At 36.5% G+C, this 72,089-nt stretch overlaps 2 protein-coding genes across 2 annotated transcripts; both read right to left on the bottom strand.

The window, feature by feature from the left end:
- Positions 1-13,385: 13,385 nt before the first annotated feature.
- LOC140160206 (uncharacterized) lies at positions 13,386-30,651 on the bottom strand. Its single transcript, XM_072183483.1, has 17 exons — positions 30,532-30,651; positions 30,065-30,133; positions 29,220-29,382; positions 28,352-28,434; positions 25,688-25,771; positions 25,238-25,290; positions 24,933-25,010; positions 24,619-24,679; positions 23,944-24,061; positions 22,994-23,055; positions 22,335-22,418; positions 20,149-20,221; positions 19,838-19,875; positions 17,876-18,193; positions 17,372-17,425; positions 16,744-16,833; positions 13,386-14,587 (listed from the first exon to the last, which is right to left on the bottom strand). Exons 1-17 carry the CDS (start codon positions 30,649-30,651, stop codon positions 14,435-14,437), a joined length of 1,701 nt encoding a protein of 566 aa, XP_072039584.1. The 3' UTR covers positions 13,386-14,434.
- Positions 30,652-54,155: 23,504 nt separating this feature from the next.
- Positions 54,156-69,116, bottom strand: LOC140161275 (uncharacterized). Its single transcript, XM_072184746.1, has 3 exons — positions 68,945-69,116; positions 55,646-58,150; positions 54,156-54,932 (listed from the first exon to the last, which is right to left on the bottom strand). Exons 2-3 carry the CDS (start codon positions 58,126-58,128, stop codon positions 54,779-54,781), a joined length of 2,637 nt encoding a protein of 878 aa, XP_072040847.1. The 5' UTR covers positions 58,129-58,150; positions 68,945-69,116; the 3' UTR covers positions 54,156-54,778.
- Between the last annotated feature and the right edge of the window lie 2,973 nt (positions 69,117-72,089).

Genomic DNA, 72,089 nt, shown 5'->3' with positions numbered 1-72,089 from the left:
TTGAAATTGAATATTAATATAAATTAAACTTTGAATGTTATAACAATTTAAAATACTGGACAGTGGTATAAATAAAGCAAACTAGAAACTTAAATATCTTAAATCTAATATTTTATGTAATTTTATTAAAATTGAAGGCCAAAACTTGAATTTAAATGTCAAAAAAATTGGTTAAAAAATAACAATGAAATTGAAAAACTTCTTTGTAATTTAAACACCAATAAACAATGTTTTTAATATTTTGAAACTCTTCTTAATTCATATCAAAAGGTTTCAAACTTCTACCAAAATCGGAACTTTTATTAAATTGGAAATAAAAGTAGGCCTATTCGCGGCAAACGCACATACAGCGAAAAACCTGGCGGCGTCCATGAACGCGCTTGTTGATGTCCCTCCTCTCTTTTCTTCGCGTGCATTTTAAATAGATAAAGACGCGCGGAAAACGCTTGGAATTGCTCCTTAAAGAGGCTAAAACATCGTTTTTAGGCCTTGAAAATGATTTTGTTATCTTTTTCACTACATTTTAAATTAATTGTAAGAAATTTTGGGTTATTTTCTTTCATACTTTAGACAGGGTGTCGATTTCAAGCACAAGCATGATAGCCGACAATTGCCATTTTTCGTCATTTTGATGCACATGAATGCACAATGGTTGCTGATTTGCTATTTTCATGAAGATATTATTTGATGTTAAGAGTAAACGTTCTTTGAACATCTTTTACAAGTGCATAACTTCAAAATTAAAACATTCTCAGTACCTGCAGAATATTTAAAAAGACAAGAAATGTCAATCAAGTAGGCCTACCCCCCCCCTCCAGCGTCACTTTTAACCCGTTTTGTCCAAAAAGCAAATGTAATGAATGGCTATTTGAAATTGAATATTAATATAAATTAAACTTTGAATGTTATAACAATTTAAAATACTGGACAGTGGTATAAATAAAGCAAACTAGAAACTTAAATATCTTAAATCTAATATTTTATGTAATTTTATTAAAATTGAAGGCCAAAACTTGAATTTAAATGTCAAAAAATTGGTTAAAAATAACAATGAAATTGAAAAACTTCTTTGTAATTTAAACACCAATAAACAATGTTTTTAATATTTTGAAACTCTTCTTAATTCATATCAAAAGGTTTCAAACTTCTACCAAAATCGGAACTTTTATTAAATTAGAAATAAAAGTAGGCCTATTCGCGGCAAACGCACATACAGCGAAAAACCTGGCGGCGTCCATGAACGCGCTTGTTGATGTCCCTCCTCTTTCTTCGCGTGCATTTTAAATAGATAAAGACGCGCGGAAAACGCATGGAATTGCTCCTTAAAGGGTACATGCCACCAAATAGCTTTCCATAGACTTTACGTGCAAAATAGGGGTCACGTTTTAGGCTATAAGTCGAGTTACGTCTTACTTTGAAATATATATTTGATATCATCTTAATCAGAACAAAATTCTGCATAACATATCTGAAAATGACACCATATTTTAGGTCTACTTTTTTTTTTTTTAGCGCTATATAAAAAGGCCCGATTTTCCCGTGTTTACGTCCGACTGCTAACCGCGTTTTGACCTCGTGTGTTCATGCGCTCATCATCGTAAACATCAGTCAAATTTTCGCGTTTTCTGTTCAAATTAATAGAGATCACATTCACAAGTTCTAGCAAAACACGATTTGCAACATTAAAATTGTTAATATTGTACCGATTTTGCACAATTTTTATGCAAAGTTGGGATATAGTCGTGATAAACTTTTACCGGAAACCGCTTCACAGGCGGATTTAGTGGCATGCACCCTTGAAGAGGCTAAAACATCGTTTTTAGGCCTTGAAAATGATTTTGTTATCTTTTTCACTACATTTTTAATTAATTGTAAGAAATTTTGGGTTATTTTCTTTCATACTTTAGACAGGGTGTCGATTTCAAGCACAAGCATGATAGCCGACAATTGCCATTTTTCGTCATTTTGATGCACATGAATGCACAATGGTTGCTGATTTGCTATTTTCATGAAGATATTATTTGATGTTAAGAGTAAACGTTCTTTGAACATCTTTTACAAGTGCATAACTTCAAAATTAAAACATTCTCAGTACCTGCAGAATATTTAAAAAGACAAGAAATGTCAATCAAGTAGGCCTACCCCCCTCCAGCGTCACTTTTAACCCGTTTTGTCCAAAAAGCAAATGTAATGAATGGCTATTTGAAATTGAATATTAATATAAATTAAACTTTGAATGTTATAACAATTTAAAATACTGGACAGTGGTATAAATAAAGCAAACTAGAAACTTAAATATCTTAAATCTAATAGTTTATGTAATTTTATTAAAATTGAAGGCCAAAACTTGAATTTAAATGTCAAAAAAATTGGTTAAAAAATAACAATGAAATTGAAAAACTTCTTTGTAATTTAAACACCAATAAACAATGTTTTTAATATTTTGAAACTCTTCTTAATTCATATCAAAAGGTTTCAAACTTCTACCAAAATCGGAACTTTTATTAAATTAGAAATAAAAGTAGGCCTATTCGCGGCAAACGCACATACAGCGAAAAACCTGGCGGCGTCCATGAACGCGCTTGTTGATGTCCTCCTCTTTTCTTCGCGTGCATTTTAAATAGATAAAGACGCGCGGAAAACGCATGGAATTGCTCCTTGAAGAGCTAAAACATCATTTTTAGGCCTTGAAAATGATTTTGTTATCTTTTTCACTACATTTTAAATTAATTGTAAGAAATTTTGGGTTATTTTCTTTCATACTTTAGACAGGGTGTCGATTTCAAGCACAAGCATGATAGCCGACAATTGCCATTTTTCGTCATTTTGATGCACATGAATGCACAATGGTTGCTGATTTGCTATTTTCATGAAGATATTATTTGATGTTAAGAGTAAACGTTCTTTGAACATCTTTTACAAGTGCATAACTTCACAATTAAAACATTCTCAGTACCTGCAGAATATTTAAAAAGACAAGAAATGTCAATCAAGTAGGCCTACCACCCCCCCCCCCTCCAGCGTCACTTTTAACCCGTTTTGTCCAAAAAGCAAATGTAATGAATGGCTATTTGAAATTGAATATTAATATAAATTAAACTTTGAATGTTATAACAATTTAAAATACTGGACAGTGGTATAAATAAAGCAAACTAGAAACTTAAATATCTTAAATCTAATATTTTATGTAATTTTATTAAAATTGAAGGCCAAAACTTGAATTTAAATGTCAAAAAAATTGGTTAAAAAATAACAATGAAATTGAAAAACTTCTTTGTAATTTAAACACCAATAAACAATGTTTTTAATATTTTGAAACTCTTCTTAATTCATATCAAAAGGTTTCAAACTTCTACCAAAATCGGAACTTTTATTAAATTGGAAATAAAAGTAGGCCTATTCGCGGCAAACGCACATACAGCGAAAAACCTGGCGGCGTCCATGAACGCGCTTGTTGATGTCCCTCCTCTTTCTTCGCGTGCATTTTAAATAGATAAAGACGCGCGGAAAACGCATGGAATTGCTCCTTAAAGAGGCTAAAACATCGTTTTTAGGCCTTGAAAATGATTTTGTTATCTTTTTCACTACATTTTAAATTAATTGTAAGAAATTTTGGGTTATTTTCTTTCATACTTTAGACAGGGTGTCGATTTCAAGCACAAGCATGATAGCCTACAATTGACATTTTTCGTCATTGTGATGCACATGAATGCACAATGGTTGCTGATTTGCTATTTTCATGAAGATATTATTTGATGTTAAGAGTAAACGTTCTTTGAACATCTTTTACAAGTGCATAACTTCAAAATTAAAACATTCTCAGTACCTGCAGAATATTTAAAAAGACAAGAAATGTCAATCAAGTAGGCCTACCCCCTCCAGCGTCACTTTTAACCCGTTTTGTCCAAAAAGCAAATGTAATGAATGGCTATTTGAAATTGAATATTAATATAAATTAAACTTTGAATGTTATAACAATTTAAAATACTGGACAGTGGTATAAATAAAGCAAACTAGAAACTTAAATATCTTAAATCTAATATTTTATGTAATTTTATTAAAATTGAAGGCCAAAACTTGAATTTAAATGTCAAAAAATTGGTTAAAAATAACAATGAAATTGAAAAACTTCTTTGTAATTTAAACACCAATAAACAATGTTTTTAATATTTTGAAACTCTTCTTAATTCATATCAAAAGGTTTCAAACTTCTACCAAAATCGGAACTTTTATTAAATTAGAAATAAAAGTAGGCCTATTCGCGGCAAACGCACATACAGCGAAAAACCTGGCGGCGTCCATGAACGCGCTTGTTGATGTCCCTCCTCTTTTCTTCGCGTGCATTTTAAATAGATAAAGACGCGCGGAAAACGCATGGAATTGCTCCTTGAAGAGGCTAAAACATCGTTTTAGGCCTTGAAAATGATTTTGTTATCTTTTTCACTACATTTTAAATTAATTGTAAGAAATTTTGGGTTATTTTCTTTCATACTTTAGACAGGGTGTCGATTTCAAGCACAAGCATGATAGCCGACAATTGCCATTTTTCGTCATTTTGATGCACATGAATGCACAATGGTTGCTGATTTGCTATTTTCATGAAGATATTATTTGATGTTAAGAGTAAACGTTCTTTGAACATCTTTTACAAGTGCATAACTTCAAAATAAAAAACATTCTCAGTACCTGAAAAATATAAAAAAAGACAAGAAATGTCAATCAAGTAGGCCTACCACCCCCCTCCAGCGTCACTTTTAACCCGTTTTGTCCAAAAAGCAAATGTAATGAATGGCTATTTGAAATTGAATATTAATATAAATTAAACTTTGAATGTTATAACAATTTAAAATACTGGACAGTGGTATAAATAAAGCAAACTAGAAACTTAAATATCTTAAATCTAATTTTTTTATGTAATTTTATTAAAATTGAAGGCCAAAACTTGAATTTAAATGTCAAAAAATTGGTTAAAAAATAACAATGAAATTGAAAAACTTCTTTGTAATTTAAACACCAATAAACAATGTTTTTAATATTTTGAAACTCTTCTTAATTCATATCAAAAGGTTTCAAACTTCTACCAAAATCGGAACTTTTATTAAATTGGAAATAAAAGTAGGCCTATTCGCGGCAAACGCACATACAGCGAAAAACCTGGCGGCGTCCATGAACGCGCTTGTTGATGTCCCTCCTCTTTTCTTCGCGTGCATTTTAAATAGATAAAGACGCGCGGAAAACGCATGGAATTGCTCCTTAAAGAGGCTAAAACATCGTTGTTAGGCCTTGAAAATGATTTTGTTATCATTTTCACTACATTTTAAATTAATTGTAAGAAATTTTGGGTTATTTTCTTTCATACTTTAGACAGGGTGTCGATTTCAAGCACAAGCATGATAGCCGACAATTGCCATTTTCGTCATTTTGATGCACATGAATGCACAATGGTTGCTGATTTGCTATTTTCATGAAGATATTATTTGATGTTAAGAGTAAACGTTCTTTGAACATCTTTTACAAGTGCATAACTTCAAAATTAAAACATTCTCAGTACCTGCAGAATATTTAAAAGACAAGAAATGTCAATCAAGTAGGCCTACCCCCCTCCAGCGTCACTTTTAACCCGTTTTGTCCAAAAAGCAAATGTAATGAATGGCTATTTGAAATTGAATATTAATATAAATTAAACTTTGAATGTTATAACAATTTAAAATACTGGACAGTGGTATAAATAAAGCAAACTAGAAACTTAAATATCTTAAATCTAATATTTTATGTAATTTTATTAAAATTGAAGGCCAAAACTTGAATTTAAATGTCAAAAAATTGGTTAAAAAATAACAATGAAATTGAAAAACTTCTTTGTAATTTAAACACCAATAAACAATGTTTTTAATATTTTGAAACTCTTCTTAATTCATATCAAAAGGTTTCAAACTTCTACCAAAATCGGAACTTTTATTAAATTAGAAATAAAAGTAGGCCTATTCGCGGCAAACGCACATACAGCGAAAAACCTGGCGGCGTCCATGAACGCGCTTGTTGATGTCCCTCCTCTTTTCTTCGCGTGCATTTTAAATAGATAAAGACGCGCGGAAAACGCATGGAATTGCTCCTTGAAGAGGCTAAAACATCGTTTTTAGGCCTTGAAAATGATTTTGTTATCTTTTTTCACTACATTTTAAATTAATTGTAAGAAATTTTGGGTTATTTTCTTTCATACTTTAGACAGGGTGTCGATTTCAAGCACAAGCATGATAGCCGACAATTGCCATTTTTCGTCATTTTGATGCACATGAATGCACAATGGTTGCTGATTTGCTATTTTCATGAAGATATTATTTGATGTTAAGAGTAAACGTTCTTTGAACATCTTTTACAAGTGCATAACTTCAAAATTAAAACATTCTCAGTACCTGCAGAATATTTAAAAAGACAAGAAATGTCAATCAAGTAGGCCTACCACCCCCCCCCCCCCCTCCAGCGTCACTTTTAACCCGTTTTGTCCAAAAAGCAAATGTAATGAATGGCTATTTGAAATTGAATATTAATATAAATTAAACTTTGAATGTTATAACAATTTAAAATACTGGACAGTGGTATAAATAAAGCAAACTAGAAACTTAAATATCTTAAATCTAATATTTTATGTAATTTTATTAAAATTGAAGGCCAAAACTTGAATTTACATGACAAAAAAATTGGTTAAAAAATAACAATGAAATTGAAAAACTTCTTTGTAATTTAAACACCAATAAACAATGTTTTTAATATTTTGAAACTCTTCTTAATTCATATCAAAAGGTTTCAAACTTCTACCAAAATCGGAACTTTTATTAAATTGGAAATAAAAGTAGGCCTATTCGCGGCAAACGCACATACAGCGAAAAACCTGGCGGCGTCCATGAACGCGCTTGTTGATGTCACTCCTCTTTTCTTCTCGTGCATTTTAAATAGATAAAGACGCGCGAAAAACGCATGGAATTGCTCCTTAAAGAGGCTAAAACATCGTTTTTAGGCCTTGAAAATGATTTTGTTATCTTTTTCACTACATTTTAAATTAATTGTAAGAAATTTTGGGTTATTTTCTTTCATACTTTAGACAGGGTGTCGATTTCAAGCACAAGCATGATAGCCGACAATTGCCATTTTTCGTCATTTTGATGCACATGAATGCACAATGGTTGCTGATTTGCTATTTTCATGAAGATATTATTTGATGTTAAGAGTAAACGTTCTTTGAACATCTTTTACAAGTGCATAACTTCAAAATTAAAACATTCTCAGTACCTGCAGAATATTTAAAAAGACAAGAAATGTCAATCAAGTAGGCCTACCCCCCCTCCAGCGTCACTTTTAACCCGTTTTGTCCAAAAAGCAAATGTAATGAATGGCTATTTGAAATTGAATATTAATATAAATTAAACTTTGAATGTTATAACAATTTAAAATACTGGACAGTGGTATAAATAAAGCAAACTAGAAACTTAAATATCTTAAATCTAATATTTTATGTAATTTTATTAAAATTGAAGGCCAAAACTTGAATTTAAATGTCAAAAAAAATTGGTTAAAAAATAACAATGAAATTGAAAAACTTCTTTGTAATTTAAACACCAATAAACAATGTTTTTAATATTTTGAAACTCTTCTTAATTCATATCAAAAGGTTTCAAACTTCTACCAAAATCGGAACTTTTATTAAATTAGAAATAAAAGTAGGCCTATTCGCGGCAAACGCACATACAGCGAAAAACCTGGCGGCGTCCATGAACGCGCTTGTTGATGTCCCTCCTCTTTTCTTCGCGTGCATTTTAAATAGATAAAGACGCGCGGAAAACGCATGGAATTGCTCCTTAAAGGGTACATGCCACCAAATAGCTTTCCATAGACTTTACGTGCAAAATAGGGGTCACGTTTTAGGCTATAAGTCGAGTTACGTCTTACTTTGAAATATATATTTGATATCATCTTAATCAGAACAAAATTCTGCATAACATATCTGAAAATGACACCATATTTTAGGTCTACTTTTTGAGAAAAATAGCGCTATATAAAAAGGCCCGATTTTCCCGTGTTTACGTCCGACTGCTAACCGCGTTTTGACCTCGTGTGTTCATGCGCTCATCATCGTAAACATCAGTCAAATTTTCGCGTTTTCTGTTCAAATTAATAGAGATCACATTCACAAGTTCTAGCAAAACACGATTTGCAACATTAAAATTGTTAATATTGTACCGATTTTGCACAATTTTTATGCAAAGTTGGGATATAGTCGTGATAAACTTTTACCGGAAACCGCTTCACAGGCGGATTTAGTGGCATGCACCCTTGAAGAGGCTAAAACATCGTTTTTAGGCCTTGAAAATGATTTTGTTATCTTTTTCACTACATTTTTAATTAATTGTAAGAAATTTTGGGTTATTTTCTTTCATACTTTAGACAGGGTGTCGATTTCAAGCACAAGCATGATAGCCGACAATTGCCATTTTTTTTTTTTTTGATGCACATGAATGCACAATGGTTGCTGATTTGCTATTTTCATGAAGATATTATTTGATGTTAAGAGTAAACGTTCTTTGAACATCTTTTACAAGTGCATAACTTCAAAATTAAAACATTCTCAGTACCTGCAGAATATTTAAAAAGACAAGAAATGTCAATCAAGTAGGCCTACCCCCCCAGCGTCACTTTTAAAAAAAAAAAAAAAAAAAGCGATGTAATGAATGGCTATTTGAAATTGAATATTAATATAAATTAAACTTTGAATGTTATAACAATTTAAAATACTGGACAGTGGTATAAATAAAGCAAACTAGAAACTTAAATATCTTAAATCTAATAGTTTATGTAATTTTATTAAAATTGAAGGCCAAAACTTGAATTTAAATGTCAAAAAAAATTGGTTAAAAAATAACAATGAAATTGAAAAACTTCTTTGTAATTTAAACACCAATAAACAATGTTTTTAATATTTTGAAACTCTTCTTAATTCATATCAAAAGGTTTCAAACTTCTACCAAAATCGGAACTTTTATTAAATTAGAAATAAAAGTAGGCCTATTCGCGGCAAACGCACATACAGCGAAAAACCTGGCGGCGTCCATGAACGCGCTTGTTGATGTCCCTCCTCTTTTCTTCGCGTGCATTTTAAATAGATAAAGACGCGCGCAAAACGCATGGAATTGCTCCTTGAAGAGGCTAAAACATCGTTTTAGGCCTTGAAAATGATTTTGTTATCTTTTTCACTACATTTTAAATTAATTGTAAGAAATTTTGGGTTATTTTCTTTCATACTTTAGACAGGGTGTCGATTTCAAGCACAAGCATGATAGCCGACAATTGCCATTTTTTTTTATTTTGATGCACATGAATGCACAATGGTTGCTGATTTGCTATTTTCATGAAGATATTATTTGATGTTAAGAGTAAACGTTCTTTGAACATCTTTTACAAGTGCATAACTTCACAATTAAAACATTCTCAGTACCTGCAGAATATTTAAAAAGACAAGAAATGTCAATCAAGTAGGCCTACCACCCCCCTCCAGCGTCACTTTTAACCCGTTTTGTCCAAAAAGCAAATGTAATGAATGGCTATTTGAGATTGAATATTAATATAAATTAAACTTTGAATGTTATAACAATTTAAAATACTGGACAGTGGTATAAATAAAGCAAACTAGAAACTTAAATATCTTAAATCTAATATTTTATGTAATTTTATTAAAATTGAAGGCCAAAACTTGAATATAAAAGAAAAAAAAATTGGTTAAAAAATAACAATGAAATTGAAAAACTTCTTTGTAATTTAAACACCAATAAACAATGTTTTTAATATTTTGAAACTCTTCTTAATTCATATCAAAAGGTTTCAAACTTCTACCAAAATCGGAACTTTTATTAAATTGGAAATAAAAGTAGGCCTATTCGCGGCAAACGCACATACGCGGAAAACGCATGGAATTGCTCCTTAAAAAGGGTACATGCCACCAAATAGCTTTCCATAGACTTTACGTGCAAAATAGGGGTCACGTTTTAGGCTATAAGTCGAGTTACGTCTTACTTTGAAATATATATTTGATATCATCTTAATCAGAACAAAATTCTGCATAACATATCTGAAAATGACACCATATTTTAGGTCTACTTTTTTTTTTTTTAGCGCTATATAAAAAGGCCCGATTTTCCCGTGTTTACGTCCGACTGCTAACCGCGTTTTGACCTCGTGTGTTCATGCGCTCATCATCGTAAACATCAGTCAAATTTTCGCGTTTTCTGTTCAAATTAGTAGAGATCACATTCACAAGTTCTAGCAAAACACGATTTGCAACATTAAAATTGTTAATATTGTACCGATTTTGCACAATTTTTATGCAAAGTTGGGACTATAGTCGTGATAAACTTTTACCGGAAACCGCTTCACAGGCGGATTTAGTGGCATGCACCCTTTATTAAAGGAGTATTCGTATAGCATCCTCTATTTATGTCATTTTTCATTAGGTAACCGTATCCACGAAAAAAACCTATTCCCAAAATTTCAGTTGGTTCCGATTTTGCGTTCGCGAGTTATGCATGATTAGGGCCTATGTGTATTACACTGCTCCATAGACAATGCGTTGTAATTTCGTTCTGGTGCACCAGAACGAAATTCAAATTTCACGATATCTTTGCTAAACGAATTAATCTGCAAGAAATATTTTGTACATAAACATTAGGGGAGAGCGGGGAGTGTTCGCCCTAGGGGCAGGTTCGCCCACCCCTTGTTTCTCAGCACTACGGCTATCGGGGAATTTGGTGATGGCAAAATTAGGTGACATAGGTCATTATAAACTTCTCATATTAGCTACGCGACATATAGGGACGTGTTCATCGAACTGCAGCCAAAACAAACAAAAAATACGCCAAAACGTAATTTTTTCTTGCATTAATAATGTTGTATTATCATTGCTACATAAATACAGATGGTTTTAATGGAAATCTGTATTGGGAATATATGGGATTTGTCAAAGATTTAATGCAGTTATAAACTCCTTATTCGATTTGTATTTTGCATACCCTGAAGAAAATACAAAAATGTGTACAAGGGGCACGTTCGCCCTTTTGAGGATGGGGCATGTTCGCCCTATATCTTCCCCGGACGGACTTACCCCAAACTGGAGGGCGGACCTGCCCCATCAGCGTATTATGCAAAATATTTATAATTATACCATCAAACAAGGTAAAACTACTGAAAAGCATGTTTTTTAAAGTTATGTGGTATCAATATTACTCATACCACCGTTTATGTCCTAATCCATAATCTCCCCGAAGGTGTAAACATGATACATTTAAGCTCACTTTGGACCCCTACATTTTACCCTGACCCGACCCCTGCAACAAATTTAGTGACATCCCCAGAAGAGAATGAATGCCCTGTATACTCTTGCTAAATGTTAGCGTTTAATATGTTATTGTTATGCAATGTTTAAACCTTTTTTGTGATTAGGGTGAACTTACCCCCACCATATGGGCGAACCTGCCCCAATATGGGGCAAGTTCGCCACTTTGCAAAACTTTTTTGTTTGCTCTATCCTGTTGCTATTGTAAAGCCTATAGTTCTAGGATTGTGGCCGTAGGCCCTATATAGCTAAGACACAGGGCTTTCACATGGGCTAATCAGGTCATCCCTAACCTTAAAATTGACATCGCTAGGCTGGTCAGAAAAATATAGGGCGAACACTCACCGCTCTCCCCTACGTATCCAGAGGTTTCCAGTGATATAAAAAATCTCACCTTTTTTTGAGAAAAGTGGGGGGATGAGGCTGTGGATCACGAAATGCCCCTTTAAACCAATAGGCCTATAGGCCTACCCTGCAAAAATCAAGACTCTAGGTGCTGTAGTTTTGTCAAAATCCGAGATTTTGAATAAAACGCCGGATTCGGCGCTTTATTATTACGACGGAATTATTAGTCGAACGCATACACGATGTTCATAACACACAGTACGTACACGGCGTGCGGGACGGTGATATACACAACAAAGGGTCGTACCACAACATGACCGAAGGAGTGGTACGTATTGGCGACATGTGCGCTGGTAGTAAATTCCAATTTTCTTTGCTTTGCCGTAGTTGTTCGGCTCAAAAATAAAAGGATATATCTGACAGTAAAAACTAACATTTTATGGCAAAGAAATGCTAATCTATTTTGTTTGAAAATGTTATAATATGGCTTTAATATAAAATTCATAGCCTTAAAAGGCTTATAGATTAAAAAATGACAGATGATAATCGAACCAAAATCTCATTGGCAACTTTAACTCTCTTGACATACGGGCAAATTTCCAGGGGGCAAACTTTGACGAATGGTCAAAAATGGGCTAAAAATTAACTAATGCTATACCGATACCTTGTTTATCATAGTAAATGTTCATTGTATGATGGGCACGGTGACGGTATGTGGCTGTCAGTAGGTCCCGTTAGTTGAAGTCGAATATACCCGGTGCCCTTTTTTTTTTTTGTTTAAAGCCATACCCGATCCCTTTTTCTTTAGCCTAAGTGCGGCCACCCAAATGACCCCTTTTTTCCAGAATTGTATCATCAATTACGACACTAAATAATGCGCCAACTTTAAAATTCTCTTATTTCAGCAAATTTGTGCTGTAAATTTGGGAATTTTGGAGCAAAAACTTGAGAACTTTGCTCCATTTTTTCAAAATTGTCTATACCCGATGACCCTTTTTTCAGAATTTTATACCCAATGACCCCCAGGCTCCACTCTCCTTTTAACAGCGTTAATTTAGGCCATACTTCGCGACGCCGGTAGACACATACCCGTCACTTCTAGCTACTTCTAAAGTTGAGAGCCCCACCCATGTGGCGTAGCGTGGGTCATCATATTGGGGGGTGGGGGCACCGACCACGATGGGGGTGGGGTGGGCACCGGGTCTGATTGGGGCGGGGGTACAAGCTATTTTGGGCAATTTTCCTATGGGAATTTCTCAATTTTGAGATCGATTACTGCCCCCCCCCCCACGTATGGCAAGCATTATTTTGTTAAAAAACTTTAAATAAATTAAAGGGGAATTTCGTGATAGTCCTACATATAGCCTCACCCACACACACACACCCCTCCAAAGTCAATAAAGTATAGGCCTATAGGCCTCAGACCTGTACAAGCTGTAGCTGCAGTATGATAAATGATGTCCATCGGACTTGGTTTTATTTTTGTATTCTCTTCGACATGGTCAATAAACTGTTCAGCGGCGTAGCGGGGGGGGGCACGTGCCATGGGCGTCACCATTAGGGACGCCGAATTGACTGAATCTGCGCCCCCTCCAAGGCGATGAAAGTCACAATTTTTGCCAGCACAAAATCATTTGATCAATTATAGACCAATTCAACTTCATTATAACCAAAATTAATTAGTGGTAGGCCCTATTTGTGCAAATTTTCTCGCGATCCGCGCGAAATTGTTTCAAGAATTTGGGGCACGCCATTGTGCATTTTATCCCTGAGCGCCACAACCCCTAGCTACACCACTGAAACGGCTGTCATTTATTTAGTAGTATCCTATTCCTACTTTTATTTAAAAATTAATTAGTCTGTGTCCACTTTTCTTGATAGATTCGTAATATTGAAGTTGCGTTGACTTCTCCTACATGTATGTAGCTGTTGTCCAGTAATCGGCGCCACTTACTTATCGTGGATTTTCTTGACGAGAAAAATCATTGAGAATTTGCTTTGTCTTCTCTGGGCTTTATCCAAATGATATCAGGAAATTTTGAAGTTAAATGTGCAAGTTGTTGATCAGATGGGTACCAACCTGGGGGAAGGGAGCGGGTCCCCCTGACTTGAAATGCGGGGACAAAATAAACCAAAAGTTGTAATTTGCGTCTTCCTAATTAGGCCACAATTGTCCTGTATATTTTTCATATACTAGTCCATGACCAAAGATTATCTATGGTTAAAAACACTTACGTGCAGACGAGTCGATAGCTACCATCTATGATCTTTGATGCTACTGTTGATGTGATGATAATTGAACAGCTGTTGTTGATCGCTGCTTGGCGATTTTTCCATCAACATGTCGTCCAAGATATCGACTTAGATTGTACTGGCCCTCGTCTCGGTTCATTGTGGTGTCTTGTTTTCCGTTGCCAAGCAGCGATCAACAACAGCTGTTCAACGATCATCACATCAACAGTAGCATTGAGAAAGATAGGTGGTATAGCTATCGAAACGTCTGCACGTAAGTGTGTTTAACTGACTGGTATTATGAAAAAATGTACAGTTTTATGAAACGGTCCTGATGCATTTGTTCAAGACACAATATTGTCCTTATTTTGGCACATTTTTAGCATTAAAATTGTGAAGCAGTTGGCGCGCATTTAACCTCATTTTAGAAGCAGGAGGATTTGAAAATTGAGCCCTGGATCGGTTCGCCCCTAACGCAACTTAATGATGCCCGACATTTGGCTTTATCGTTTCTTCATGGTCTCTTCTATGGGCTGTTGGTATTTTATTCATCATTGCTTCCTTATATCGTGTCCACATTTCTTGACGTGTAAATTGAGAGTTTGCTTGGTCTTCATCTATAAAATCACGAATCTATTGAAGGAAAATGTATTGCAGATGTAAATTCACAAACACTGTACAATGGAGAGACAATTCGGGTGATCAGTTAGCATAGTTTTAAAATACATTCTGGAACAAACTTTTTGCCCAAAATAAAGGTAACATTTTGTGTTTTCAGGACCAATTTTTAATTTTACACGAAGGGCCAGGGTTGAATTTTTCCCACAGCACTGATACATATAAAAGTATATACAGAGAGAATAGGTGTGTCTCGTATTAAATTTGGCAAAGGTAAGGCAATAATAACGGGAAAGGCGAACATTGTTATTCTGACTATGGAAGTATTTCAAACGCAAGCCCCCTGTCTTTTATCTAATATCGTTCAAGTAAGTACTTAACTCAAACACCTCGCCCCTTCCCACACCACGCACCCCTATACACACTCCCCCCCCCCCCCCACCGCCGCCCCACCCCCACCCACCTCACGGACTCACAACGATTCGACTGGTAGGCCTATGTCTAACAGCTGGCGAGGCAATCATACGTGGCGCGGCTCGTGCCGCAAAGAGCACATTTTGATACACGATAATAATAAATTAATAAAAATTCCTTTAAAAAGGAACAGGGCGAACAAATGAGGAAGTGTCAAGATAAAGGTGTAGTTATTTTATTGTTTGAACTGTTTCTATAATTCGCATCGATCATTATCGAACCGGGTATCGAACCCCAACGGTTTTAGCTTGTATTTATATTATTTATTAACATAGGCCTATTTGTTTGTGATATTTCAAACGTTTTAAAATTTCAAAATAATCCCATTCAATTACACGGTTGACGGTGGAAATTTACTGAATTTAGAGAATGCACTGCGACCACCATCTGAGACTTATCAAAATAATATTATTAACTAATCCCATAACTGTTCAAATAACAGCCCTCACTTAACAGACATTAAGTCTCAATTGACAGGGTCCATAAGTGCTAAAGTAAATATATTTTCTCTTTATCGCCTGCCTAAGTTTCCCCATTTAAGGGATGGGGTATGAACGTTTGGACAGTATTATTGTGGGACATTAGAGCACATCAGACATGTTGAATTGCATTCTGAATACGAAGAATGTCATTCTGATATAAAATAATTTTGATTTTTTGAAATTCGCAAATGATGATTTTTACTTAAAGTGTATGTAGGTGGGATGAAAAAGCCGACGATCAATTGAAAATTTTGACCTTTCGTATTGAAGATATTGATCTTTTTCCCAAAACACAAAAGAATTAGGTCATTTTGGGAAAAAAGTCCATATTTTCAATATGAAAGGTCAAAAATTTTCAATTGAACGGCTTTTCCTCCCAGCTAAATACACTTTAAGAATATATGTCATTAGATTTATAAAATTTACTTCGAGGACTGTTATATATCAAAAATATGAAAAATATCAAATTTTAATAATTTGTCATAAAATTTGTAGGCCTATTAGATCGTGATGTTCAAAAAATGAAAATTATTTGATATCAGAAAGACATTCTTCGTATTAGGAATGCAATTCCATATGTCTGATGTGCTCTCATGTCCCACAAAAAATACTATCGAAACGCCCATTCCAGATCCCTTAAGTACTCTCTCTAATTTACTCAAGGTTGTGTTTGTATAGATTCAGTTAATATATAAACACAGCCTTGTGAAAAGGTCATGTTGACATAAAGTAATTGACTGTGTGGTTAAACATGTTAAAGTATCTACGCTATAGCAGAACAACAAGCACATACAGGCAAGTATTTTGCCAGTATCAATAAAACTATAATGAGGCTATTAATGTAACCCAACTGTACGTACAATCTGGCAATACCGCTAAATCTTAAAGAAATGAAAAATATCTGTTGCAATTTTCGGATTTGCATAAAAGTAATTCTAGTTCATCCAAGTTGTAAAACAATTATTTCTTTTAATACAAACACATTCCTTGGTAAGACAACTTTATAGCACTGTTTGAATATCAACATGAAGTAGTAATGACAAATTTAAATGTACACTATCGCCTCTGTAGTTTCCTGATTACATTAGACAGCGCGATTATTTTATTTTTATTCTGCAACGCTGCGAGGAAATAAGTATGCCAAAACCCATCGCAATAAGGACGAAAAATGCTTCGCATTTTTCGCCCAAAAACCAAAGCAAACTAAATAATTACCATGGTCTCTAGTTTCAACATTGTCGTTGTTCCGGCATGGTTTCTGAAGAAGCGTTTATTGATCAAAATCACTTCGGTACCCTCGCTGATCTAAGTAAATAAATAATAAATATTGTTGGGTTTTTTTTTCGATATTGAGGAACATGAGGAATATCCCTGTTGGAATTGGATGAAAAATTTAGAATATATGTGTTTAACATTGTAACTACAATCCAGGAAAAAAAATAGTTGGCACACTTGCACTAAACAATGGAGAGGCGAGTGAAACATGCATGCAATATATGTACAGACTCCCCCCATATCTCACCCTTCCTCACTCCCCCATCTTTCAATGTTGGAGGGTCTCACGGACCTGTTGACCACATGGCTTGGTCCAACATTGAATTGGGGGAGCGGGGGAAGAGATACGGTATACCAAAAGACAGGCAAAGTTTGCCAACCCTTTTTTCCTGGATTGTAGTAATAAATCAATAAATCAAACTACATTATCCCATTTCATTGTAATGGATATTAAGTTAATTAATTGATCTTTTGAATAATTAGCTACTGTTCTTTTTTAATTAATTGATTGATTAATTGATTAGCTTCTTTATTAAATTGATTTATTAATTAAGAAGATTATACCTACCACACAGACACTTGATGGGCCTGGAATTGCAGTTGCTGAAAGATCGTTGAACCCCTGAAATTATAATTGTATAATTATTTGATATATTAATTGTTTTTCAAAAATAGGGTGATAATGCAGAAATTTTAACTTGGGAATGAGATCGAAAAATAAAGTAAGGTAAAAACGGAAAAAATGTGACACAACATCCAATTGGGAAATATCACAAAAGGTACAAACGAAGTTAAAAACCCAACGTTACCATTACCCAGCGACGGAATTGAGAGTGTGGGACACTTGTTTCAAAGTAAATATTGAAATTAAGTAATGGGGACATCTTGTGAGACCTCTAAGACAAATATCCAGAGTATTTCTTAGTGTAAATAAGTTTGTATGATAAATATTCAATTCATCAATTTTGGTAGGCCTTTTGAAAATCGCGTTGAAATAATAGTGAAAAATCAACTTGGCAAAATATCTGAAGTAGATACAAATGCTGTCTGACTTGTAAAGGATGTGACTTACAAACATGTCGCCGGGAGATAGTGTTTCCAATCCAAGATAAACTTCCTTCCGTTGTGTCATCATGTCGTTACAATCTTGCTGCAGTTTGGGGTGCTCTATATGACTTGATATTCCGATCTCTTTAACGTCCGAAGAGTCCAGATTTGACTTGGCTGCATTGTAACGTTGTTGTAGAGATCGTTTTCTCCTGTCATCATACTCAGTGTATGCCTCTATTTCTTGCTCTTGCATGTTAATCATTGCTAACGATGGTGGTAATAATTCGGATTGCATCGAAAAATATGCAAGACTGACTCGTCTGGATCTACCAACACGCTTCTGACAACCAGAATTGAGAACAAAAATAGACTAAAACTAATAATTTCTCTCGAATTACGATGGTGAAAGACAACTACCGTAAATCTCAATCGTTAGCATAATGTGAACATGAAATTGTACCAAAGTCCTGCGCTTTACCAACTGAGCTGCTAATAGGAGTGAGACATAAATTTGCAGGTTTACTTGTTCGAATATAACTATGTGTTTCGATGATTAGCTCAAAACCCTTTACACTTTTGTGGATGGGGCTCTTCATGTTTGCATGTTTTAAAAACGCTCGATAGTAAGCACATATGCTAACTATCGAGTTTTTACGGTATAGAAGTCGAAACAATTTTAATTGAGCACATCTGAACATACATCCATCGGATAAAATTAAAATAATGGCTTATAGCCATAGTGCAGTTATACAGCACAACAAAGATGATTCGCCTTTGCAGTACTTAAATTTGGTTGACAGGAAACTATTCCAGCAAAATCAATCGATAAAGTCTAGTCTATCCTCTACATTGAATGGTGGACTGCACTTATACCCAAATATGACACTTGCCAATCAATAATCACCCACTTGAAATCCCTGACTCGCTGGCAAAGTTATGGACAGATATGGGAGCTGTTTTTGCTGTTATCTGTCGTTTACATATCAGGGTGGTACGAACATTTGCAGATGCCCCACATACATGTAATGTATACGTTGAATAGATTCATCAGGTTTGTTCAGTAAATAAACATTTTGGATTTGTTTTGCTTTTCGAAACCAAGTATACATTATTCTTGATTGACAGCAAGTACAAAAAATATCCGTCAAGTGGTTTAGCTTTAATGCCCTTCGGAAGAGAGCGGTCTACAAGTGAGTGATAGTCACTAAAAGTTGCATTCGATTTACACAGGGAATTTTGCCATGCCGTGCCTACTTACTAAAACACCAAAGTGCGAATATTTCCAAATATCTAAATTGGCTAAAAAACATGTTACAAAACTATATTTCCTAGAATTTCAGAGAGTATAATAAATATTGGCCGGTTATTTTTCACACAGTGACGTTAACTAGAAATGCCCTATACCTCTAACATACATTTGTAGAGGTGGCACCTCAATGGTGCATAAAAAAAAAATTAAAAAAACCGTAGTGATTTATAGTGCGCTACGCACAGGCACAACGCCTAGACGTTGATCCACAAGCCTCAGCACACTTTACAGGTTGTCGCTGACCACTACGGCCCCACATCATTCCATAAACCATTAAACAACAATTCAGGGACTTTGCTGCTTCAAGAGCGCACACCCTAGACATTCCACAAATAACCATCGCAACCAGGATCAGCTCCCCGAGTTTCGTACGGGTTACAACGAGACAAATTAGCAGTGAGTTCCTTGTCCAGGGGAATTTCAAGCTGACTCAATTTTTCCACGAGAGCATACTAGGCACCACCAGGGTTCGAACACCACTCGCACCATAGTCGAACGCCTTATCGATTGAGCTAACTTGACTGCATGAGAGCACTGTATAGGAAAATGAACAGTAACTGCAGTAGGCCTATGCTTCTTTTTTAATTTTCTGTCATGCCTACATTGACGATGTCTATGATGATGACGTCACCGACGACGTCATTAAACCGTCAAATCCACGCATCCAATACTCACTTGAATTACATCTGATTCCTTTAAGCTATCTTTATCATCTGTAAAATAGAAGCAAAATTATCCTACGAGATCAGATACTTGAAATGTTTTACATGAATGATAAAATGAATGTGCAAACCCTATAGTTCATATTTTACGCAGCAACGTGTACTTCTGCTGCAGCTCCTCTTTCACCTCCACCTCCACCTCCACCTCATCATCATCATCATCATCATCATCATCATCATCATCATCATCATCATCATCATCATCATCATCATCATCATCATCATCATCGTCATCATCATCATCATCGTTTATATTATCATTACCTTTTCGTGTGATGCCATTAAGATAATCACTGCTTTTGGATCCAACTCCATTTATTTGACATTCATTCTTGGTCTATGAAAAGAAAGCAATAATGTACGTACAAAGAAACCCCCGTAAATTATAGTAAACCCAGCAAACACAAAAACGTTTTAAAAACACAAAAACGTTTTAAAAACGTTTTTAATAAGTTATATTTTGGCTTTTGGTTTACATAAAAACGTTTTAATAACATTAAAATGTCGGGTTATATAAAGGTCATGACAACGTTTAAAAACGTTTTGTATGAAAACACACTGCATCAATATTTTTAAAATGTTTTTAAAAATGTTATTGTTAACTATTTTTGCAAACATTTTTTGCCAAATATTTTGTGAACACTTTTGTGTACACATTGATTGAACAAATTCATCAGGATCGGTAGAGTAAACTAGTAACCAGAGTTCGTAGTATCTGATCCAAGAAAATGCACTTACTGTGTACGTTTCAACAACCACTGTTGTCTTTATCAACACTTGATGAGGAGTGACTGCAATCTACTGACAACCAACGCTAGAGGGATTTCCAGCGTGATTTTTTGGGTTGCCAGTTGGTTTTCCTTTTGGGGATTTTTTAGATCCCTGTTGCAGCCATGGGCAGCCCTGTTTCGCCGATAGCAGCTAACATATTCATGGAAGCATTGGAACAACAGGCGATTGCCACGGCTCCTCTCGACTGTAGACCAAAGTTGTGGCTTCGTTACGTGGATGATGTGTTGGAGGTAATAAACAAAGACAACGTGCAGCAGTTGACTGACCACATCAATCGGGTCGACAAGTCTGGTTCAATCAAGTTTACGTATGAGCAAGAAACACAAGGTTCTCTACCATTTCTGGATACTCTGATTGTTAGGAAGGATGACGGTACTGTCAAACTTATGGTCTACCGCAAACCAACGCACACCGACCAATATTTGAATTACCAGTCTCACCGCCCTCTGCATCAAAAACTAGGGGTCATACGATCTTTGTACTACAGAAAAGACACCATAGTGACAGAAGAGGCGGATAAAGAGGAAGAAGAAAAGAAAGTCCAGAAAGCCCTCCAAACGTGTGGTTACCCTAATTGGACATTTGAAAAGGTAAAAGATCAAATGCAAAGTGTGAAACCAAAGAAAGTGACAAAAAAGACAGATGAAAACAGCAAGAGTAAAGGTATGGTTGTTCTACCATATGTCAAGGGCGTCACCGAACGTGTCTCCAGAGTAATGAAGAACTATAACATCTCTACAGCCATGAGACCGCACAATACTCTCCGAAAACAACTTGTCCATCCAAAAGATAAGCGTGACTCGCACAACACCACTCAGGCAGTGTACAAAATCCCCTGCAAAAACTGTAACCTATCGTACATTGGAGGAACAGGTAGAAAATTTGGCACGCGGTTATAGAAGAGCACAAAAGTGAAGTGGAAAAAGTCAGCAGCACCGTGGTCACTAGAGCAGGGAGGAAAGAGTCCTTAACTACTACGCACAAGTCGGCCATAACAGACCATGTTGTTGATCAGAACCATGTAATTGGGTGGGGGGGAAGCTGAGGTCATTGGCACAGAGCAGATATAAGCGCTGGATCAAAGAAGCTGTGGAAATTAGAAAGAGGGGGCGTACAACTATGAACAGAGACGAGGGGCAGTACCAGCTTACTCACATTTTTGATGAGTTCCTGCAACAGGGATCTAAAAAATCCCCAAAAGGAAAACCAACTGGCAACCCAAAAAATCACACTGGAAATCCCTCTAGCGTTGGTTGTCAGTAGATTGCAGTCACTCCTCATCAAGTGTTGACAAAGACAACAGTGGTTGTTGAAACGTACACAGTAAGTGCATTTTCTTGGATCAGATACTACGAACTCTGGTTACTAAAGTACATATTATTAGATTTATAAAGTTTATTTCGAGGAATGTGAAATGTCAAAAATATCAATTTTTAATAATTTGTCATTTATTTTGTATAGGCTATATAGGCCTAAATATATCGCGAATTTCGAAAAATTAAATATTTGATATCATCAGGACATTCCTCGTATTCAGAATGCAATTTGGTGTGTCTGATGTACTCTCACTCAGATCCCACAAAAATGATGAATTATTGTTTTGATGCGTCAGTATAAAAAGAAAACGAATCATATTTTGATATCACCATGATAACTACCTGATCCTGCACGTCGGTTTGTTTTATCGTTCCTAAATGATCATATAATGCTGAGGTTTCCTTGTGACGAACAAAAGCGCTTTCCTGTAAAAAATAAAATAATGAATACAAAACGTGCTGGTATGAGTATGATTATGATTATGAAACTGACGTATTGCGGATGTGCTTTACATCTAAGTCGTGATATTTACAAAGTAATCAGTTGAATACTTTCAATTATTCATTGAATATTCTGAGATATTCCTGTATGAATGAATATTATTTTTTGAAATGCAGGTGGTGTATTGGAAAGAGGCTATTCTATGAATCCACGATAACACTTGAAACAGGTGTTTACGAATAGTACGCGAAGTGTATTAAAATACGCGAGGATGTACATCTTTCTTTTAAAAATAAAAGCCAGATGTTTTACTTAGTATAGTACGGCAAAATAAAAATAGTGTTTAATATTTATGTACTGCATTACAAAATTACATATCTGGATTTGTTTCATATAATGAACACTGTTTACCGAATTTGCACAAAAAACAGGCACAATAGCTCACAATGACTGTAATCCAGAAAATAAAACTTTCTTATACTTTGAATTTCTGCTTGTATAACTTCGGATTCCCCTAGTGGCACTCCCCATCCGGCGTAAATATTGAACGGTCCCTTACCTTGTGGTTAAATCTTGTCATCCCGCGTGCAACACTTCTTTTCATATGGATATCTAACATAGCTGTTCAAAGATTGCAATAAAAATAATAAGTATGAATCAAATCTGATTTGATATTCTTAGGTAACAGGTAACACACCATTTATTTTATGTTGATTTGGGTATTGTTTAATTCAATAAAAATAAATAGAGACAAAGAGATTGTAAATTTTCCCATTATGACACCCACAACACCTCAATACGGGAACAGATCGTTATTCCGAAGGACGTTATTCCGAAGGTTCATTACTTCGAAGGCTCATTTATCCGAATTTGAGTAACGAGCCTTGTTGTAAATTCGGGTGAGATCCATCGGCCGGCTATTATGGTATGATTTCTTTCACCAAAGAACTTGCCGACCAATCTCGTAAGTTTCATTCACAATCCGTATCTTTCTTTTCCCGTACCAATCATTGCTAATATTTAAGAAATTTATATTATTAGAATTGCCAGGCGCCAATTCAAGAAAGACGGGGCGTATGTTATGGCGTCATTTTCTTTCCGCGATTTATCAATTATTTAAATATATCGCTCCTCGGCCTTTCTCAACTTTCCTGCTCTCATCAACCACGCCTGACTACGTTTCTTGGTAGTCGTCAGCCAGCTATTGAGAGAGAAACATCGCAAGCGTACGGGAAATCATAATTTATGTTGTGGGACTTTGTCAATATTCGAGATGCGAAATTAAAGATTATAGTGAAGATAAATCTTGTCATATATCTATTTCTCTTCGTGTATTCAGCGAGTCATTCCCCGGGAAACTTTCAGATCCGTTGGCCGGCTAATAATATGGTATGATTTCTTTGACTGAATCTCGTAAGTTTCATTCAGGGGAACAGAGTAATGACCCTTCCGAGTAACGACAATTTGGAATAACGGTCTTTCGGATAACGAAGCGTATTGTATATTTACCGTCTGCATGAGATGAGGGCTTAACATATCCCAATTTGTCAATCGGCTTTTTATCGCTCAATGCCTTGTTGTTTTTCATGTCCACAACATACTGCTTCCTTGTACATCTACATTTACCCTATAGAACAACCAAAAAAGTAGTCACAGAAGTCAAAGACCATTAATTATCTAGTGTTGCTAACAAATCGTCTTTATTGTCAGTACATAACGATATTTTCTTTTCTTTTTCTTTTGTTCCTCTTCTTTCGTTCTTCTTTCTTATGTTCTTCTATCTTTTGTTCCTCTTCTTTTTTGTTCTTCTTTATTTTGTTCTTTCTTTTGTTGTTCTTTCTTTGATCGTCTCAAAAAACGCACTTAAGCAGTATTCAGACTTTATATTGTACGTAAAATATTGTATGCAACATATCTACGTTGTTTAATCTATTGCCATTCTTTTTCCAGTAATGTTTAAGTTCTAACGAATGTTTGATGACGTAAAATCGATAATATATTTCTACTAGATATTATATGTAACATATTATCGATTTTTCGTCATCAAACATTCGTTAGAACTGAAACATTACTGGAAATAGAATGGCAATAGATTAAATAACGTAGATATGTTGCATACAATATTGTACGTGTAATACTCGGAGTCTGTGGAGCGCTTAATAATATAACATACATATGACTTACTGATTTAATGATGTAGATATCTTTTGTGTCATTTGCATCAGCAGCTACAATTTTGTTTGGTCTACAAAATACAAAGATGTCAACATATCGTATAAAAAATGCAATTACTTTAAGTGTAATTACTTGTATAATAACTCTTCGAAATGTACAATTCGATATTTATTACTTTCTAGGTGTATGTGTTGCCCCTCAAAAGTTTTTTTTTTCTTTCATATTATTTCAACTTCAGAGAATATTAACTTTGAGTATTCATTTTATTTTACAAATTGGCAGCAAACTAAATTCATATTGCAACATTTCTTATAATACCATACCCATAGTATCTACATTCAATAGCATCTGGGTGTTGTAAGAATAATGCACACGGAAAATCTTCAAACAAAATATGTGACCTATAAAAGACAAATAATCAAAAAATATAAGAATGTTAACAGAATACATTAAAAATCAAATTTATGCAGGCGAAAGTATAACTTCCTAAAACTCCCAAATCGGTATAACTCTCTTTAAGAGAACAGCAAACACATTGACTTCGCACGCAGTCTTTGAATAAATGTGCTAATTCATTTAGCATGTATAGACTAATTTGTAATTCCGGAAGGAAACTGTTTTACTATACCTTAGGAATTCAACTGGTGGACCACTGTGAGTATTAAGGAGGAAAAAGTAATCCTGTAAAAATAAAAACGGAGATATAACGTTTTATGTATTTGGTGTTATTTTTTTGTTAATATATTCGTTTGTTTATTAGTTTGTTTCTACAACAAAATTGCACTGATTTTAAACATTGCGCGCCTCGTTATAGGCTTACATTTTGTGTTGTTGATTATAATCAATGTGCAAGCTTTCCGCACTAGCCACGCCACGCAATACTTACCTCGCAATAAGAGTACGTTTTGCATACGATATGAATTGAATCTGCATTTTTCCTCAAGCGAATATTTAATACCGCTGTTGCAAGCTATTTCACCGCTCGGGTTTCACCGAATGAAATCAAGACTGGTTTTAGATACACAATTTTGAAATACATAGATTTTATTCTAAGTCTATACCCGTTTGTATTTCTTACTTTTCTTTCTAGTAACAACACTTCTACAGATCCCTTGCACACAAGATTGTGTCGCCTTTCACAACATCTATTTAGTTCTTCTGTCTGTTTCAAAATATAAAATGGGAAAATATTAAGTCGTTCAGCACTGAGACAATGTCGTTCAACACTGAAATAAAGTCGTTCAACACTGAAACAATGTCGTTTAACTCTGAATAAGTTCATCAGGACTGATATAGTTATTTACTGACGAAATCTGCACCGAAGATGAAACGTCTAAAACGTGAATAAAATTATGGACTTGTACAACAAAATCTGGTATCAATTCTAATGTCGTTTAATAATTAAACAATGTCGTTCAGCACTGAAACAATATCGTTCAACACTGAAGCAATGTTGTTCAACACTGAAACAATGTCGTTCAGCACTGAAACACTGTTCTTCAACACTGAAACAATGTCGTTCAACACTTAAACAACGACGTTCAATACTGAAACAATGTCACTCAACACTGAAAAAACAAGTCATTCAATACTGAAAAAATGTCGTTCAACACTGAAATAATGTCGTTCAACACTGAAACAAGGTCGTTCAGCACTGAGACAATGTCGTTCAGCACTGAAACAATGTCGTTCAACACTAAAAGAAGGTCGTTCAACACTAAAATGTCGTGCATTGAAACAATGTCGTTCAGCACTGAGACAACGTCGTTCAACACTGAAACATCGTTCAACACTTAAACAACGTCGTTCAACACTGAAACAATGTCGTTCAACACTGAAACAACGTCGTTTAACAATGTCGTTTTACACTGAACCAATGTCGTTTAACACTTAAACAACGTCGTTCAACACTGAAATAATGTCGTTTAATACCAAAACAATGTCGTTCAACACTGAAACAATGTCGTTCAACACTGAAACAATGTCGTTTAACACTGAAACAATGTCGTTCAACACTGAAACAATGTCGTTTAACACAGAAACGTCGTTCAATACTGAAACAATGTCGTTCAACACTGAAACAATGTCGTTCAACACTGAAACAATGTCGTTCAGCACTGAAACAATGTCGTTTAACACTGAAACAATGTCGTTCAACACTGAAACAACGTCGTTTAACACTGAAACAATGTCGTTCAACACTGAAACAACGTCGTTTAACACTGAAACAATGTCGTTCAACACTGAAACGATGTCGTTCAATACTGTCGTTCAACACTGAAACAATGTCGTTCAACACTGAAACAACGTCGTTTAACACTGAAACAATGTCGTTCAACACTGAAACAATGTTGTTTAACACAGAAACGATGTCGTTCAATACTGAAACAATGTCGTTAAACACTGAAACAATGTCGTTCAACACTGAAACAATGTCGTTCAACACTGAAACGATGTCGTTCAGCACTGAAACAATGTCGTTCAACACTGAAACAATGTCGTTCAACACTGAAACAACGTCGTTTAACACTGAAACAATGTCGTTCAACACTGAAACAACGTCGTTCACTGAAACAATGTCGTTCAACACTGAAACAATGTCGTTCAACACTGAAACGATGTCGTTCAGCACTGAAACAATGTCGTTCAACACTGAAACAATGTCGTTCAACACTGAAACAATGTCGTTCAACACTGAAACAATGTCGTTCAACACTGAAACAATGTCGTTTAACACAGAAACGATGTCGTTCAATACTGAAACAATGTCGTTCAACACTGAAACAATGTCGTTCAACACTGAAACAATGTCGTTCAACACTGAAACGATGTCGTTCAGCACTGAAACAATGTCGTTCAACACTGAAACAATGTCGTTCAACACTGAAACAACGTCGTTTAACACTGAAACAATGTCGTTCAACACTGAAACAACGTCGTTTAACACTGAAACAATGTCGTTCAACACTGAAACGATGTCGTTCAACTGAAACAATGTCGTTCAACACTTAAACAACGTCGTTCAACACTGAAACAATGTCGTTCAACACTGAAACAACGTCGTTTAACACTGAAACAATGTCGTTTTACACTGAACCAATGTCGTTACCACTTAACCAATGTCGTTTAACACCAAAACAATGTCGTTCAACCCTGAAACAATGTCAGCTAAACAAAGGAAATATTAAAATATGTGTATACTTTAATTTAAGTAATGTGATGTTTTTATTTTTCTTATAAAGTGCAAGTCTGTGACAGTTCTACAATGGGGTTCTATAATCTTACATATTGTTTAAGTCAATTCTTTTTAAATTTCTAATGGATGAAACAAAACTTACAACAGTTACATTAAAGTTTAGTGTCATACTCCCGGGGTGTCTCACTGATAAGCAGCAAATAATATGTGGGGGTGCGAAACATATAACGGGGCGCATAAATTTTATAACCCATAGGAACACATAGGAAAGGGTTAGGGTTAGGGTAAGTGTTAGGGTTAGGGTAAGTGTTAGGGTCAGGGTTAGTGTTAGGGTTAGGATTTAATATAACTTTGCGTCCCGTTATGGTTACAGACAAAAAATTACGCGGGACGCGTGTGTAGCAGTACAGCTGAAAATATAATAATGCTGGTTCCCGCGCATGTTTAGCGCTAGATGGAAGGTCGATTCATAATTAAGAACCCCGTAAATTTGAAAAAAAACAAGGTTTTCCCAAATTGAGTTTTCCCTTTTTCAAGTTACATTACCTCTGTAAATTGTCCTTTTGTAAACACACCAACACATTTGGTGAAATTCCCTGTCGCCAAATTGTATTCACGCAATTGTGTGACTGGAAAGGAAATGGGAAAAAGTATTCACAACTCAGGCAAACTTCACAATAATTTGCTTAAAAAGTTACCTTTTTCAGAGTCTTGGTTAGCAGCGACGTAGCTTGCGACACCATCACGGCGTCTTCATTCAGCGTAGTGTTTACAATCCTCCGGTCACATGACCACCCGATGGGTGGTCAAGTGTCAGCAGATCATTGTAGATGGCGGGCAGGTCGTATCCGGCGTCCCTGTTGAGTGTAGGTTTTAGTGTCTTTATCTCGATGGCTTCCCTGATCTTTCTGTTCCAGAACCGATCCTCCCTGCCGATGACTTCCACGTCGTCCATGCTGATGTCATGTTTATGATCAGCTTTGTGGTCACCGACTGCTGTTCGGGGGGTGGTGGTTCTAGTATGTTCTTTGAACCGGGTGCCAAGATTTCTACTTGTCTCGCCAACATAAGTGTTCTCACATTCGGGGCAGCTGATTCTGTAAATTACACCACATTTGTTGGTGTTAGGGGTCTTGTCCTTCGGGTGTACTAAAAAGGATCTGATGGTATTGACCGGTTTGTGATAAGCGTTGACCCCGTGGTCACGGAAAATGTAGGATAATTGTTTTATTAACCTACGATATACATTTAGTCAAAATATTGGAAAAGACAGGCATCATAACTTGACAACAAGACGATAAACAATGTATGGGGAAGTCAACGCAGTCAACGTACTCGAAGGACATTATATAGGATAAATTAATTATTATGTCAAAAATTGTTAATTGTAATGACTAACTAAAAAAAGGTTTACCTTTCCCAGAAATGATATAATACAATCTCTCCGGAGGTCGTCCTTGGTAAGCGATGACTCGCCCATTGTCATATCGTTCATATGCAAGCCGTCTTCCTAATTCGTCATTCATATCGGAAGAAAATATACTAAAGACATCAATACCTCGAACCATGGACAAAATCTAGTCGACAAATTTAAACAAAATAGATACAAATGTAAATGAATTAAATCATTCTTGTATGTTGTTTCTACCAAATGAAATAAATTACCAAATCGAAATACTTTTCTTACATTCAATTGTAATATAGACCATTTCACATTAATTCCTACACTTTAGAGAAAGTTACTGCTTTTCCAGTTGAGTAAACAGATAAGCATACTCAATTGTACGCAGAAAGTAATTTACGTTACCAATTATTTAGGGGCCTTTGTACTAAGTAAAACGTTGACACCGGGCGTTGACATTGATAAGTCACATTGATTGCATTTTGTTTAGTTGACTATTGAACCTTAGTAATTCAAACATTCCCTGAATCAGTTTCCTTTAAAAAGGACTTGGTAAAAACGGTAACGTAAATTATGTTTCCCATAGAGAATACATGTAAAATTAAATACATGTTTTAAGTATTTTTTTAAACTAATTATCTCTCTGCTTCACAGTTTTAGGACGTTTCTACAATGTTTACTTAACTTTTCATGTTCCACTTATTTGTTTTGTTTTGAGATTTCAGGTATAATTCAAAATTTTCACCTTAAAAACATCAAACTGTGTAATATTGTGCACAATTTCACTCAGTAACAAAAGTAGTTTCCCAAGTCAACATGAATTGAATTTTGAATGTATCATACTATTAATGACTTACCCGCTTGATCTGTTTATCGTCCCTTAATTCAGACTGCAACGATAAATACCTTTGTAGCTCAATTCCAATCTGAATGGAGAAATGTGATAGTTTGAATATTAACGTTCAAGATAATTGAAGTAGGAGGAAATTGAAATAAATTTAAAGCATAAGCCCTACGTTATAAATAGTTATTTCGATGACTTTTGTAAGCAATAACTTTCCTAGTTCAGTATTATTAGCATCAACTCTCAGATCAAGATGAGTCAAATGAAATATAGGACTATTTAACACATTCCAAAAAGACTTGGTTGTACTTCATGACATTTCATTGTTGATACCTGAAAAGGATCGTAATAATGATTTTACTTTTTTCTTTAAAATTTCCATTATACCACGCATCAATGTGTCCAGTAATGCACATTCAAGTTTACACACCAAACAAAAAAATATAATTATTGATCAGGCTTAAACAGTTTAAAACTTACGGTTCCTCTGCATCCTGTCTTTTGATCGGAATAGTCAGATGAAGTAAACTGCTCCAGACTCCAACCATGACTCGCGTGTTTCGATTCAGTGGCAACTGACATGTCCTCTTCGGTTGACATATATCTATATTATATCAAAGATTGAAATAATGGCATACATATTAATTTGCGCACCATTACTAGCTTCAGCTGTATCTTACTATGACTGTCCCTGTCGGAGATAATTATGATTGAGACAACGCCGAACATGTACAATTGTATTACATTGAAACAATGTCGTTCATCACTGAAACAATATCGTTCAACACTGACACAATGTCGTTCAGAAATAAAACAATGTCGCTCAACAGTGAAACAATGTCATTTAACAGTGAAACAATGTCGTTTAACACTGAAACAATGTCGTTTAACACTGAAACAACTGAAACAATGTCGTTCAGCACTGACACAATGTCGTTCAGCACTGAAACAGTGTCGTTCAACACTGAAACAATGTCGTTCAGCACTAATACAATGTCGTGCAGCACTGAAACAATACCATTCAACACTGATACAATGCGGTTAACACTGAAACGATGTCGTTTAACACTGAAACAATGTCGTTTAACACTGAAACAATGTCGTTCAGCACTGAAACAATGTCGTTCAACACTGAAACAATGTCGTTTAACACTGAAACAATGTCAAACACTGAAACAATGTCGTTCAGCACTGAAACAATGTCGTTCAACACTGAAACAATGTCGTTTAACACTGAAACAATGTCGTTCAACACAGCAACAATGTCGTTCAACACTGAAACAATGTCGTTTAACACTGAAACAATGTCAAAACACTGAAACAATGTCGTTCAGCACTGACACAAATCACACAATGTCGTTCAACACTGAAACAGTGTCGTTCAACACTGAAACAATGTCGTTCAGCACTAATGCAATGTCGTTCAGCACTGAAACAATATCGTTCAACACTGATACAATGCAGTTAACACTGAAATAATGTTGTTCAGCACTGAAACAATGTCGTTCAACACTGAAGCAATGTCGATCAATGAAACAATGTTGTTCGACACAGCAACAATGATGTTCAACACTGAAACAATGTTGATCAACACTGAAACAATGTCATTCAAGACTGAAGCAATGTCGTTCAACACTGACACAATGTCGATCAATGAAATAATGTCGTTCAACACAGCAACAATGTCGTTCAACACTGAAACAATGTCGTTCAAGACTGAAGCCATGTCGTTCAACACTGAAACGATGTCGTTTAACACTGAAACAATCTCGTTCAACACTGAAACAATGTCGTTCAAGACTGAAACAATGTCGTTCAACACTGAAACAATGTCGTTCAACACTGAAACAATGTCGTTCAACACTGAAACAATGTCGTTCAACACTGAAACGATGTCATTCACACTGAAGCAATGTCGTTCAAGACTGAAACAATGTCGTTCAACACTGAAAAATGTCGTTCAACACAACAATGTCGTTCAACAATGAAACAATGTCGTTCAACACTGAAGCAATGTCGTTCAACACTGAAACGATGTCATTCAACACTGAAGCAATGTCGTTCAAGACAAACAATGTCGTTCAACACTGAAACAATGTCGTTCAACACAGCAATGTCGTTCAACACTGAAACAATGTTGTTCAACACTGAAACAATGTCGTTCAAGGCTGAAGCAATGTCGTTCAACACTGAAACAATGTCGTTCAACACTGAAGCAATGTCGTTCAACACTGAAACAATGTCGATCAATGAAACAATGTCGTTCAACACTGAAACAATGTCGTTCAATACTGAAGCAATGTCGTTCAACACTGAAACAATGTCGTTCAACACTGAAACAATATCGTTTAACACTGAAACAATGTCAAAGACTGAAACAATGTCGTTCAGCACTGACACAATGTCGTTCAACACTGAAACAGTGTCGTTCAACACTGAAACAATGTCGTTCAGCACTGATACAATGTCGTTCAGCAATGAAATTTGTTCAAGAAACAATATCGTTCAGCACTGAAGCAATGTCATTCAGCATTGTAGCAATGTCGTTCAACACTGAAGCAATGTCGTTCAATATTGAAGTAATGTCGTTCAACACTGAAACAATGGTGTTTAACACAGAGACAATGTAGTTCCGCACTGAAACAATGTCGTTCAACACTGATACAATGCGGTTAACATTGAAACAATGTCGTTCAACAATGAAACAATGTCGTTCAGCACTGAAACAATGTCGTTTAACACTGAAACAATGTCGTTCAACACTGAAACAATGCGGTTAACACTGAAACAATGTTCAACAATGAAATAATGTCGTTCAGCACTGAAACAATGTCGTTCAACACTGAAACAATGTCGTTCAACACTGAAACAATGTCGTTTAACATTGAAGCAATGTCGTTCAACACTGAAACAATGTCGTTTAACACTGAAACAATGTCGTTAAGCACTGAAACAATATCGTTTAACACTGAAACAATGTCATTTAACACTGAAGCAATGTCATCCAACACTGAAAAAATGTCGTTCAAGACCGAAATAATGCCGTTGAACACTGAAACAGTGTCGTTCAACACTGAAACAATGTCATTCAACACTGAAACAATGTGTTTTCAACATTGAAACAATGTCGCTCAACACTGAAACAATGTCGTTCAACATTGAAACAATGTCGTTCAACACTGACACAGTGTCGTTCCGCTCTGAAACAATGTCGTTTAACACTGAAACAATGTCGTTTAACACTGAATCAATGTCGTTCAACACTGAAACAATGTCGTTTAACACTGAAACAATGTAGTTCAACACTGAAACAATGTTGTTTAACACTGAAACAATGTCGTTTAACACTGAAACAATGTCGTTTAACACTGAATCAATGTCGTTCAACACTGAAACAATGTCGTTTAATACTGAAACAATGTAGTTCAACACTGAAACAATGTTGTTTAACACTGAAACAATGTCGTTTAACACTGAAACAATGTCGTTTAACACTGAAACAATGACATTGAGACAATGCTGGATATTTATCTATTGTACCAGAGATCAGATTTAGACAATTTTGAACATTATCCATTGAGATCAGATTGACAACGTTGGACATTGACACATTGTATCGGAGATCACATTGAGACACTGTTCTACATTTAGATGCCATTGGCAATTTCAAATATATCTTAAGCGGAAATCGTATTTGAACCATACAAATTTTGTTCACATCAATAAAACAAATTCCCGCTCGTCACTGTCCTTAAAGCTACGAATCTCAAATCCGATCGATCAACACAAAATAATCCAGATAAATTAATTAAGTTGCTCATAATTCCAAACTTATTAAACTTAGCCTACATGCACTGAACAGTTTCATCTGTATGATTGGTTTGGTTATCAAAGTAAATTTAGGTAGACAAATCCAGTCAACTACTCACGTCTTTAGCTTTCGCCATCTCGGATGATGGCTTTCTCAAAAGTGACTTGGTTCACTGCTTCTCCCGCGGAAACCGGCTGTAGCCTCATTCTTCTTCTTCTTCTACTTCCAATATAGTACAGTCCGCACATAGCGTATATTCGTACTTTTTGCATGGTGGGTGCAGGAAATTTACAGTGCTGACTACATCTAAGGTGCGATAAAAACTGGAAGTCGTCTAGCGGAGCTGGACGGACTGCACCTGCCCTCTGAAGCATTCCAGGGAGGTGCTGTCAACAAGCTGCTGGGGAAGTGCATTCCAGAGCCTGATTCCATCTGGGAAGAATGAATGTTGGTAAACATTTGTCCTGGCAAATGGCACATGATATTTCATTGAGTGCCCACGTAGCATCACAGTTGGATCAAGGTAGGACTGTGGAATATCAACAAGTCCGTAAGCAATGCGGTACATCATTTCCACTTTAGCCTGGGCACGCCTTTCCTGTAGGGTTGGCCATTGCAGTTGGTAAAGCATGGCTGAGACACTACTGGTAGTTCTGTAGTCGTGGAAGATGAAGCGGGCGTATCTACGTTGTACCAGTTCCAGTTTCCTGATGTAAGTAGTGGAGTGCGAATCCCAGACAACACCGGCATATTCCATTACAGGGCGCAGAAGTGTCTTGTAGCAGAGGACTTTGGTCTCCCTAGGGCACTGATTGATGTTTCTTTGCATGAATGCACGGGTAGAGTTGGCTTTTGAAGCAACTTTCTGAATGTGGGGATTCCAGGTGAGATTTTGGTGGATATTGATGCCCAAGTATTTAGCAGAGTATGCCTCTTCAAGTGTATGGCCATGAATGTTATATGGTATCTTGTAGATCTTCTTTTTGTTGGTGACGTGGAGCACTTGACATTTTTGGGGATGAAACTCCATCAACCAATCTTTCTCCCACTTCTGCAGTTGATCAAGATCATGCTGAAGACCAGCTGCATCTTCCTCCTTCTGGATTTTGCGGTAGAGGATGCAGTCATCTGCAAATAACTTGACCGTGGATTGAGGTGATATAACATCAGGCAAGTCATTGATGAAGAGGAGAAAGAGCAATGGCCCAAGCACGCTGCCTTGTGGGACCCCGGAGTGGACAGGAGATGATCTAGATGTGGCTCCATCCAGGATCACTTGCTGAGAGCGATGGTTCAGGAAATCAGCAATCCAGGCATATGTGCTGTTCTCAATGCCATAAAACTTAAGTTTGTGAAGAAGTCTCAAATGTGGAACTCGGTCAAATGCTTTCGAGAAATCGAGCAGGATGACGTCCACTTGGTCTCGACTCTCGATGCTCTTTGCCAGATCTTGGATGGTTTGTATAAGCTGTGTCGCACATGATCGTCTTTTCCGAAAGCCATGCTGGGCATCGTTGAGAATGTTATGCTTATCGAGGTGACGCATGATACTGCTGCAGATGACATGTTCTAGAAGTTTACATGTGACAGATGTCAGCGATATGGGACGGTAGTTTTCAGCTTTGTTCCTGTCACCTTTTTTGATATCTGGCACAACATTGGCTTTCTTCCAATCTTCTGGGATGATCCCTTGGTTGAGAGAAGCTTGGAAGAACAAAGAGATGACGGGAGTAAGCTCGTCTGCCAGCACCTTCAACAGTCTAGTAGGGATCTCGTCTGGTCCACACGCTTTATGGATTTGGAGACCAGCGAGCAGTTTATGGATACCATCAGGATGGATGATGATTGGATCCATGACTGAGTGAGGACTAGATCCTTTGTCTTTTATGGTGGTTTCATCCTCATTCATGTTAAATACAGACGAGAACTGATCATTCAAAATATTTGCCTTGGTTGTACTATCAGAGTAGCTGATACCGTTGGAAGCTTTCAATGGGGAAACTCCGGCATTGTCACATTTTTTACTGTTAATAAAGCTCCAAAAGCGCTTGGGATTTGAGGAAGATTCTGGAGAGATGATATTAGTCACATAATCATTGTATGCTTTCTTACAAGCTGATCTGCATGTAGTCTTAAGAACCTTGTATCTCTCAAAATCTTTTGGTTTCTTAGAGTGCCGAGCTTTATTAAAGCTACGCTTCTTCTGCCGGGTGAGTCTTTTAACCTGCTTTGTGATCCAAGGTTGATTGTATCTTGTAGTGGCAACTTTGGAAGGTACACCTCTATCAAGGATGTTGAGAAGACATGTTTTGATGTCTGCCCACATCGGCTGGATGGGACTACTGGTAGTGTACTTGGTAGTAAACTGATTTTGAAAGACAAGGCATTCTTCTTTCATATTGTCAATATTAGCATTTTTCCACAGAAAAATCTTGTGTGGCACCGGCTTTCTTCTCTTAGGAGTAACGCTCGATTCCACAAACACTAGCTCATGATCACCCAGTGCTGGTAACGCAGTACATCTGCTAACAAGGGATGGGCGGTTGGTAGAAAATAGGTCAAGCGTATTATCTCTCCTTGTAGGAAATAAAACCATTTGTTCCAGGCCGATGTCAGAGTGCAGGTCCAAGAAACGCTGGTTTAGACTGAGGGGTACTGATGTCCGTCGATTGTCAGAGTAGTCCAGTTGATGTCCGGGAGATTCAGATCACCACTGATCCATACAACAGCATTGCGAAATTTGGTGGCAATTTCTTCAATCTGGGAGCACATTTTTCCAAGTACTCGAGATTGTTGTTTGGTGGGCGATATAGTGAACCCACAATGAGAGCAGTGTTTTTGTCAAGGGTGAGTTTCACAAAACTGACTCAACATCTTCAACAGTTTCTATACGGTCAAAGACATAATCTTTTCGGATGGCAAGTAAAACACCTCCATATCCATCCTTACGATCTTTACGGATGACTTCATACGATGATGGAAATATCTCGGAACTATAGACGCTACTGTTAAGCCAGGTCTCTGTGCCAATGATGATACTTGGGTCTACAGAGTCAATTAAGTTGCCAAGTTCCTCTTTCTTATTTTTGACACTTTGAAAATTGATGTTGAGAATTTTCATTGGTGCGGATGGCTTGGGCTTGGTCTTTCCCTTATTACTGTGAACAGTAGGAGAGGATGATGACAAAGGTAAACCAGGGCTGTTAACAGAGCTAATACTACTCCGCTTACTGCTACAGGTGCTACTTGTGTCCAAACTAGAGAAAGAATTACTGGTTTCTATTATCGTAGTTGTATCAAACAGGCTCGAGGAGAAGTTAGGCATGCCGCAGTTGACACAATGCCAGGACACATTTTGAAGGCATTCAAAACTCCTGTTTCCATATGCATGCATTCCACATGATACCATTTCTCACAATCATCACATGCAACTCCACGTTGTTTCCAGGAAACAGCACGGTGACAGATTTGGCATGGATATTTCGGAGATCTAGGGCCTGGATTCAGTTCAATGTCAGATGAGTTTGCAATTAGAAGAAGACTCAGGTATAGAAGGGATTGATTTCTGGAATGTTTTTCATTCACCAGAGGTTTCATGTTTAGAATGTTTACGTGAACTCCATCACATAGATTGTCATTACGTATAGCTGGATCTTGAATAATGTTATACTTGTAAATTCCACATGAACATGCAGAAAGATTCTTGGCAAAGCCGGGGTTGTTGTTAACAGTACATAGGTGAAGCAGGGTGGCACTAGTAATGAGAAATGCCACATGGATAATGGATGTATTGGATGGTGCCATTGTCTCTCACAAACCGATGGGCGTCGACCCCATACAGAGACTATGATGACAGCACAGTTGGTAAGCTTAAAACAAGGAACACTCTCACCTCAGATGATGACAGAGGAATAAGGCTATAGGTAAGAAGCAGTTACTGTTACTTGAGGAAGACCTTGGATAAGATCCAGAGACAGTAGACCATCAACAGATTTCCCACCACAAGCAAAGCTGTAGAATTCCACAGGCTGATGGTAAGCTTAAATGCAGGGTAGATGAATTCTGCAGGCTGGTCACACAGAAAAAATCAGTTGAAAACTTCAAACTCCAGAATAGTCGGATGACACAAAAATGGGCAAATACACATCACAACCCAGGATAATAGATATTATTTCTTCACTTGGGTGATGAAGCAGCACAAATATATGAAGTTTGAAGGCTACAAAAGGAGTAAATTATCAGAGCTAGCACTGGACATGTCCAGCACCCACACATGCAATTCACTTTTGGGTGGACGTGATGGTGCAAGCAGTGAGTCAGTGCTTGCACCATCACACCCTGGGAATGAGGCTACAGCCGCTTTCCGCGGGAGAAGCAGTGAACCAAGTCACCTTTAAGAAAGCCATCATCCAAGTTGGCGAAAGCTAAAGACGTGAGTAGTTTACTGGATTTGTCCCGGGGGATTTGTCTACCTAAATTTACTTTGTTAGCCTACGTGGTTGGTAAATAACCATCCAAAGCCAAATTATATGATGGAAGCTGCAACTATGTGCAATATACAATTTCGTAAGGACCATCATGCATAATAATTATTTTCATGATGTTCTTTGTTTTTAGACCACATTCCTCGTATAAGGTATACGTCACAGTAATCGTTTTCTATAGCAACTTACATTTTATTTGACCTACAAAGACGGATCATTAGAATCACCATGGAAGCCGCGCGCTTCAACTTCTTGATCGGAACAGGCTTCTGCATATTTGAAAAAAGATAATTCATAATCATAAACATTTTCATTTATTGGCGCTGTTAAAACGTGTCGGATTGGAGCATGACCTAGCAGTGTTAGCACAGATTGGGCTCAAATATTGAAACAAATAAAGCTGACACACAAGATGAATGGTTATAGTTTCCACAAAGGAGATTGAAGGCTTGATATAAGGGGTGCCATTTCGGTTCAATTAGCAGGATTTGTCTTGGGAAGGGAAAACATACAAAACTTTCATTTTGATAGTGAAACGGAGAGCCAAAATGCGATTTCAGATATTTGGCCTGTTTTTAAGCTTACCTCCCGTGTGTTGTCAATGGCCGAATTTAGCTCTTGTCAAATTCATATTTAGAGAAAAGTCACGATGCTCACGTGTTCGTGGTAGTTTTGATAGTTATTATACATTTAAAAATGATTGCATGGCTCTGCACAAGGTATATTTTTGTAACTGAATATTTGGATTTGTTTACCTGTCGATCGTCAGTTTTTGCCGTGGGTTGAAAATACGGCAGAGAAATTTGTCATGTCGTACGTGCGAATTTGGCTTCAAAATTTCACTATTCTGCTAGAAGTTGTACAGAGATCTTATAATATTGTGTAAATAATTTTGTCAGGAACAAAATAAGGTATTACATACCGTCCATGAGTAAATATTCAGGACAAAATTCAGGTTTTTCTTGTGTTGTTTAGATAATTTTGGATTTGTCATTTTGAAATTCCCCGGCCATCAGTCGTCTGGGAACGTAAACAAGTTTTCCTAAAAATGGTAAATTTCCTTAAAAACGACTTTTGTTGATCAAACTTTGGATTATTTAAGATGTAATTGTTTAAGGATGTAGAATTTTAAGATATTTTTGAGTATTTTTATGTTTTACATGGTCAATAAGGGGGGCATCAGTTTGATTCCTGATTTAAAAACACTTACAGTCATGACAGTTGTTCTAGTTATTAGATTGCTGAATTTCGAAAGTGAGCGCCTGACGCGGAGTGACTGCGCGATATCCATAGTAACAGAGCTTACGCTTTGAACGCAGCCGCCAAAAGGTTCCATGAACGCGTTCAGGAGAGTATATAAAGGCCGTGCACGACGCGAATTAATCAGATTGCTTGGTGGACAATAGTCCACCCAAACCTTCACTCAGTTTGAAGGTAAGCACTGCCAACCAAAGCAAATACGCCCTACTCTGGAGCTCAGATTGAGCTAGGGGCAGCTTGGCTACCACAATAGTGGCGACACCAGGGTGGTTATGCACTCCGGTGATTTGGCCTAGCGCCTATGCCTAATTTGGGCAAGTGACTTGCCACACACATGCACAAGTCCAATGGAAATTATGCACTGTATTTTGTGTGCATTCATTGTTGCATAGCAAGTTCGCATTTGGTGTACAGGCATGGATACTCTGCAGTATAGGCCTACTAGGCCTTGGCCTAGCCTACGACTATGTCATGTGATGAGAGATTCTGTTGATTAAATTGTATTTTTATGCTTCTCGATTATTCAAGCAGATAGTATATGTACTTTTCGGCAGCATTTATTGGTAATTTATTTGGATTTAAAAGAGATAAATAAGGAAATATCGTCATGATCAACAACAGAGATTGTGTAATTTACCAGTGTTTACTTGTATTTATGAATTGTGATGTGATAAGACAAATATGAAAGCAAAATAACAATACAAGATGTAACAAAAGAAGCAAATATAAAACAGAATTGTCAAGTCTCATTTTTTTACCTGTTAGCCTTCTCCTTTCATGTGTCACTGATTCAACATGTCTTGGGGAGAATTCTAGTCTACTACGCTACCACTTGTATGTTTAGAAGGCTAGTCTTCTCTATCAGTCGTTTACAAGTATTAGGGGCAAGCTCGGTCCCGTTACAACTGGTGTCTGGCGGTAGGATAATTCAAAATTTTAACAGATTTTGGCTCACGATTTATTATGGCAGCGACTGAAGATAGTGTTGATACTTCTCCAACCGATACCAGCTCAGAAATATTAGTTGGTGGTGAATTTAATGTTCATGAAAGGGATGAGTCAGTGAGAAGTAGGCCTAAACTTTCTAGCAATGACACTCAGTCTGGAGTAAAAATAAAGCCTCAAACTTACGATGGAACCACTTCCTGGTCAGACTATTTGATACAATTCGAACTTGTTGCTGAATGGAATAAATGGAATGATTATACCAAAGCCATTTGTTTAGCAACTAGTCTGAGATGTGTTGCTCAGAGTGTACTGGGATATTTGGATTCGACTGAACGGTATGATTACCACTCACTTGTGGCCTGTTTGAACCTGAGGTTTGGAACCGAAAATCAGGAAGAGCTATTCTGGGTGAAGCTTAATAACAGAGTAAGGCACCCAGACGAGTCATTACCTGACCTAGCTCACAACATCAGGAAGTTAGTCAAACTAGCTTTACCAACAATACCAAGTCCTTTCTCACAGGAGATAGCAAAGAAATACTTTATAAGTGCTATCAGAGAAAGCGAGTTGCGGTTAAATATCCTGCGTGCAAAACCTGTTACTTTTAATGATGCAATTAAGTTTGCAGTGGAAACTGAAGCTTTTTACAAAGCTAAAAAGTACAGGAAGCATCAAAATGATGCTAATGCAGATGGAATTGCTAAAGGGCAATTTGAAGATGAGAAGGATGATGAACTTACGAGAGTCAATTCAAAGAAGACTGGGAGATCATCGAGAAACAACCGGAAGTCTCCCTCATCACAAATGCGAGCCAGGAGAAGGTTAGCTTTCTTAAAGATCCAGAAAAAGTTAACCAGGCCGCATGCTCCCTTAATTGGGAAAGACTGTGATGATCTACCCTGCCAAATGGCATGCTCAAGCAGTTTCAAGAAGAAAGGGAGAAAGACACGAAAGTCTCCATCATCTAGAAGACGAGCCAGGAGACGATTAGCTGTGAGGAGACAGTTAACTGGTGGTCAGGACACTCCCTTGATAAATGGGGAAGACTACCAACTAGCAGATACCCCGAGTGATGATCAGACGGTATTAGTTGACCGTATAGGCGTAGGTGAATGGAATTCATCTGGTCAATACGCCGACACTCTGAGAAAGTTGTCATCTCAGATGAGTCTTTGGAAGAGGTCAGCTATGCTACTTGATGACGGTCATGATGGTATAGGCACACGAGCAGGCCTATGCACCAACTCATTTACAACAGGAGACTTGCCATCATCAGAATGAGTCTGGAAGAGTGACCAGTTATCATGCAGATATGCAATAATGTCTGATTGTATATAATTTGTAAATAGCTTTACAAGGAAGATTCAAGGAGATCGACGAAGTTATCGTGATTATGGGATAATGATATGCGGAAAAGCCCTCGCCGTATAGTCATTGATCCTTGTGGTGTTTTAAGTCTGGAAAAGGGCTCACCGACGTCTTGCACTGCCTGCTCATAACTCCTTGCCGCTAAAATATGAAATTACTGTTTTATGAAGTTGAAGTCAGGTATAGGCCTTGCCGACATCATCATCATATAAACGTGTTTTATAGCGGATTGTCTACTCTACATGTAGATCCTGTATATAAAATTGTTTTCATTATTGTTATTATGTAATTATAATAACTCAACTTTGGGAGGGATAGCCTCCAATAAAAAGATCTTCATGAATGAAATTTTTATTTCAGCCAAAACGTGATTAGAAGTTTGATATAACTTTACTGACTGCAGCGGTATTGACATGACAATCTTTAGATTAAGTTTTGTCTCTGGGAAATTCTTGTTCTTTTAAAAAGAGCAATATGCTGGATTTCTTAATTTAGATAAAGTGAAAGACACCTCACTTTATTTCGACACAACTATTCTTACAATCATTTGGAATGATGGATATGCATGGAGACATCACCATGAAAAATATGGACAGTGTTGACTGTCGGGCACTCGTGTTGTTTTACATGAGATTTCATGCCTTAATTCTGAATTGAATGTCAGATATTGCAGATTATGAAGATGAAGAAAAACAAAATGGAGACGGAGATAGCTACAGTTAAATAACAGAAATCGACTTTAAGCCTACAATAATGGTTGTTTCATTGAATAGCCATTAGATCTGTACGTGCTATCTACTGAAGATAGCTAAGTTTCGTCGTATACGACATGTGCTCTTAAGAAGATTAACGAATGAAAATCAACTAGATCTCATCTGTTTCCTTACTGATACTGTTGAGGCATCACCACGGGCCGGTTATGCAGATCTTATGATTTTGGAACTCTGGTTGGTGCGACGGTGACTCACTGATTGCAGTCATGATGTTTTCAGAGCAATGTCAGGCTATGTAGGCGCATTGGTAACAGAAAATCAAGTTTCGCTCTTGGGTGGATTGCCAACTGAGAAAGTCTACATGGACTTAATAGAACTCAGATGCAAGAATGAATGGCAAAAGAGATATTTGACAAGTCAATGGTAATTCTAACCCCAGGTCAAATGTTTTATTGGATGATGTATTGTTTCTTTACACCTTGCATAGTTGATGTAAGGGCGGCGCAGTCAACATTTCCTCTCATGATCGACGGTGAACCAATCTGGCAGTTTCTCATGAGAGTTGCGAAAGAGGTATGATAATGTAGATTCTCAGATGTTGAAGATATCGAACTGAAGACAAGGTCCATCAGAAGAAAGGACGCTGAGGAATATGGAACTTTTATAATATCTGAACTTAAATAAATTGATCGTCAATTGTTGGACAAATTTAAAATGTTGAACTGATGTTTTGTGTAACTTGATGCAGAGACAGACTTCTGTTCATTAGCTCGAAAGTCAAGATTAAAACTGGTATTGTTCATCTGAAAATGAAATTGATGGAAATGTGCACCAAGGTGAATTAAATGGTTATTGTAAATTAATTTTATTGGTGAAGAAGAGTATGCATAAAAACCAGATGCTGAAATGATTAATATGCTAGAGATACTGTGAAAGATTTGTATAAAACTTGTAAACATAATAATATAATTTGCATGTGAAATAGAGGTGCTTTTATAATGTATAGTTAAGTTGTAAATCTGCCGAATAGCCAATCAAATTTTGGAAAACTTTTTGAGGTCACGAGGTCACGACAATGTTATTGTCAGCCTGTCACCAAACACTGATTGAGTGAATTTACCTATGTTACTGCTAAAGTTTTGTGAAGGAAATGCTCTAAAAAATGTTTTAATTGTAATTAAGTTAAATAATTACCGGTATACATGTTACATTTCGGGACGAAATAGTCTCGAAGAGGGGGTAGTGAAACGGAGAGCCAAAATGCGATTTCAGATATTTGGCCTGTTTTTAAGCTTACCTCCCGTGTGTTGTCAATGGCCGAATTTAGCTCTTGTCAAATTCATATTTAGAGAAAAGTCACGATGCTCACGTGTTCGTGGTAGTTTTTGATAGTTATTATACATTTAAAAATGATTGCATGGCTCTGCACAAGGTATATTTTTGTAACTGAATATTTGGATTTGTTTACCTGTCGATCGTCAGTTTTTGCCGTGGGTTGAAAATACGGCAGAGAAATTTGTCATGTCGTACGTGCGAATTTGGCTTCAAAATTTCACTATTCTGCTAGAAGTTGTACAGAGATCTTATAATATTGTGTAAATAATTTTGTCAGGAACAAAATAAGGTATTACATACCGTCCATGAGTAAATATTCAGGACAAAATTCAGGTTTTTCTTGTGTTGTTTAGATAATTTTGGATTTGTCATTTTGAAATTCCCCGGCCATCAGTCGTCTGGGAACGTAAACAAGTTTTTCCTAAAAATTGTAAATTTCCTTAAAAACGACTTTTGTTGATCAAACTTTGGATTATTTAAGATGTAATTGTTTAAGGATGTAGAATTTTAAGATATTTTTGAGTATTTTTATGTTTTACATGGTCAAAAGGGGGTCATCAGTTTGATTCCTGATTTAAAAACACTTACAGTCATGACAGTTGTTCTAGTTATTAGATTGCTGAATTTCGAAAGTGAGCGCCTGACGCGGAGTGACTGCGCGATATCCATAGTAACAGAGCTTACGCTTTGAACGCAGCCGCCAAAAGGTTCCATGAACGCGTTCAGGAGAGTATATAAAGGCCGTGCACGACGCGAATTAATCAGATTGCTTGGTGGACAATAGTCCACCCAAACCTTCACTCAGTTTGAAGGTAAGCACTGCCAACCAAAGCAAATACGCCCTACTCTGGAGCTCAGATTGAGCTAGGGGCAGCTTGGCTACCACAATAGTGGCGACACCAGGGTGGTTATGCACTCCGGTGATTTGGCCTAGCGCCTATGCCTAATTTGGGCAAGTGACTTGCCACACACATGCACAAGTCCAATGGAAATTATGCACTGTATTTTGTGTGCATTCATTGTTGCATAGCAAGTTCGCATTTGGTGTACAGGCATGGATACTCTGCAGTATAGGCCTACTAGGCCTTGGCCTAGCCTACGACTATGTCATGTGATGAGAGATTCTGTTGATTAAATTGTATTTTTATGCTTCTCGATTATTCAAGCAGATAGTATATGTACTTTTCGGCAGCATTTATTGGTAATTTATTTGGATTTAAAAGAGATAAATAAGGAAATATCGTCATGATCAACAACAGAGATTGTGTAATTTACCAGTGTTTACTTGTATTTATGAATTGTGATGTGATAAGACAAATATGAAAGCAAAATAACAATACAAGATGTAACAAAAGAAGCAAATATAAAACAGAATTGTCAAGTCTCATGTTTTACCTGTTAGCCTTCTCCTTTCATGTGTCACTGATTCAACATGTCTTGGGGAGAATTCTAGTCTACTACGCTACCACTTGTATGTTTAGAAGGCTAGTCTTCTCTATCAGTCGTTTACAAGTATTAGGGGCAAGCTCGGTCCCGTTACAATATTATTGGTCTTAACTCGACAGTTTGTTAGTTAAATTGCTCAAAGGGGGAAACTATGGTTTTTGCCACTCGCCTTTAAAGTGTTATCACATATTCCATGCGACCTTAGAGCTTTTGAAAGGTTAAAATGCATTGGGCCATTGTCCAAAATAGGGCACAGAATTAACATTATTTTCTCTTCCCAACTGCAAATCAATACTGTACATGAACGAATTCATGAACGATAAAAACGATAATCTATAGGCTACATAATACAGGTTACCCCGTATGAAACTAATTATTCGTACCAAAGAGCCCAAAAGCCCCCATACATATTTAGCCAAATATTTGAGCTCTGCATGGTGAAAAAATGGACGGAATCAAGTTATGAGTTTTACACCAGGCTCTTACCTTATCACGCTCTTTTTGTCGGAGCTTGCGAAATGATTTCGGTGTTAGAGTAGAATATTCCTGAGGCACAGAATAATAGAAATGAAGAAAACATTGGCTTGTTAAACAGGTTCGATCGTTTGTTGATTGGTTGGTCGTTTTGTATTTATGGCGTGGGGTATTTCCCCGGGTATTTCTGTGTTCGTTTGTTTGTTGGGATTTAAATTGCTATTATCCAAACCTATGTTCGTCATTAATATACTAGAACAAAGAATACTCACCCTAATCTTGTTTCTCAAAGGTGTATCTACTCGATCCAACAGGTTATCTCTAGTATTCTTCGTCTGGCTCTTCCCCATTCCACGTCCCTCATAAAGATGTTTACCGATCAATCCAGTATCTGAAGAAGCAAATAATAGCCTAATATGACTCCAAAACGACATTTATTCGAATATGATCTTAACTACCCTAACTATAACCTGTTAGTTTTCAATCCGATGACCACTTTGTAGCACTTCACTTCACCGTGTACATCAACATCTTTCGGGATCATGATTTAGCAGAGGGTTCTTGTCACTCTCCTAAGCTGCTGTGAACCATTAATAAGCCCATAAGGATTACTAATAGTGCCCTGTTGCCTATATAAGTGTAAAGTGCTTGAGATGGTCATTCCTATTGGGCTATTCTTCACCTTGCATTTTATTTTTAAAAAAACCTCATCATGTATCCTTTGCTGTCTGAAATCCAAGCTTCCATTCGCGTTATGATCAACACCGAATCCATGTCCATTCTTTCATTTCATCTTCTCTATTGTCTTATTTTATTGTGTATACTCCATACGTTAAATAAAGTATTAATCCAAGTGATTAGTGAAGTAAGACAAATACCGATTATTAAGCGAATCGATTCAACGTAAGACTGTGTTCAATGCGCTTTTGTTTTTATTCCGCGACACAACTGTGCAAGTAAGATGTATCAAATGTTGAAATACAAGTTCCATGATTATACACCAGGCTCGTCAACAATAGTTGCTATGAACGCTGGGGGCCAATACATTTGCAATTTTGTAAACGATACTATCTCGCCATGGTTAAAATTTCAATGTATTTATACACTGATCATGTTGATGAATAATACTTACAATCAATGTAGTATACACAAACACGTAGAATTTCACTAAGAGCATCAAAATGGTACGCCAAATATGGCACGCTACAGCGTACATATTGCACCGAGTTCTAAGAAACACAGTTTAAAAAACGCACATCGAGTTTAAAAAACACATGTCGAGTTTAAAAAACGCACGTCGCGTTTAAAAAAACACATGCCGAGTTTAAAAATGACTTCGAGTTTTAAAAAAACAAAACAAACAAAAAACGCTGAGTTTAAAAAAACACGTCGAGAAGCTCCACCTATTATAGAGCTTTTGTTAGACCATTATATATCTTGGGGTATGGGGCTTCTTCTACAAACAAAATCAGACGATATCATGAGACTTATAATTATTATCAATAACCTGAGACTACGGCGGGTATTCGCCAGCGAAATGGTTACATAACTTCTTGGTAACTGGATCACGCACCTTCTGGAATTGGTAGTACATGTCATACACTTTGTGTTGTGGTCATTTCGATCGTGGTGCAGAACTCAAAAGCGTGATCCAGTTGATAATCGGATTACACGTAACACTTCGCTGGCGAATAGGCCGGGTCGGTCTTTCTAAGATGTCCGTGATATATATTTTAGTCCCTGGTTGAAGGATCGAAATCATGCACCCTTGTGAGCATTTTTCCAGAAAATGTTTATTTTGTCTTTTATTGAATGCCCACAAGGATGTATGATTTCGATTCTTGGATCAGGGACTAATTGAATTACGTTATATGTTGATAAAAAAAGTGTATTGGGGGAAGTGTTATAGTTTTCGTTCGATATAAAACAATTTCTGATTGGATGAAGGGAACACTTTGAGGTTTTGGCAAAAACCAATCACAGATACCTATTTTCCACTAGATCTCACACAGCTCATATGATGTTATGCACTCAACTGTGTAGTATAAAACAGACTGCGTATAGAGACTAGACTCGCTGTATTTGGAAATATATGTGTGCTCGCAGTGGCGTAGCTGGGATTTTTCCAGGGGGGGGGGGCAAGCCTGTATGGGGGGGGGGCAGGGGCAGTGGCGTAGCTGGGATTTTTTCCAGGGGGGCAAGCCTGTATGGGGCGGGGGCCCAAATCCACCAAACGAAAATGGGGGTAGGTGCGAGTGATGCGACGTACCCCCATCGAAAAGAAAGTGTACTTTCAAAGAAAAGTACACTTTCAAATAATCAAAGAAAAATAAAAAACAAAGGTAAATACGTTTAAATTTGGCAATACAGTGGCCCAAGAGAGAAAATGGTAAACCGGGTTATTACTGAGAAAAATTTGCTTTTTTATTTCTAATTTGGTCTTGATAAAAATGAATTTTGGCCATAATTATTGCTAATTTCCTGGTTAAAGTGCGCGCGAAGCGCGCTAAAAATTTCCAATTTCAGACAATTTAAGCCAAAAATGAAGGTACATTTTACGTAAAGACCAGTGCGCGCGAAGCGCGCAAAATTTAGCAATGTTACCATATTTCGGTCCAAAACATGGTGTTTTGGGGAACATACTTTAGGCTATTTTAGGGGCCTGGACCCGGTACCCATCTGGTCTAATCGTAAATCCGGCCCCAAGTTTGAAATAGCTCAATGGTAAATGACTTAATCGGCCAATTTTGTGTCGATACTGAAAATCAAGTTCGGTTGGGGCATGCTACAAGAAACATGTCGGACACAGCCTTCTTGACCACCTTTTTCGACTTTTCTTTTTGGGTTGACCATTTTATTGTTTTAGTCAATATACTGTTCCTATAGGTGCTTTTGTCCAATTAGCATTTCAAAAGATTTATATTATATTTCTTTGTCTTCAAGAAGTCATTACAAGTATATTGTCGAGTATATTGATAATAATCGTATGGCCCTACATATCGTAGGCCTATGGATTCCTCTTTCTCTTTCCTTCTCTTCCCCATCTTTTCCTCTCTCTCCACCCTTTCTCTTTTCCCCGCACTAGGGGGGGCAGGGGCCCAAATAGACAATTTTGCCAGGCTTATTGACAATAATCGTATGGTATTGCATATCGTATGGATTCCCCATCTCTTTTCCCCTCGTCTCCCTATCTCCCCTCTCTTTCCCCCTCTCTCCCTCTCTTTTTCCTCTCTCTCTCTCCTTTTTTTTTTTTTTTCCTTCGCTAGGGGGCGGGGGCCCAAATAGCGCTAGGGGGCACAGGGTCTTAGGGGGCGGGGGCCCAAATAGGCAATTTTTGCCAGGGGCAGTGCCCCCCCCTGCCCCCCCACCCGGCAGCTACGCCACTGTGTGCTCGGGTGTATCGAGGTGGAAACTGTACGTAGATGCATTTATAAGAGCGATGGTCCTGTATCCTAGTACATGTAGTAGGAATACGGGTTGGAATTGTCGATATTTGACACTTACGTTAGAGGGGAGCGGGAGGGGGGTAGCTTTCTATAACGAAAGAACTTTCGTTTATAGGACTATGGGTTGTTCAATACTATATATATCACATTTATATATAGCACTTTAAATTGATAGAAATCCCAATATCCAGCATTAAAATCGGAAATAATGTAATAAAGACCTACATACAGGGTGTCCCAAAAAAAAGATGCCCCTCATTGTGCCATCTTTTTCTCCTATTTCTGAAAAGTTGATCAAATATATTTTGGTATGTAAAGAAACATGTAATTCCCGGGGGGGTACTCAAGTTTGGTTTTGGTAGGGACGTGCCGCTGAGATTTTGGAAGTGGACCCATAAATATACCAATTTTAAAGAAATTTGGACCCATTGATATACCAAAAGTCAAAATTTTCGGCCAAATTTAACCAAAATTGTCTTAGTTTTTACAAATTTTCCCAGGCTTTGAAAAAGGGGTCATTGATATACCAGAAGGCCGAAAATGCTACCCATGTTTGCGGCACGTCCCCGTATGGTCATTTTGTACTGAGTAACCCCCCGGATGTAATTGTTAGCTTTAATAAACCAAAACAATTATTTCAATCGGCTCATAACTTTTGAAGATATGCCCTTTTAAAGAAAAGTACCCGTTTTTCACTCTGTCCACGGATAGCAAACAGAGCGGTTGGGATGGGTCATGCTGTGGAGTGGCCTGCAAGATCACTAGACCTCACACCACTTGGTTTCTTCCTTTGTGGCAAAATCCAAGATCTGCACAAACGTATTACTGCTGCATTCGCCAGTATCCGGTGCACAAGGATATGGTACACAACGCAATTGATGCAATGAGGACCAGGGCTGAAATATGTATTCGCCAGTGAGGCAACAAGGTAGAAGGCAGAGCAGCACAGTAAACTCACTTCAGAAGAACCAAAGACAAACCAAATAGCCCTTTTTCAGGGCTACCTTTTATCCTAAAAAGAGAAATGACTAATGTTGTAAATAAAAAGAAAGCAAGAAACAGCAAAGTAAGAAACATAATAAAACAAAAAAGCATAAATAACCAAGAAAAAATAAGTAATTGCAAGTAAAGCAAATGAAGTCCCATTCCGCATCCATTTTATCCACAAATTAATGACACTTAACAAAATCTATTGCCCATAGACCCACTGGTACAGCCTATTCCCTAAATAAAGTTATTTTATAAAGTTATCATTGAGGAATGTTTGATATTCATGCATTTTAGGTGTACTCCTTTTCAATCTTGAAGTAGCTAAACCTCCTCCGTGGACAGAGTGAAAAACAGGTACATTTCTTGAAGAGGGCATAACTACCAAAACATCGAGCCGATTGAAATAATTGTTTTGCTTTATTAAAGCTAACGATTACAGGTTTCTTTACATACGGTACCAAAATATATTTGATTAACTTTTCAGAAATAGGAGAAAAAGATGGCGCAATGAGGGGCCTCTTTTTTTGGGACACCCTGTACATTATTATGTGTATCTCGGGGGTTACTCAAGTTTGGTTTTGGTAGGGGTGTGCCGCTAGATTTTGGCTAGATTGAGGAAAATTTTTGGCTAGATTGAGGCAAACTTGGGCTATTTTCCGGAAAAAAAATGAGAACATTTTGACAAAAAGGACCCATCCAGGCCTATATACCATGTATACCAAAATTGGCTTAGAAAAAAGAAGTCGCCCTTTTCGCTTCTGGTTTGGGCACTCCATAAACTATGTTTAAAGCAATAATGTACGCAATAATGATAATAGTGAAAATGTGTCCACGAATGGCTTCAATTGGGCCGTCATTTCACAAAATTTCGGCTTTTTCAAATAGAAATTGTACACAATAATACTATACTAGCAAAATTGTCCAGCAACCCAGCAAACACAAAAACGTTTTAAAAACGTTTTAAATAAGTTATATTTTGGCTTCTGGTTTAGGTAAAAACGTTTTAATAACATTAAAATGTCGGGTTATATAAAGGTCATGATAACGTTTTAAAACGTTTTGTATGAAAACACACTACAAAAATATTTTTAAATGTTTTCAAAAAATGTTATAGTAAACTATTTTTGCAAACATTTTTACCAAATATTGTGTCAATAAATGTTCTTAAAATGTTTTTTCAAAACCTTTTAATAACATTTAAATGTCGGGTTATATAAAAGGTCATGAAAACGTTTTTAAACGTTATTGAAAATATTTTGGGCAAACATTTTTCGCAAAATATTTTTCAACTAAAATAACATTCTGTTTAGAATGTTTTGTAGCAAGTTTTCAAGAATCTTTTTGGAATGTTATTAAAACGTTTTTATACCCTTTATATAACCCGACATTTAAACGTTTTCTGTAAAACATTTTTGTTTGCTGAGCAGTAGATTATCAAAAATGTTTTTTAAGGTTATGAAAACGTTTTATACTCTTAATATACCCTTTATATAACCCGACATTTAAACGTTTTCTGACAACCTTTTATAACCTTTTGCGAATGATGTCGAAAACGTTTTGTGTTTGCTGGGAAATGACTTCATTTAGGTCTTCATTTTGCACAAGTTTCTCACTACTGACGGGGCGCATCCCCCTCAGACACCCCCTGCGTATGCATAGCCTAAAGAAGTTGCTCTTTTCGCTTCTGGTCACTTTATGTTTAAAGCAATAATTTACGCAATACTAGTGAAAACTTGTCCACGAACGACTTCAATTGGGCCGTCATTTCACACATTTTCGGCTTTTTCAAATAAAAATTGTACACATTAAGGGGTGGGGTATGAACGCTTGGACAGTATTTATTGTGGGACATTAGAGCACATCAGACATATCGAATTGCATTCTGAATACGAAGAATGTCCTTCTGATATCAAATAATTTTGATTTTTGAAATTCGCAATGTAATACACATTTTATGGCAAATGATTAAAATTGATATTTTGATATTTAACAGTACTCGAAGTAAACTTTATAAATCTAATGATTTATACTCAACGTGTATGTAGGTGGTATGAAATGCCGACGATCAATTGAAAATTTTGACCTTTCGTATTGAAGATATGGATTTTTTTCCCATAACACCAAAAAAATTAGGTCTTTTTGGGAAAAAATCCATATCTTCAATATGAAAGGTCAAAATTTTCAATTGGTCGTCGGCTTTTCCTCCCAGCTACATACACTTTAAGAATATATCATTAGATTTATAAAATTTACTTCGAGGACTGTTATATATCGAAAATGTGAAAAATATCAAATTTTAATAATTTGTTATAAAATCTGTATTATATCGTGAATTTCAAAAAATGAAAATTATTTGATATCAGAAAGACATTCTCCGTATTCAGAATGCAATATTCGATATGTCTGATCTGCTCTCATGTCCCACAAAAAATACTGTCGAAACGCTCATTCCAGATCCCTTAATAATGCCAAAATGGCCCACCAAATGGCTTCAATTAGGTCTTCATTTTGCAACAGTTTCTCATCACTGAGGGGGCACATCCCCTCTGACACCACCCTGCGCCGCGCAAGCACGAAGTGAGAAATTTGTGCAAGATGAAGACCTATTTGAAGCCATTTGTTGGGCCATTTTTCACTATTATTGCATAAAATTTTAATTTGAGAAAGCCGAAAATTTGATTGATAAATGAAGGCCAAATGATTTTTACACTATTATGATTACCTTAGGCTAAACAAAAAAGGGCCCGAACTCAATTTACAAAATTTTAAATATTACACTGGTGCCGACTGACACACGTAATTAGGGCATACTAAAGCATGCATGGGTTATGTTGAAGTCAGCATGGAGTCCATCTTAATATTGACTTTGATGACAGAATGTTCCCGCCAATTACCTCACTTTTCTATATTTTCAGCCCATTTTGGAGGCTTTTAGCCCAGATTCACGCACTTTTCAGGGCTTTCCCTAGCTCTTGATCAGAGCCCTCGCAGTACCTTAGAAGATCCAGTGATCCCCAAGTAAAATAAACCCAAGCAAGTGACTGGTATTTTTAAAGAAAATGTATATAGGCCAATCCCTGCCTGGTTTAGACCATTCTGTAAAAAAAATAATACCACTCCCAGCAGTACATGTACATGGTACAGAGCTTGCCGAAGGCAAGCTTCACTATTGGCAAGCTACATAAGTCACCAACAAGTAAGTAGGACCACTATGCAGTAGGACCACTATGCAGTAAAGATCACTGTCTCCCTAAGATATTGGTCTACAAAACCCACAAACCGCGAAAGTCCACTCACCGAGCCGCCAGGCGACCTACAGCCTAATACTATACGCCCCTAATACGAATACTGTTATGCATTTACACAATTATTTCAGAGAGCCATACCACTAAGGGAGAGTGACAAATAAGTCACGCATTCCAAAGAGGCCGAATTGACATAGGTCAGTCCTTCCCGGCATAGGTGCCATTTTGTTTCCGACATTTAGATATATTAAAAAAATACATTTGTTGACATAGGCCTAATACAATTTAAAACTAGATATAATGCAGACCGTTCACAAACACTTGTTAGGGGGTGGGGGGGGGGGCTGATGCAAAAAAAGATTTCGGGCCCCCCTCTTTTCAGATCTCAAAATTTCAGCCCCTCCCCCTCTTTTTGACATGTTAATTATGGGTCAACCCCATAGAAAAGCATATAAACTCAAGTTTCCCGGGAAACTTTGTGGTCAATTTTTTCAGCCCCCCCCCCTTAGGAGGGGGAACATTTTCAGCCCCTTAGGAGGGGACACATTTTTCCGCCCCCTTTAGGAGGGGACACATTTCACCCCCCCCATTTTGCATCAGCCCCCCAACAAGTGTTTGTGAACGGTCCCTAAGGCCACGAAGTCCAGCCGTGAGATGTCCTCTGATAACAACAACAAGAATAACAATTTATAAAGCGCCAATATACAAAAAGTCAATTGTTCGAAGGCGCTGAAAGGCAGACACAAGAATTCAAGTCTGATAGGCTTGTTGGAACAGATGGCATGATAACCTTGAGATATGGAGAAAAACATCGTGAAAAATGTTCAATAAATAGTTGGTGACGTGTGCGGTACAACAATAAATCATACAATCATGCATGTTCATGAACCTCACTGACCTGCATTGAGTTGAACATTAAACTATCTTCAATATGAAAGGTCCAAATTTTAAATTGATCGTCGGCTTTTCCTTCCAGCTACATACACTTTAAAAATATATCATTAGATTTATAAAATTTACTTCGAGGACATAATATCAAAAATGTGAAAAATATCAAATTTTAATAATTTGTCATAAAATTTGTATCATATCGTGAATTTCAAAAAATGAAAATTATTTGATATCAGAAAGACATTCTTCGTATTCAGAATGCAATTCGATATGTCTGATGTGCACTCATGTCCCACAAAAAATACCGTCGAAACGCTCAAAACGACGTTGTGACGATGACGTTAAAGGCGCCTGTCGTGACCTCATCGTAGGACGGTGGTGGAGGCAAGTCTTCTTCCGTGACATCACCGACGTCACCAGGTGCCGCTATGAAAGACGGATTGTAGTCTGCAGCTGAAGGAGCACTTGGTCTGAAAGAAAATGGAATAAAAATGTCAGTGTCAACATAATTTTACTAGGAAATATCATATGAAATGGTTGTTCATTTAATACTGAACATGATGAATGGGCTGATTATGGGCATGCCACAATGATTCTCTCACTTCAAAATGCATAACAGTGGATCAACCTCAAATGCCCATCATCTTCGCAAACAGTTTCACTCTTACAAAGGGCTAGTCGAATTTGACTAGATTCCTATAAGATCTCACTAGATTTCTAGTCGGGTGAATAAATTTGACCAGAAATCATGTCAAATTTGACCCAGATAAATTAAACGTTGACACAGATTGGGTGTAATTTAATGAGATCTTATATATTATGAGAAAAGTTTTTAACTCTCCACATACATAAACGACAACCTACTGATTTTATATGCGGTACTTCACCAGGAATGAAGCCAATTTCAAATGTTCAACTATTAAAGAATTTAGTCTTTTTAAGAGTGTTCTATCCGCAGACGAAACTTGTTTCTTGTTTCAAGTAGATTAAATGTGATTTGTTGATTTTACAAGATTCCGAGAAGCTATTATATAGAAAACGATATAACCAGCTACTACTACTGCTACTGCTGCTGCTGCTGCTGCCGCTGCCGCTGCCGCTACCGCTACCGCTACCACTACCACTACCACTACCACTACCACTACCACTACTACTACTACTACTACTTGGTATATTCACTTACGTATTTCGCAATAGGCCTGGCTGGAATTCTGGGGTAGGCATAGACACTGCCTGGGCATAGCTTGGTAGATCACCTGTTGGTTGTGTGAACGTTGGTGGATAAGCAGGGTGTGTACTGTGTGTAGGATTAGAGCTCAAGAGGTTTGCTCCTGAGGGTGTCACATTGGCATTTCGTGTATTGAAAGTTACGGATGTTTGTCCTGCATTGTGTGTTACGTTGGATGTGACGAGGGAAGTAAACGGGTTTGCTCCTGAAATTGTTGCAATGTTGGCATTTTGTGTATTAAAAGTTATTTGCCCCAGTTCAGCATCGCCTGGACTTTCCTCCTGGAAAGTCTGGCTAGTATTTTGTGTATTAAAGAGTGTCGCAAACGGGTTTGCTCCTGAGGGTGTCACGTTGGTATTTTGTGTAATAAAAGTTGTTTGTCCCAGTTCAGCACCGCCTGGACTTTGCTCCTGGATAGTCTGGCTGGTATTTTGTGTATTAAAGAGTGTCGCAAACGGGTTTGCTCCTAAGGGTGTCACGTTGGCATTTTGTGTATTAAAAGTTGTTTGTCCCAGTTCAGCATCGCCTGGACTTTGCTCCTGGATAGTCTGGCTGGTATTTTGTGTATTAAATATGTTAAAGAGTGTCGCAAACCGGTTTGCTCCTGAGGGTGTCACGTTGGCATTTTGTGCATTAAAAGTTGTTTGTCCCAGTTCAGCATCGCCTGGACTTTGCTCCTGGATAGTCTGGCTGGTATTTTGTGTATTAAATATGTTAAAGAGTGTCGCAAACCGGTTTGCTCCTGAGGGTGTCACGTTGGCATTTTGTGTATTAAAAGTTGTTTGTCCCAGTTCAGCATCGCCTGGACTTTGCTCCTGGATAGTCTGGCTGGTATTTTGTGTATTAAATATGTTAAAGAGTGTCGCAAACCGGTTTGCTCCTGAGGGTGTCACGTTGGCATTTTGTGTATTAAAAGTTGTTTGTCCCAGTTCAGCATCGCCTGGACTTTGCTCCTGGATAGTCTGGCTGGTATTTTGTGTATTAGATATGTTAAAGAGTGTCGCACGAAACCGGTTTGCTCCTGAGGGTGTCGCGTGGGCATTTTGTGTATTAAATGTTACGGATGTTGTTTGTCTTGCATTGTGTGTTACGTTGGATGTGAAAAGGGAAGTAAACGGGTTTGCTCCTGAAATTGTTTTTTGTCCCAGTTCAGCATCGTCTGGACTTTGCTCCTGCCATGTAGGACAAATACAGGTAAGTACCGCGATCCCTAAAAGACATGCATTTGTTTGTCCCAGTTCAGCATCGTCTGGACTTTGCTCCTGGCATGTAGGTCTATTACAAATACAGGTAAGTAATGCGATCCCTAAAAGACATGCACCTGCTACGCCTAGTGCGAATCCGTAAGGATGATGTGTGAAGCCTACAGCGGTCATAATAATTCCACAAACAAAGCACATTCCAAAAATGCGATAAAGGGCACCTCGATTTTGAGTTGAATCGCTACACAGATGTGTAATAGTAGAAATAATGAGCAATAAGCCTGCTGTTGTAAGGCAAACGGTACCAATTAGTCCACATCTTAAACGATAAGGATCGTCGTAACCTTTTATCCAACCAATACATGAAAAACATATACCGGGGACAAACAATGCCCAACCGATAACGTCGAAATCATTAGGCAACGTTGTCTCCTCCGATTCTTCTATATCGGGATTTAATGCATGGTTGGGGGTAGGATCGGGATAATGGTTGATAGAAAATAGTGCGCTATAAATAGGAAGCGATCCTGTTCCTGGTTCGCTAGTGGGAACGGAGGAACTAGTGTTTGCAGCGCTTGGATTATCTGTAGAATTAAGCTCATCATCTTCCTCGAAGCTTCCATATCGTGATAGTAATAATCCAAATACTAATAATAACAATCCAAATCCGAAGAAAGAGCACCCAGTTATAATAAAGACAAAGATGTTATAATTAAACCCTACGCATGCTAGGACTAAACCCATTAGTTCAAAAATAATATCCAGAATCAAAAAATCATTTCGTATTCGCTGATTCCAGCTGGTAGAATTTGGAGTGTTGCCTTTCCAGTCTTTCCTAAATCCTATTACAGCTGAACTCAAGATCAATGTGCTTCCAAGCACAAGAAGAATGGGACCAGCAATTTTCGTACCTGAGCCTCCCAGTTCAAGAAAATATCCAATCCATATTAAGAATGTTCCGGGAGTAATACACAATATAAACCCGAGTCTGAATCCACAAAGGAACCCATCAAAGCGATTTCCTGAGTTTTGCCCAGACCCACTAGTATTCAGCGTCTGCGAAGATGTTTGTTGACCGTTGCCGAAGATAATGACTCTGTTTCCTATGCGGAAATGGTGTCCTATTCTGTGTCTTGTTCGGTAGTTATGGTAGACACGATGGTGGCGTCGACGGGCCCTTGCCTCGGCCCTTCTTCTGTGGCCACCATGACCACGTCTTCTTAGTCCGACACCCATTTCTAATTATTTCATCAAGGATCTGAAAAGGTAAATATTAAAATACAAAGCATCACTATTTACTATAGGCCTACAACTTGAAAGAATCAAACGATTCTAACATGTCTAAGGGACGCATCATTTGACTTCCAAGGGAAAGGCTGGGAGTTGGGTCAGACAATCTCTTTTTTGCATCAGGTATTGACCAAGATTACCTTTTTTTAATTTCATGTTTTATTGTGTACACAGTTAGGTGAGGATTTTATTTAGTTATGAAGTTTTTTTGTTTTTGCATTCATAATGGGGGATTTTTTGGCACGTGTAGTGGGAGATACGGTGTACCACGAGGGACATGCAAACTTCAATCACCTTTTGCCAACTTCAATCACTTTTTGCCAACTTCAATCACTTTTTGCAAACTTCAATCACTTTTTGCAAACTTCAATCAGTTTTGCAGACTTCAACCACTTTTTGCAAACTTCAATCACTTTTTGAAAACTTCAATCACTTCAATCACTTTTTGCAAACTTCAATCACTTTTTGCAAACTTCAATCACTTTTTGCAAACTTCAATCACTTTTTGCTTATACATGTACTTTCATTGTAGTATCACAATATCACACTAATAGTTCTAGTTCCTCGGCGGGGAGAGAGGCGTGCAGCACCGGTGGATTTTGTATTGTCAGAGAGGGCTCAAATCATTGTCCAATTAGGCAAATGCTATATCACCCATTCAACCCCCATTCTATTATTGATGAAATCACTGCTGATAACTCACAGTGGTTTCTTAGATATTCACCGACTTATGACTCAATGGGTCAATACTATATCTAAATATAGCACTTTAAGGGGTACTACACCCATTGATTTTTTTTTTGCATTTTTTGCATTTTGTGAAGAAATTACAAAAAAAATTGGACAAAGTGGTATGCAAAATGAAGGGCAAATCTTCTCGTTTTATTGGTGGCATCGGTATCAACGTAGCTTACATGCTTTTAAAAGTAGAAGCCAAAAGGTGGTACATCACTGATGATTTAAATTCACTTCATTTTGGAAAGCTTACTATCAACGGATTTCGTTAAAATTTTGGATATGTGTTGCTAACACGTTAGGGAAATAAAGTTGATATGTAAAATGGGAATAAGTGGTTCCTGATTTCTTTTATGACTTCATGAACTTGGTGCTCCACAACTATCAAAAAGGAACTGGTTACAATGCTTCTATTTTCAATGTTGAGCTATATTTTGTATTTTTAACTTGCGACATTATTTCACTGAAACATAATTAAGCCCCAGGTAACAGGTTACCACAACCATACTGCAGCAATGTTGAAAAAATTGTATTTCTTGTCACCTATACCACCATATTGGGTAGTTTTCCGTAAGCTTAACGTTTGTGATTTTGGTAACTATTTTATATTTATTTGTGAAATCCGTCTCAACTAGGCATTCTAAATTGTACTCACCATTTACATCCCAAGGTATATTAGTATATCCACCTTGCACTTCTCGATATATATCCAGTTAAAGACAGAATATCAAAATTATTCCTCATTATGATATCACAGACTCTTACATGTGTATTCAAAATTGATGCTTAAATTTGACCTGAAGTCCTGAACCAATTGACCTATAACCTGACATACGGTGACCTAATAGCCTTTTCTTCTCCTAACAACACATTATATAATCAAATTGACTAATGACTATTCATCCATTGTGTAAGTGTTTATTTAATTTATTCAGTGTTATATATTTTGCATGCACCACTATAGATTTTCTATAGAGAGTATAACAAAGGATTTAATGTATTCTATTCATGTACCCTACTTGAACATGTTGAAAAGAATAAATTATAGTTTGTTATGAAACACAGATCTGATCATCTGAGTTACTAGGATACACAGTAAACAAAAAATATATAGGGCTAAAATGACTTACTACAATGTGTAAAAGCATTTTTTTTCTTATTTTTTTTCATTTTTTTTAAATTTCACATGATCCGTGCATATACCCAGATAGCATGGCAATGGTGGCCCAATGAAGGGCCAATGTTTGAGTTCAATTGGCCCAACATTGGCTGACAGTATTGGGCCAATCATGTTTTGCTCATGGGCCCAAGGTTGGCTCAATATTGGGCTTGGGCCAATGTTGGCCCCAGCTTGGCCCAAACCTTGTCACAGTTATTGAACCAACATTGGGCCTGTACCTATTTCTCATTGGCAAACAATTGGCTGCCAATGTTTTAACAATATGTAATTTTAGTATTGGGCCAATATTGATGCAATGGATTACTTTAATTATTGGACGTTATTGGCTCGGGAAAAGACGATATGTATCATCTCTTGCCCGCTTCGCGGTAAGAGAGGAACACTACGACTCATCAATAGCCATCAAGAGTATTTGATAGCATGGTGACACGTACTTTAGAAATTATCTTTAAAAGTATGGTCAGAGAGTTGATATTCTTGAGAGGGCACTCTATTCACGTCGTTTCTTTTCCAACGCTAAAAGATCACGAATTTTGGTGGTTTGCAAATGAAAAGTGTCCGCACTATCGATTGATTACGTAACTGTTATGAATAATTTATTAGGTTTTTCAATGCAATCGCCTCGACCCATTAATACATATTATCTGTATTATCAAAGTACTTGGAATAGCAATCCGGTGAGTTCACTGAACTACGCCCTAATACTGATGGAGTTTTAATGGCGCTAATCCTCTCCATACACAGATGAACAAATACAATAGATGAAGGTCAACACGTATGACCTCCTATGTGACATGTTATATGTGATGTACAAAACCTGAATATCATAAAGATCAGTATTCGTTTGTGCATATGAACTGCACATTTACGTTGCTAAATATTACTCATTATATATAATGACAAATATTGGTATTATGACAATACGGTATATACATTGTATATAAAACGACTAACAGATCCTACTATCATGGCGTCAGGTCAATGTTCATCATATCCCGTATGTTTCCTAAAATTCATTCATATTTGAGACAAATTGCTGTGCCCATTTTATAGGTGCACAGGTAGATCCGTGTTTTTTTAATTTCATTTCCTTTTAATGAAAGAATTAAGGTTTTCCACTGCACGGGGGCCACAAGGGTGATACTAATTTTAATGCTATATTTTCAAAACGAATGCGTGTTCCCGATTGGCTCTATAGCGATTTCACAAAAAAGGTATTTCTAGTACAATGCAGCGTCGGACTCTAGCTGAGAGCGTAGCCTAAGTCATTATAGACTCCAAAAAGGGCTCTCCATACACAAATGAACAAACACAAAGGAGGGTAGTCTCCTCCGTGACCAGCTTGATTTCGATCGGCGAAACCAAATTGGCTGCAGAGGAGACGGGTAATTTTGCCATGCAAATGAGGTGAGTGTCATAGCCCTGGTATGGTCTTAGAATTGAAATTGCCGAAAATTCTTGTGTATTTTCTTTAAAATAAATAATCCGTGGTGTTAAATAGCGTTTGCCCTGCGTTTTATCATCCGTGGTTTTGTTTCCTATTATTTCAACTTAGTATAATATTTAGGATTTAAATAAGGTCTTCCAAACACTAGTACTCATCACAATAATTATTTGTTACCATATTGTTACCCAATTTGTTACCGAAATTGGTGTGATAACCTATATTGGCTGCCAACATGATGCCAATGTAAAAATTGCCAATTGAAAGCCAAGATTGGCCCAATATTATATACTGATGTAATGCCAATCAAACGATATATAAAAGGCCAATGATTGGTTTATTATTGGCCCGAGATCAGCTGCCAATGAATGGTGAGCCAATATTGGCCCAATATTATATACTGATGTAATGCCAATGCAACTTTTTGCCAATATTGGCCCAATAAGTATATGTTATCTGGGTATCGCCTAGCTATAAATGAAAAAATATTTTTTTAGACCAATCAAATCAATATATGAAGAGCTTTGTTGCAAAACCCCTTACATCCACTTTTGACTTTTTGAGAAAAACAGCTTTTTTTAATTGTGCAAGTATTACTTGTTCGATTTGATTCAATTTGGGATTGGATAAAGTGTTGATGAATAGAAACTAAAAGAATAGGTTTGGGACAATTTTCAAGGCTTCCTATTTATTTTATTATTTCTTTTATATCGCACCTTTTGTGGATGTAAGGGGTTTGCAACAAAATAAATTTACCCCTTTTCTAGAAACCACTTTTGCAATCAAATTTGAGCCCATTTGCTTGCACTACATTATGTAACTTGACAAATGCTTTGAAAATCAAAAAGAAAAATTGAAATATCTCATTTACTTTTTTAATTATGAATTTGTTAATTTAATTCGGGAAAATGGCATTTTTTGGGTATTTCCGAAGGTACACCTTTTGTTAATTAAAATGATTTTTTCAAACATAGTGACCCAAAAACAGTTCCTTTTGGTTTTAATAGGTAAAAAACATTCCAGGCTACCATTATACATCAAAATATTTAAAACAAAACAATTCTATATTCATTTAAAGTTCAGATTTCCGGAAATTCCCTAAGATTTCCCAAACGGGAAATATGCGATAACTCCGGAAGGGAAGGTGGTATTAAGGTCAAACAACCACCAAAATGTGTATTTTTACCCACACTATAATATTATGCCAATAACTCAATTTGGCCAAAAGTGGATGCAAGGGGTTTTGAAACAAAGCTCTTCATATGGGTGTAGTATGCCCTTAAGACTTTAAAATTGATAGAAATCCCAATATCAATATTAACATCTGAAATAGTGTATAAATAGGGGCCTATATGCCAACATACATGTGTATTTGTCAGATTAATTGTGATTTCGGAAAGGATCCACAGCACATATATGGCAGTGATTGACTTGGTGAACATAATTACTTAAGCTGTTGACAATGACAATTTTACATCAGGTGTCTTTTTAGATTTATCAAAAGCATTCGATACCACACAATTTGCTTGATTAACTTTATCACTATGGTTTTAGAGGTATTACACACAAATGGTTTGAAGATTATTTGAGTAATAGAAAACAATATATTATTATAATGGTGTTCCATCTCAACAGCAAAATTCACTTGATGTGATTTCATTTGCTGATGACATCAATTCATTTTGCTCTCACTGAGGAGATCTTCAACAAAGAGCTTGTAAATGTGAATAGATGGTTCAAGGTAAACAAATGATCTGTTAATGCTAAAAAGACTAATTACATGCTACTCGAGTACAATTTGCAACTGTATCTTGATTTATCTGACAGGCATTCTTCAACACCGCTTGTAAAAGTACCAATCACTAAGTGTCTAGATGTACAAATTGACCAGAATATAACTTGGAAAGAGCATAATATTGTTAAAACATGCTCAAGAAATGTCGGTATTATTAATAATTTAAAAAACTTCCTCCCATATGAGGCATTTTATACATTGTATTGCTCTATTCTCTAATTCTTATATTCTCTAAGTATTGAGGATGCACATGTTCATCTTATATACATGATCTTTTTTAAATACAAAAGAGGGCATTTCGTATTAGTGATTATAGAAGTAACACTAATCCCTTGCTGATCAGATACAATGCTTATGTACTATCATGATAATGGACTTTTACAGAGTGTCTTTGATGATTTATTTATAAAACAGTCTGAGATTCATGACTTAAGGTGGTACTACACCTCTTGATAAATTTGTGATTATTTTTGCATTTTTATCAAAAGATAATAACACATTAGTAACAAAAGTTATGTATAATAGCCTAAGGAATCCAGTTATTACACTTGAATTTCAGTGACTAAATAAAAGACAAGCGGTACGTTATTTATGATAAGAAAAGAGGTACCGCTAGAACGTATACCTCATTTCTTATAACATGTATAATGAACCACTTGTTTTGAATCACTGAAATTTCAGGAAAGTAATTGAATTCCTTGCCCCTATAACTTACTAGTGTGTAATTATATTTTGAGCAGGAGTGCAGTACCACCTTAAACACCAGAACTAAAGATCGTTTGAGGCTTCCTTTTATGCCATCAAAAGAGCTTTCTGTGAAAAATCTAACAAATATGCAGCTTCTACCCAGCAAACACAAAAACGTTTTAAAAACGTTTTAAATAAGTTATATTTTGGCTTTTGGTTTAGGTAAAAACGTTTTAATAACATTAAAATGTCGGGTTATATAAATGTCATGATAACGTTTTAAAACGTTTTATATGAAAACGCACTACAACAATATTTTTAAATGTTTTCAAAAAATGTTATTGTAAACTATTTGTGCAAACATTTTTGCCAAATATTGTGTCAATACTTAAATAACATTATGTTAAAATATTTGAACCCAGCAAACACAGAAATGTTCTTAAAATGTTTTTTTTCAAAACATTTTAATAACATTTAAATGTCGGGTTATATAAAGGTCATGAAAACGTTTTTAAAACGTTATTAAAAATATTTTGGACAAATATTTTTCGCAAAATATTTTTTCAACCCCAAAATAACATTCTGTTTAGAATGTTTTGTATCAAGTTTTCAAGAATGTTTTTGGGATGTTATTAAAACGTTTTTATACCCTTTATATAACCCGACATTTAAACGTTTTCTGTAAAACATTTTGTTTGCTGAGCAGTAGATTATCAAAAATGTTTTTTAAGGTTATGAAAACGTTTTATACTCTTAATATACCCTTTATATAACCCGACATTTAAACGTTTTCTGACAACCTTTTATAACCTTTTGCGAATGATGTCGAAAACGTTTTGTGTTTGCTGGGTAATTATATACGGTATGGAATAATGTTGATTACAGCAGGGAAATGGCACTTCCCTGATTACAGCATTAAAAGCTCATCATCGATCAATCAATTCCGAAATGAAAAAGTATCTTGCAAAGTTACCATTAATTCGTATTGTCTCTGGTTTATATGACCAAATTGGATATATTATTTATTTGTGTCGTGCACTTCCTAAGTTGTTATTGTTTATTGTTATTGTTATTTTTTATATTTATTTATGTTATTTCATATTACGATATAACAGCTTGAAGTTTATAGTTATGCATTTACCATCGAGCTATATAATAGCTTGATGATCTGACAATCTGCTGCCATGTATCGCACCTTTTGTGGATGTAAGGGGTTTGCAACAAAATAAATTTACCCCTTTTCTAGAAACCACTTTTGCAATCAAATTTGAGCCCATTTGCTTGCACTACATTATGTAACTTGACAAATGCTTTGAAAATCAAAAAGAAAAATTGAAATATCTCATTTACTTTTTTAATTATGAATTTTTAATTTAATTCGGGAAAATGGCATTTTTTGGGTATTTCCGAAGGTACACCTTTTGTTAATTAAAATGATTTTTTCAAACATAGTGACCCAAAAACAGTTCCTTTTGGTTTTAATAGGTAAAAAACATTCCAGGCTACCATTATACATCAAAATATTTAAAACAAAACAATTCTATATTCATTTAAAGTTCAGATTTCCGGAAATTCCCTAAGATTTCCCAAACGGAAATATGCGATAACTCCGGAAGGAAGGTGGTATTAAGGTCAAACAACCACCAAAATGTGTATTTTACCCACACTATAATATTATGCCAATAACTCAATTTGGCCAAAAGTGGATGCAAGGGGTTTTGAAACAAAGCTCTTCATATGGGTGTAGTATGCCCTTAAGACTTTAAAATTGATAGAAATCCCAATATCAATATTAACATCTGAAATAGTGTATAAATAGGGGCCTATATGCCAACATACATGTGTATTTGTCAGATTAATTGTGATTTCGGAAAGGATCCACAGCACATATATGGCAGTGATTGACTTGGTGAACATAATTACTTAAGCTGTTGACAATGACAATTTTACATCAGGTGTCTTTTAGATTTATCAAAAGCATTCGATACCACACAATTTGCTTGATTAACTTTATCACTATGGTTTTAGAGGTATTACACACAAATGGTTTGAAGATTATTTGAGTAATAGAAAACAATATATTATTATAATGGTGTTCCATCTCAACAGCAAAATTCACTTGATGTGATTTCATTTGCTGATGACATCAATTCATTTTGCTCTCACTGAGGAGATCTTCAACAAAGAGCTTGTAAATGTGAATAGATGGTTCAAGGTAAACAAATGATCTGTTAATGCTAAAAAGACTAATTACATGCTACTCGAGTACAATTTGCAACTGTATCTTGATTTATCTGACAGGCATTCTTCAACACCGCTTGTAAAAGTACCAATCACTAAGTGTCTAGATGTACAAATTGACCAGAATATAACTTGGAAAGAGCATAATATTGTTAAAACATGCTCAAGAAATGTCGGTATTATTAATAATTTAAAAAACTTCCTCCCATATGAGGCATTTTATACATTGTATTGCTCTATTCTCTAATTCTTATATTCTCTAAGTATTGAGGATGCACATGTTCATCTTATATACATGATCTTTTTAAATACAAAGAGGGCATTTCGTATTAGTGATTATAGAAGTAACACTAATCCCTTGCTGATCAGATACAATGCTTATGTACTATCATGATAATGGACTTTTACAGAGTGTCTTTGATGATTTATTTATAAAACAGTCTGAGATTCATGACTTAAGGTGGTACTACACCTCTTGATAAATTTGTGATTATTTTTGCATTTTTATCAAAAGATAATAACACATTAGTAACAAAAGTTATGTATAATAGCCTAAGGAATCCAGTTATTACACTTGAATTTCAGTGACTAAATAAAAGACAAGCGGTACGTTATTTATGATAAGAAAAGAGGTACCGCTAGAACGTATACCTCATTTCTTATAACATGTATAATGAACCACTTGTTTTGAATCACTGAAATTTCAGGAAAGTAATTGAATTCCTTGCCCCTATAACTTACTAGTGTGTAATTATATTTTGAGCAGGAGTGCAGTACCACCTTAAACACCAGAACTAAAGATCGTTTGAGGCTTCCTTTTATGCCATCAAAAGAGCTTTCTGTGAAAAATCTAACAAATATGCAGCTTCTACCCAGCAAACACAAAAACGTTTTAAAAACGTTTTAAATAAGTTATATTTTGGCTTTTGGTTTAGGTAAAAACGTTTTAATAACATTAAAATGTCGGGTTATATAAATGTCATGATAACGTTTTAAAACGTTTTATATGAAAACGCACTACAACAATATTTTTAAATGTTTTCAAAAAAATGTTATTGTAAACTATTTGTGCAAACATTTTTGCCAAATATTTTGTCAATACTTAAATAACATTATGTTAGAATATTTGAACCCAGCAAACACAGAAATGTTCTTAAAATGTTTTTTTCAAAACATTTTAATAACATTTAAATGTCGGGTTATATAAAGGTCATGAAAACGTTTTTAAAACGTTATTAAAAATATTTTGGACAAATATTTTTCGCAAAATATTTTTTCAACCCCAAAATAACATTCTGTTTAGAATGTTTTGTATCAAGTTTTCAAGAATGTTTTTGGGATGTTATTAAAACGTTTTTATACCCTTTATATAACCCGACATTTAAACGTTTTCTGTAAAACATTTTTGTTTGCTGAGCAGTAGATTATCAAAAATGTTTTTAAGGTTATGAAAACGTTTTATACTCTTAATATACCCTTTATATAACCCGACATTTAAACGTTTTCTGACAACCTTTTATAACCTTTTGCGAATGATGTCGAAAACGTTTTGTGTTTGCTGGGTAATTATATACGGTATGGAATAATGTTGATTACAGCAGGGAAATGGCACTTCCCTGATTACAGCATTAAAAGCTCATCATCGATCAATCAATTCCGAAATGAAAAAGTATCTTGCAAAGTTACCATTAATTCGTATTGTCTCTGGTTTATATGACCAAATTGGATATATTATTTATTTGTGTCGTGCACTTCCTAAGTTGTTATTGTTTATTGTTATTGTTATTTTTTATATTTATTTATGTTATTTCATATTACGATATAACAGCTTGAAGTTTATAGTTATGCATTTACCATCGAGCTATATAATAGCTTGATGATCTGACAATCTGCTGCCATGTCCAATGATGAATTAACCAAACAAGAGATACATATTTTCAGGCCTCCTCTTGGCCTTTCTTCCTTCACTCTCACTTATCGTATTTTTAATATGATTATTTATATTATGTATTCTATTAAGTATTGTTATATGAATGAGTGAAAAATATAAATGAATGAATGAATGAATGAATCCGTATTGCAAAATGCATAATTATTATATGCCTACCAAAATAACCGGTGGGCACAAGCCTATATCAAAGTGCAAGCGTAAAAGCGTAAATAATTTGTGCACAGTAAAGCTCAGTAACATGTAAAACTTTGTATAGTATGAACCTACTTTGTATGCAGAAAGATATTGGTTTATGCTGGTTGTGGATTTCCTATTTGGTAGTCTTTTGGTGATCATTGACACGGAAAATGTTGATAACTGTATAGTTTGAATAAAAATTCCTTTTGTATCATAGATTTGTAATCCCGCCATTTAAACTTTTAAGGAGTGAATTTTGTTCTTTCTACAAACATGATTGTATCAATCAATCTTAATAACATTCAATTCTCAGTAATTTTCATATTGTATTAACTATTATTACTACCAGGCGGCGCGGGGCGCGGTGATACTACTATTACCGATATAAATTGCACCAAATATTCGACGACCGGACGACGGCAAATATAATTGCTTTTTCGTTACAAAATTTTAGCAAGAAAAAAATAACTGATTTATCAATATTAACGTATAATGACTTTTTGTTGCATTGAATCTGGGCATTGAATATTCGACAGCAAATAGAATACAAACCTTTTCTCACCAGCCAAGCGGAATTGGTAAACTATATAGCCTATTGGTCTCCGTATACTACATGTCGTACTTGATCGCATATCATACTGGAATAATCAGCAATCCTTTTTTAACACAAGAGCAGATGTAAATCAGGACTGTTAACAGTCATATTATCACATACACTGCCGACTCGACTCGGGACTCGACTATGATGGAATTTACGTTGGCGTTGGTAAAGTCGTGTTTTTTTCCATGATGTTTTGACAAAACGTAAATTATTATTATTATTGTTATTTTCATCTTAACCTTTGACCGACATTTTAGCGCACTATAGTCTCCTCCGCAGCCAGTTTGGTTATGCTCCCTGGAGGGAGAGTGGAACCAAACTGGCTGCTGTAGAGACTAAGCGCACGACGCATGAAATAATTAGAAGGAGCCTACAATACACTGAGAACTTTACATTGTGGCAGTGTAAGACATAAAACCTGGTTGGAATCAGCAATTTTCTCTGGTTATTTTCCATGACAACGAAGAGAGGTACCGTAGCTGATACTAGTATATCATGCACAGATCAGAGGTGGGTGGACAGGATGAATAAAAACACAAGAGACAAAATAGAGAGAATAAAACACCATCACAGAGTCCAGACACCGAGGCTATAGAGGCTGTGCAATAATTATGAGCTCGGGGGGGGTAAAATAAAGGGGGGCAAGTAATTTTTGGCGAGTAGAAAGGGGGGCAAAAGCTTAAATATGCAAATTTTCCTGCTCGCTGCGCTCGCAACTAGCCAAATAAGGTTTGGAAATTGGGATCCCAAAAATTTGGCATGTGCAAGGGGGGGGGGGCAAAGGTTTTTTGGCGGGCCAAGGTGGGGGGGGCAAAGATTTTGGCGAGCCAATTGGAAATTTGGGGCTCATAATTATTGCACAGCCCCTAAATTCATATATTTGGTTTTATACCGGAATGACCTTTAACCTCAAATCTGTGTATGATTCACTTACACTGGCTTATAGCAAGGCATGTGTGCAAGTTGCGTCACTGTCCTACGTAGGCCTAATTTGTGGGAGAAGTAGGTAGCATTTTGAAGGTATTTCGTTTTATACCGGAAGTGACATCGTCATGCCCTTTGACCCTAAATAAAAAAATACCACATATACATTGGATAAACACTATTCATGTTTGTACATACCGTCACTCTTCCATGTTTTTCTTAGCATGATGCAGTCATGTCTACAGTAGAATTCACCACGACCTTTGCAGGACTTAAACCCCATTAAAAGCTATTAAACCAAGATAACACTCATTGAAAACAGCTCAACTGATTAAATCATATCTTCTCTGGTTAAATACACACAAGATATGTTTCTGCTTTACACGTACAATGGAGCAATGCGCTTGGATTATAGTTTCAGTTGGGTGAACGATTATAAAGCGAGCGCTAGAGAACAATTCTGTGTGGTCTTTGTTTACGAAATGAGACAATACGTGCTTATTGTTAACCAGCGTTCTTGAAAATGAGAAGCATGGTGGTTTGCAGACTTAACACGGTTTGGAAATAATTTCTTCATATTTTTTGGTGTTATCTGTCGTTTACCGGTACATATCCTTCCTAAAACACCAAAGTACGCATATTTCCAAACATCTAAATTAGCTAAACATTTAGGACATGTTACAAAACTATATTTTCTAGAATTTTAGAAGAGTACTTTTAATATTGGCCGGTTATTTTTCACACAGCGATGTTAACTAGGCAATGTACTATTACCTATAACATACATTAAAACACCAAAGTACGCATATTTCCAAACATCTAAATTAGCTAAAAATTTAGGACATGTTACAAAACTATATTTTCTAGAACTTTAGAAGAGTACTTTTAATATTGGCCGGTTATTTTTCACACAGCGACGTTAACTAGGCAAATCCCCATACTTTTAACGTAGGCTATTTGTAGAGGTCACGCGTCAATGGTAAGAGCACTGTGTATAGTGTATAGGAAAACGGACAGTAACTGCAGTATGGCTAATACAAATTTTTGAAGGTATTTGGTTTTACACCGGAAATTACCCCCGTAATGACCTTTGATGACCTCAAATATGTGTATGATTTACAGACACTGGGTAATAACAATAGATGTGTGCAAGTGACGTATTCTGTCCTACGTAACGGTGGGAGAAGTAGCATGGTCAGTGATGGTTGTGACTAAGTTGGGTCAAAATCGGTCTAAGCATGTGAATGCTAGAGCAAATGTAGAGGTCGACAGAAGAAGAAGAAAGAACCTGTAAGAAAAAAAAACACAGCCGTGACTCGAGGGGGGGGGCTATTCGGCTGTGTAAAGAAGATCCTGTAAGAAAAAAACACAGCCGTAACTCGGGTGTGTAAGAAGATCCTGTAAAAAACCACAGCCGTGACTCCGGCTAGTGTAAAAAAGAAGCCATGTAGGAGCACATTGACCAGCCATCACTCAACAAGAAGCTACAGAAAAGGGGGACTCCGTTTTAACTGGCCCTGGGACCTGGCCCGATACCTAGCCGTCTATCACGTGATCAGTATTATAGCGGATCAGTTGTCTGATGAAATCTGGTGCTTCCAGACGCAACGTAGCAAAGTTGCAAAATGTAAGTTCAAGTATTTGATTTAATTCCAAAACTCTCTATGATGTTTTACTGTTTACATTGAAACGGTAGATCCACTGTTCGCGTCCCATTATGTAATGGGATTAATTTTCATTAACGACATGACGTTTTACTTGATAGCAACTTCGTGACCTCTTTTGTTCGACAGAAAATTATTACGAATTGTGAGCACGGTGTTACGTAAAACAATGTTGAAAATTTAGCCGGCAAACGTTTTAGCAAAATAGCTCCAGAAATGGAAGACACATGTCATTTCCACGGATAAGATATTGAACATTCGTGTAAAGCAACAAGTAACGTGTAAAAGTTGAATTATATGGTAAATAACGAAGCATGGAAAAGCAGGAAAAATGAGAAAAAAAAATAGAATATAGGCGAGGTCTGCTTGTTTTCTGTAGACAAGGGACAGTCTTCAGCGAATGGCTCTTTTCAGAGCCACCTAGCCTTTAAAATGAACAGATTGGCGAGATCTGCTTGTTTTCAGTACTCAAGGGGCCGTCTTCAGTGAACTGCTCTTTTCAGAGCCA

Source organism: Amphiura filiformis, chromosome 9, assembly GCF_039555335.1.
Source record: "Amphiura filiformis chromosome 9, Afil_fr2py, whole genome shotgun sequence".
In the NCBI taxonomy this organism is placed as follows: domain Eukaryota; kingdom Metazoa; phylum Echinodermata; class Ophiuroidea; order Amphilepidida; family Amphiuridae; genus Amphiura; species Amphiura filiformis.
This window is presented reverse-complemented; position numbering and strand designations above follow the sequence as displayed.

Excerpts from the sequence above, each read along its gene's own strand:
- LOC140160206 (XM_072183483.1), bottom strand. The coding sequence starts at position 30,651 with ATGTCAACCGAAGAGGACATGTCAGTTGCCACTGAATCGAAACACGCG. Across the intron at positions 25,011-25,237 it reads CCACCAGTTGAATTCCTAAG|GTCACATATTTTGTTTGAAG; the intron begins GTATAGTAAAAC and ends TGTCTTTTATAG. Across the intron at positions 20,222-22,334 it reads AAACCGACGTGCAGGATCAG|ACCAAGAATGAATGTCAAAT; the intron begins GTAGTTATCATG and ends TTCTTTTCATAG.
- LOC140161275 (XM_072184746.1), bottom strand. The coding sequence starts at position 58,128 with ATGGGTGTCGGACTAAGAAGACGTGGTCATGGTGGCCACAGAAGAAGG. Across the intron at positions 54,933-55,645 it reads CCAGGCCTATTGCGAAATAC|ACCAAGTGCTCCTTCAGCTG; the intron begins GTAAGTGAATAT and ends ATTTTCTTTCAG.